This window comes from Gossypium hirsutum, chromosome A10 (assembly GCF_007990345.1).
Source record: "Gossypium hirsutum isolate 1008001.06 chromosome A10, Gossypium_hirsutum_v2.1, whole genome shotgun sequence".
Lineage (NCBI taxonomy): Eukaryota > Viridiplantae > Streptophyta > Magnoliopsida > Malvales > Malvaceae > Gossypium > Gossypium hirsutum.
Window position 1 is genome coordinate 103,438,622 of NC_053433.1, and position 72,089 is coordinate 103,510,710.

Here is a 72,089-nt window from a genome sequence, read left to right on the forward strand (position 1 = left end):
TTGTGATAGTTTAATAATCTGCACTATTTTGTGGTTTAACCACATATCTGTTTTGGTAGCTTGGCTGCAATTATAGTGGATCGATCACACATATTTGTTTTGGTAGCTTAGTTGCAATATAATGGCTTGACCACATATTTCTTATCTGGCAATTTAATTGCAACTCTGGTGGAAATGTTCACAATTATCTGTTGGTGTACTTTTGGATGGATGAGTTATGGGAAACTCTTTTTGGTGTGTAGAGAATTTAGGTAGGAAGTTTTTGAAAAATCAACATTATGTTTTTCGAAAATACTGCATTGTCATAACCATTCATGAACAATTTTTCCATTTGAATTTGATGAACTTTTTTGCAATGTTTGGATATGTTTATTATCTTATTTGTGATTCTATTTGAGTTTAATTACACACTGAGCTTTATAGCTTACCCCTTTTCATTTCACCATATTAGATAATCGACAAAATTAAGGTTGGACAACATCTAGGAACTCGGATTGATTTTCTCGAATAAACTAGTTTGTTTTGTTACTAAATGAATTTTCTGGACTTTTGGTTTTTGGTCTAATTTCTTGAATTTAATTTTGGCATTGGGTTTTTGTTACTTAGTTAAAGTTTTTTTTGCATGATTTTTGTTAATTAATAATGAATGTTGGGCTTTCAAAATCAAACAAACTAAGATTTTTCCGATGCAAAAATTTAAATTGTTCTTTATAAAAGTTAATAACGTAAGTTCTAGAATATGCACAATTGTAGAATTATACGTTTTCACTTGTTGAAATTACAGTTTACAAATATTAACTTTGAAATTTCAGTTGCAAAGTTTTATTCAGAATTACAAGTTTTACGAAACAAGTGACATAAGTGTTATGATTTCATAAAGTTTAGTTTTTAAGGTTAATAATTAATAAATTCACATAAACGTTTTAAGAATTACAAATTTTTCCTATCAAGAAATTGTGACGAGTTTTTATAAATTTTGATTTTAATTTTCATAATGAGACCCATTCTGGAAGGTAAAATTTCAACATATTGATGTAACCTTCCAGATTTGGCCATAACGTCTAGGTCAGATTCGGGGTGTTACAATAATTTATTTGACAAACCACATGATATACACTAAATTTTAACAATGATTAAATGTCATACCCCAAAACTGGTTGATTGAAACTTAAGGCTCATCGATGCAAAGTTGTTTGTTTTGGCGCATTCTGGTAGTTAGCTCACCAAATTGTAAGTTAGCTCACCATGATTTAGTCCTTGATTTGTTCTTCAATAGAAGAAAGAATTCAATAAAAGAAACGTAAGTATTGGGTAGGTTACTGCCAAAGTTATTGTACGCCTAGTTTGCTCAAGCACTATGAAGAGCAGGTTTTGGTAACTAGATCTAGTTATAAACCAACTAAAATGACTTGTTAAATAACATATGGACAAGACTCTTATTTATGTTTCTTCAGGATTCTGTGGGCCATTACGAAAGGCACATTCTAAAATTTCCTGACACTTGAAAATTTCCACTAAACATAAGTGGATTATATATATGTGTGAGGAGGTTCGTGAGAAGAGTTTCTTCTTCCTTCAAGATGATTCTTTAATTAATTTTTTTCTTAAATATTAAATGTTAATTGTTGGTTCCCATTCTTATGTAAACTAGAAGCTAAGGATTCTTCGAATAAACAGAGGGTGTTACATCTCCTGGTAAGTTTGGTAACTCTGAATGTTAAGAGTAAATATGCTATGAAGTATATAGACTGTAAGTTACGAATAAGAAGCCTTGCATGAGGATTATTTGTATATGAATGATAACAATTTGACTATAAATGGATTTTAATGGTGAATTCATGTTCTTTAAGAAATTATTGCTATTGGTTCAAATTACATGATAGAGTCTGGAACTGGTAGCTGTAGTAGGTAAGTCTCAGGTGAGTCTCAGGAGAGTCCTTAATATCGACTATTGGAAAATATGGACATCACATATATAATAAGGATAATTACATGTTATTATTTACTATCATGATAGGTTAGCCCAAATTAAAAGTGATCTAATTTGGTTAGAATTTTATTGGGCTTTAATTATTAAATAAAGTATGGGTCAAATATGTGTAGATACTCTAGTAATTAAATCAAATTCTAATTAATGATGGGCTAATTAGAATTTGATTAGAACTAATATGTCAATGTTATAAATATTTGGGTTATGGTCCCCAAATTATACACAAGATATCTTTTCTAATATCCCATCATTAGGAAATAGAGCAAATATTTTTTAAATTTCTTGTATGCTGATTTGGAAGATCAAAACCCCAAGAACCAAAAAATTTCAAGGAATCCATGGATTCAGGTACGTTTCTGCATATAGTTCTGTTATTTATTTATTCTTGATAATTTGACGTGATAGATCCTGGTTTACAGTTCTAATTTTATATTAGATATTATTTAAAATTCTAACAAGTGGTATCAGAGCTTTGTCATGTTGAATTATTGAGAATGAATTGATTCTTTATTAATTTTGGATTGATTAGTTTTTCTTTTTTAATTTTATGGATTTGATATTGTAATTATATATTATGTTGAATCTTTGAGATTCTTGATAAATTTTTAGATTTTGATTCTTTAAATAAAGTTTTAAGGTTTTATAAATATAATCTAGTTTAATATTTGCATATGCTATTCGAAAGATGAAGGTTTATTTATTTATTTATAATCAATTGATAAAAATTGATTTGTGAGATTTCTTTCTCTTTTTTTCACACAAATATTTTATAAATTTTGGTTAAAGTCATTATTAAATTAAAATTAAATACTTACAACTTTTTTACAATTGAAGAATTCCAATTGGGTTGTATAATTGGTTTTGAAAGTTAATTCACTTGATAATCGAATAAATGAATGTTGGTAAGATATATATATATTTGACACTATTTGTTTTAAATTTTCTGTTTGTAGTTAAATATATATAGAATGATCATCCTTTGACTTTATTTATGATGAATTATATTCACCATTGAATTCAATTCATATATACGAATGATTACTTTTGGTTTCTTTTATAATTATTTTATGTAAGTTTTAGTCTTTATAGAATCTGACTAAAATTAAAATATTTGGGATTATTTTTTTAAATATGGTGGCTATGAATTTTCATAGGTAGTTGCGCATATAAGGACTTTTATATAATTTGAGTTTCTTCTTATATTTTATGGTTATGGATTTTTTTAAGTATTTGTGCGTATAAAAAAGTTTTATGATAATGTCTTTAGTCACGAATATAAATTTGAATTTACATGAAATATGTAAGGCAAGCTAGTATTATTTTTATATTTGCGTGTGCATATATATTATATGCATATCAATGGTTTTGAGGATTAATGCATGATTATAGTTTGTGTGAACAGGTGTTTATAACCATTATTCAATAAGATATCTATTATAGTTTAATTGGTGAAATTAAGTTTTGATGGAGATCATTGAAGTTGAATTTTTTTTTTGTTATGGTTATATATTCAATTTTACGGGTGCTTTGGTGCAAATTCATGTCAACTATATATATAAATAATTTGGTTTTAAGTTTGGTTCTATAATCTTAGGTTTTGGCATCTTATAGTTCTAAATATTAGGTTAAATTATGATGATATGGTTTATTGTATGAATTATGGGATATACCAACTATTATGATTTTGTTTTTTGAGATTTATTAGCTTGAAAATATTTTTCAACTGTTTAATCATAAATACAACTTTGGATTTACATGGTAAATTCAGGGTAAGTTTTTCTATTTGATTATGAAGACATGTATATGCGTGAATTGCTTTGATGTTTTTATCCATGCCAAAATTATGAATACATGCACTTGTTAATTATTTGGCTTTGAATCACTACATTATTTTTGTTTGGTTTTGATATATATGGTTTTGGAACAAAAAAGAAATAGTCAAAAAAATTAAGGTTTTCAGTTTTTTATTGCATTATTAAGACAACCTTATTTTGGGTTATTTCAGAGTCTATAAAGCAATAAAAAAAATAGTTTTGACATTTGACTATAGGGAAAATTTAAATTTGAATATTGGTATGTTTATATATATATTAAAATAATTTAATTGAAGCAAAAAGTTACCAAAGTGATTTTTTTTGTATAAATTATTTTGTTTTAAAATATAAAATTTTGTGTGCATGTAACTTAAGTTATGTTGATATTGATCGACCCAAATGAAGGTTAATAATATTACATGTGCAACTATGGTGATAAACATGTGACGATTATTCGGTTTTACATGTGTGTAATAAATTGACCCAAAAGAAGATTAATGGTTCGACATGTTCTTATTGTCAATGTTTGATTATTACTCCAATATATCACTTACAAGTTAATATTTTATCCAAAGATAAAATATTAATAGAGTGTCTGATATCTTGAGATGAGGTTTACCTTTATTCAAATTATTTTGGTTTAAATTTGAAGTCTTATGTAAGGTTATTTATGGTTTATTCAACTATTATTATATTTGCCAACATCATTGTATGTTTTTTTGGGATAAATATATATACATATATAAACTATTATCTTTTAATTTGATATAAAGATGAAATTAAAAGAGATATTTTGAAACAAATAAATTCAGATTTTGGCTTTTAATTAAGGATGTCTAATATTTTAAATAAATTAGTTGAAATAAAATGTCGCTAAAGTGACCTCTTTTGTGTAGATTAGTTTATTTGAAATATTAAGATGATTATATGTTTTCGTGATTCATGCGTTTATTAATTGGCCCAAAGGTAAGTTAATATTTGGCAGAATTTCAACGACATCTGTGGTGATAAATGTGTGACAATTATAAGGTATTTTATGTGAGCAATAAGTTAGTCCAAAGATTAATTAATTGTTTGACATAATTTATTGTCAATGTTTGATTGCTACAATAAGAGTACCGCTTACTGTTAATATTACTTTCCAAAGACTTGATATTAATGTTGTGTTTGGTATCTTGAAATGGGATTAGCCATTATCCTGAATTTATTATTTACTTATGAATATTGATGTGAGCTTATTTTTAGTTATTTTTGGTTCTATATTCAGCTAATTCATATTCTACTGCCACAATATCTGCTAATATAAATTCTATACCCATGCTTAATGGGACTAATTTCAATGAATGGAAAAAACACTTATTTATAGTGGTTGGCTGTATGAACATAGACCTTGCACTAAGGGAAGAACTACTCACACCTCTCACTGCAGGAAGCACCCCCTATGTTAAAAGGGGTTTTGAGAGGTGGGATCGTTCAAATTGCAAGAGTTTAATGATCATGAAGCACAATATTTCAGAAGCCTTTAGGGGCATAGAATCTGAAAAGATTACTCAGGCCAAGGTTTCCTTGACAAAATTAAGAAACGTTTTGCTAAAAACAATAAGGTTGAAATGACATCACTTCTGACTTCTTTGATATCAATAAATTTAAGGGTTAAGGATATTCTGAGCGATCTAAGGGCTATGAGTTTTATGATCCCACAATTAGGAATATTTTTGAGACGAGAATTGAAACATTCTTTTAGGATGTTGAGTTGGGAGGGAGAAATAAGGTTAGAGACATTACTTTTAAGGAGGAATTAAATTCTAACTCAGTTCCTACTATCACTTTTGATGATGTGTTTAGGTTCTCATACCTATCATTGATTAAGAAGTGAATCTAGAACCTCAATAAGACAATGTTAAACAACTCCCTATTCAAGATGAGGTAATTGTTCTAGAAGAACAAACTCAACAACCTCAAGAATGAATGTCATTAAAAAGGTCCACTAGAGAAAGGTTTATAATGGCTTTAGTGGAATATTTTGACCTTAAGCTACATCAGATGAATATTAAGTTAATGGTTTCTCAATGGTAACATTGATCATACATTTATATGGTGCAATTAGAAAACTTTGTGTCTGATGATACAAAAGTAATGATTTGCAAATTAAAGAACTTCATCTATAGGCTTAAGTAGACTTCTCATCAATAATATTACAAAATTTACCAAATGATTATCTCATTCGGTTTAGAGATGAATTTTGTTGATAATCGTTTATACCATAAGTTTAGTGGGAGTAAGGTTCTATATTTGGTTTTATATGTTAAGGTTCTATATTTGGTTTTATAGGTTAATGACATACTGCTTGTCAATAACAAGTATAGCCTTAACCAATGCCCTAAGAATGATTTTGAGATTACAAAAATACATTAGATTTTTTACATTTTAGCAGTGGATAGTCTAATGTATGTTCAGGTTTGTATATGTTGGAATATTGTGTACACTATTGGGATGTTAGGTAGATATTTTAAACAACCCTGGTTTGGACCATTGGATAGCATCCAAGAGGATTATAAGGTATTTTTTGAGAACAAAAGATTATATGCTCACATATCGGAGGTCTAATTAGTTAGAGATCATCAGGTATATAGACTCCGATTTTGATGGAATGTGGATACAAGATTTTGTCACTAAGGTGCAAATTGTGAAAACAAATTGCAATATTTTATTCCAATAGCAAAAAGAGCACATCAAAGTTAAAACACATAGACTTTAAGTTCCTGGTTGTTAAATTAAAAGTGCAGAGTTGTTAGGTGTCTATAAAGCATATTAGGAAAAACTCCATGATTGCGGATCCACTTACCAAGGGACTACACCCAAGGTTTTTCATGAGCACATTGCTCATATGTGTGTAACATCATTTAAAGGATATTTAGTTTTAGTGGGAGTTTGTATTATTAAATGCTTTTATATTATAGATACATTTTCAGTTATTTCAGTTTAAAGATATTAAGTTTATTTTCTGCAGAAATAAAGTTTATTTGGTTTATTCACACTTTGGTTTTGGTAAAGTTAGATCTCACTAGGGAGGACCAACTGAAAATAGACATGTTTCATAGTGCATGTAATTTCCATGCTATACATCCATACTTGATGTATGTCATTTGGTTGTGTTAATATACGTAATCATGGATGGATTTAGTTACGATATATGTAACGAAAGTCGCCTTGGTTCTATGTTAACATAATTAGTGGACGAAATTGTTTGGAATACCTTTTGGATATGATAGTAAAATTTTGAGCTCATAAGGTTATATAATGACATGTAATTATAGAGTAATTAGTATATATATATGTGGTCCAAGCGGGAGATTGTTGGAAAATATGGACATCACATATATAATAAGGATAATTACATGTTATTATTTACTATCATGATAGGTTAGCCCAAATTAAAAGTGATCTAATTTGGTTAGAATTTTATTGGGCTTTAATTATTAAATAAAGTATGGGTCAAATATGTGTAGATACTCTAGTAATTGAATCAAATTCTAATTAATGATGGACTAATTAGAATTTGATTAGAACTAATATGTCAAGGTTATAAATATTAGGGTTATGGTCCCCAAATTATACACAAGATATCTTTTCTAATATCCCATCATTAGGAAAGAGAGAGCAAATATTCTTTGAATTTATTGTGTGCTAATTTGGAAGATCAAAATCCCAAGATCCAAAATTTTCAAGGAATCCATGGATTTAGGTACACTTCCGCATATAGTTCTGTTATTTATTTATTCTTGATAATTTGACATGATAGATCCTAGTTTACAGTTCTAATTTTATATTAGATATTGTTTAAAATTCTAACATCGACTCCTACAAGTCTTTCTATATGAACCTTTTGTGATCAATGTTCCAGTGTCAATGAATGAGTATTTGAATGACTATTGAAAATATGTGTGAGATTTTGATATAGTGTCCTTGTGAGTCCGGTATGTAATGGACTGTATGTATGGATGCATATGATTCTGTGAAGCAACTATGTATGTGTGTCTGTGATGTATAATGTGATACGTGATTGCGTGATTGCGTGATACGTGATCGTGTGATGTGTGTGAAACATGTACTGAGCATGATTTGGTTAAGAAAATGAGTATAGCCTATGTGTACCTATGTTAGACATATGAGGCGTGATTGATAAAGTTGGGGAAATAAGGTGTAACTGAGTGTTGAGAGGTTTTGAGATGTGAGTTTTGACATCGCGGTGGTTTTCAATGAGGTCTTTTGGGCCAGTAAAACCCAATTACGTTGTGATAAATCTGAAGAAAAACCATCGCCATGACACATTCTGGAAAGTGCAGATGAGTCGCATTTATCAACTAGGGTTTCTACGTGTCCTAGGGCGACCATGGGTAAACCTCATGCGATTGTGAGTTTAGGCTTGTGTGACATTCTATTTGGCCTTTGTAGCGTATTTTGTTTATTGCCTTTGTGAATGTAACCATTTTGAGATTGAGTAAGACCCAAAACATAAAGTTTTCAAAACATCTCAAGTAAATGTGCAACTTCCTTGAAAATATTTGTCAAGAAATCAAACAATCTTCTTCACGAGTTTTTTTTCTTACTTCAGATTATTGTAATAAAAAAATCCCATTACATAAGTATGCAAGGGACTTACACTTTCATGATTCGGTATCTAGAATAGGGAAAATGTGAAATGAAGATCATCATGTTGCCTACTTTATTTTATTTCTAATAGAATCATGTTGACTTTTCAGAATTTGTAAGTGGCGGCACCTTATTTTAAATCTTCTTTTTCAAAAAAAAATCATGTTGGTTCTTAAAAAATTAAATACTCGGATGGCGACCAAAGTAATGAGGCTACTTGTTCATCAATACTAAAGCTCAATCTTGTTTAAGTTATTAGCTACAGGATAAACGACAGTATGGTTTGAACGTGAGACATGTTAACATAAAAAATAAAGAAATTAAAGTGTTGGGGCACAACCAAGAGCAGAATAAAGGGGTAGAACGTTTTTGTTCTATGTGATTAGCTAGAGAAGAATAAGGGAGAGCATATATATGGCAAGATCAAGTCCTCCAAATGTTTTCGAAGCTGATGCCAAGTGCCAACCAATTTCAAATGGCAACTAAGGAGGGTATACCATGAATGATGGTTCAAATGGCAATGAATAAAGAAAGGCTTCTTAATTAGAACTTTCTTAAAATTTTATGTTTCAACGTTCAAGTTGGTTGTTATATTCTCTAGTTATAAAAAAAAATGCCATCATTTCATTGTATATGTATATTAAAATTATTTAATAATTTTGTATAAACTCGGTGATTGATCTTATTAAAAATATTAAATTAATTTTGAATTTTTATATATATTTTATAAAAATGACAATAGAATGATATGAGTTGGTTTTCGAATGGTTAAATGTTAATTAGATTATGTAAATGGTATTGAATTGTTGATTCCATATGAATGGAATTGAATTGAATTACATGTTAAATGTTGAATTGTTATATGACTCAGTTATATGATGAACTCATCATGTTGTGATTTGCTATGTTGGGCAAACTTTGACAAGTTAATCAATTTGATATGTATAATTGGAAATCAAGGTAAGTTTATCGTTTTAATACTTATGAACTAACTAAGTATTTGAAACACTTTCCTAGTTGTTTTTCCTTTTTTTCTTGTAGATTGTCAGTTTGTGGAACATATCGATTGGATCGCCTTGAAACTCATACTATCCTAAAATCAACTCGTTAGACTTTTTATCATTTTAAAGTCTGGTTATGTGGCATATACATAGGTATTAATATATATGTTTACTTGAGATGATAATTTTGATTTGAACCTTAGATAATGCTTGATTTTGGGATTGCTAATGGTTGTATATAAGTGGATATGTTTTAGTAATGTGTTATGTCAAACATAAGGTATGTTAATGTGAAATGGCATGGTAAAATGATGAGTTTGGATGGTTTGAATTGGTTAAATAGGATGTTTTGGTATGCTTTTGGATTGGTTTTATGCAGGCATAAGTGTATTTAAGCGCCAATTAGGAAAATGGATTAGTTGGAATGAAGTACCAAAATGTGAGTTTTTGACTTTTTTTGCTTAGAGGTATATACCTTAGAAAGGGGTACCAGTAGATTAGTGATTTTTTTAAACATTGAACCTAAAAATGGTATCGATACAAGAGGTGTTCATAAGTCGGTTAAAACAAATTAATTGACTAAACAGAGCTAATTCGGTTAATTGATCGATGGTAAAATTTAGTTCGGTCAGAGGTCGGTTAATGATTTTTTTAGAATTTCGGTTATCAGTTAATTCGGTTTGAAATCGAATAATTAACCGAATTGACCAATTAACCAAAATAAATAATATATATTATATATAATTGTTAATTTTTGTTTGGTGGTTAACTTTCAAGATTTATGTAATGTTTCTAATGTCTTATTTGTGGTTTCCACCTCTATTTAAGGTTTTTTGAACTACTAAAAAAAATGAAAATGAACATTAGCAATGTATTTATTATATGTTTAATACTTATTTTAATCAAAAGACAGAAAATATAAAAATTTCAGTTAATTTAGTTAATCGACCAAATTAACAGAAATAATTCAAAACGGTTAATATATTTGAAAAAAAAATTGATTCGATTAACGGTTAACGATTTTTACATTTTGGGTAATTCGGTTAATGATAATTCGGTTTGGGAACCGATTGTTTGAACACCCCTAATCGATAAGAGATATGGTATCAATACCTTGACAAAGGTATCAATACTTTATGTCTGGTATCAATACATCCATTTTTAATTCAATTTTTGTAAACATCGAAGCTTAAAATGATATTGATACCTTGGCAGGGGTACTGATACCTAATCTAAAATTTTAGAAACATTGCAATTTGGTCCTATTTCATGTTCAAAATAGCATTTGTGCTTTCATAAGCTTAATTAAAGCTTAGATTTAATTTTATATCATAATGTGAATGTGTTTATGACATGATGAAATGTTTGAATGATTTGTTTACGGTGTGTTTAGTAGTAGTTTCTTCAACAATGGATGTGGCATCTAGTAGCTCGGACTCGGTGATCGGGTCGGGCGAGGGGTGTTACATTTAGTGTTATCAGAGTTACAGTTTAGTTGATTCTAGGATAGAACGTAACGTGAATTGAGTCTAAAAATACATGTCACAATAACCTGTGATAGTCTGATACATTCTAATCCAATTTGACTATGTTTTTCATATAGTTGTACAATGTCAACGAAATCAAATCGTTTCACGCCAGACGAGGTTGATAGTAATATTCCAACTTTTGACCAGTGAACAAATCATAATGTTCCTGCTCCACAAGTGCCTAGAAGCGAGGCGAGAGTTGCCTTCTTCCAAATGGCGAACCACTGGTTTACAAAGTTCATGGGAGCTAACCCTTCACCTTAACAACCTCATGTACAACCTCCAGCCTCAATTGTACCTCCAACAGCACCATCTTGTCCTCCAAACCCTAATATGATGATTGTTTATCGACCTCCAATTAACAAATTACAAAAATGTGGGGTTGAAGAGTTTCGAGGTAAAAAGGAAGAAGATCCAGCCAGAGCTAATACTGGTTGGCGAGTACTCAACTGGTTCTTGTTGAAATGGTATGCTCACCTAAAAATAGTCTGAAATGTGTTTTACTACTATTGAAAGAAACGTATCAGTGGTGGACAACTTTGACATCAGTTGGTCCTAAAGATAGAGTGAATTGAGACTTCTTCCAATATGAATTCAGGAAGAAATATATCATCTGACTGTATTTGGAAAAGAAAAAGAAAGAATTTTTAGAATTGAAACAAGGGAATATGAATGTGGCAGAGTACGAATGAGAGTTTATCCATCTTAGTAAGTATGTCGAAGAGATAGTGTTGATAGAATCTGAGATGCATACCAATTTTGATGGGGATTAAATGATGACATATGGATGTTAACATAAAAAATAAAGAAATAAATGTGTTAGGGCACAACAAAGAGTAGAAGGTTTTTGTTCCATGTGATTAGCTAAAGTAGAATAAGGGGGAACATATATATGGCAAGTTCAAGTCCTCCAACTGTTTCGAAGCTCATGCCAAGTGCCAACCAATTTCAAAAAGGCTTCACAATTTTCTAAGCATGTGTTCCAAGGCTGAATGGTGCTAACCTTTATGGCTAGGAAGAACCAAAATCCCTTCAACGAAGCTTATGGTTGGGAATGATGTTTCAAAGTCAATAGTTTATAAGTTAAGTAGAGATACAAATACTTTGAGAGTTGGTTTAGAGCCTATTTTCCATAGTTATTTTAGAGATGCTATAATTAACGAGTTATTCAAAAGGTTTGTAACACATGTAGCGTATACTCCATATAACTCATACATCAGATGGTTAATGTTGTACTTTTATTGACATGCAAAAATTAGTATAATAAGGGAATTAAGGAGGGTAGACCATTGAATGATGGTTCAAATTGTAATGAATAAAGAAAGGCTTCTTAATAAAAACTTTTTCAAAATTTTATACTTGAACATGCAAGTTGGCTGTTAAATTCTCCAGTTATAAAAAAAATGTCATTGTTTCGTTGTATATATATTAAAATTATTTAATAATTTTGTATAAACTTTATGATTGATCTTACAAATAAGATTAAATTATTTTTGAATTTTTTTATATTTTTTATAAAAATGACAATGGAATGATTCTTGGAATAAACAGAGGGTGTTCCATTTCCTGGTAAGTTTGGTAACTCTGCATGTTAAGAGTAAAGATGATGTAAAGTATATAGACTGTAAGTTATTAATAAGAAACCCTACATGGGGATTATTTTTAGATAAAATGATAACAATCTAACTGTAAATGGATTTTAATGGTGAATTCATGTTATTTAAATATTGTTGCTGCTGGCTCGAACTAGATGTTTGAGTCCGGAGCTGGTACCTGCAATAGGTGAGTCTCAGGTGAGTCCTCAATATTGACTCTTACAAGTCATTGTAGATAAATATTTGGTAATCAATGTTCCAGTATCAGTGAATAAGTATTTGAATGACTGTTGAAAATATGTGTGAGATCTTGATATAGTCTCCTCGTGAGTTCAGTATGTAATGGATTGTATGTATGGATGCATATGATTCTGTGAAGCAACTGTGTATGTGTTCCTGCGATGTATAATGTGATACATGATTGTGTGATACATGATCATGTGATGTGTGTGAAACATGTATTGAGCATGATTTGATTAAGAAAATGAGTATACCTTATGTGTACTTATGTTAGACATATGAGGCGTGATTGATAAAGTTGGGGAAATAGGGTGTAACTGAGTGTTGAAAGGTTTTGATATGTGAGTTTTGACACCGTAGTGGTTTTCAATGAGGTTCGTCATGCTAGTAAAAATGAGTTACTTTGTGATAAATTTGAAGAAAGTCCATGGCCATGGCACATGCTAGAAAGAAGGGATGAGTCGCATTTATCAACTAGGGTTTCTGCGTGTCCCGGGGCGATGGTGGGCAAACCTCATGCTATTGTGAGTTTAGGCAAATCCATGTCGCAAACACATCAGTTCACTTAGAACGCCTAGGTGGCATTTTATATGGCCTTTGTGGTGTATCCTGTATGTTGCATTTGTGGCGTACTCTGATATCCTTTGTGGTGTATTTTGCATGTTGCCTTTGTGGCGTACTCTGATAACATTTGTGGCGTATTCTATATGTTATCTTTGTGGTGTACTCTGGTAGGCTTTGTGACTTATTCTGTCTGGCCCTTATTGTAATAGGCCGTTTTTAGTCAAATCAGAACAGTGATTTTAGGACCACAAATCTGAGGTTGAAAAATTTATTTTATTATTATTTTGAGGTCTACAGCATGATAGTATGATTGTATGAAAATTTCATTAAGAAATTTTATCGTTTGAATGCTTAATTTAATAAAAAGGACTAAATCGCGAAAAGTGTAAAAGTTGAGTTCTAATAGCTAGGGAATTTTAAAATAGAGGTTCTTAAATCGTAATTAGCCCATTAATAAGTTACTGGATGATAATGGCTTGGTATTAGTGAAACAATTAATGTTTATAAAGGTTAATTTTGTAATTTGGTAAATAATGATAATTAAAATAAGTAAAACAAAGTTGTCATCTTTCTATTCTTTCTTCAACTGAATTTTCAAGCAAAAAGGAAACCATGGAAGCTTGCTAGGTTCAGCCTGGGTGTTTTGTGTGCATGATCAAGAAAAGCGAAGTTCGGAATTAGATTGAGGGAAAAATAAAATAGTGGATTGATAGCTCGATTCTCTCCGTATAAATTCGACGTAAGTTTGTATGTTAATAAGCATTAATGTAATTATGTTTTAAATGCTTCATAATTGTATTATTAATGAATGTGACCTTATGGACTGGTTCAACGAAGATTCGAAAATGTTTAAATCCCGGTTGAACCTTAGGAATAGATAGGATAAAAATGACATATCATTAGGGGTTATTTTGTTTTGGGTGCTAGTCTGTACGTTCTATTGGTGGTTGAGGTTTCTAGCATTTGTTGCGGATTCTCGTCAGCTTGTGTGAGTAGTACCATGTAGCTACATCTTGACCGTCAACTTGTATGAGCAGACCTGGTGATAGCTCGAGATGAGCATTTACATACGAAATATGAGATTGAGATGATTTCGACCATGTAGTAGCACTTAGGGTGTGAAATTCCCGAGTATCTGATATTATTCCAAATGGTTGAATGGGTATATCAATGAATTGGAAGAGTATGAAATTTATACGAATTAGTACAGGTATGTACATATACTATACAACCATTGAATTGAAGAAATTTATGAAATTCATGTCTAACTTTTGGATTGAATATGTGTTAGGTTTTTGGATTTAAATTGAGTTGCATTATGTGATGTTTAAATACTTAAATTGTAGTTGAATGGTAAGTTTTACTTATTAAGCATACGAGCTTACTAAGCTTTATAGCTTACTTTGTTTACTCTTCCGGGTTTTATAGTGATTTCAAAGCTTGCTCGGATTGGGAGTTGTCTGAGATCTCATCACACTATCCAGCTATCATTTTGGTACTTTTGAACTTGTGTACTTAGTTATACGGCATGTATAGGTGTTGTGGATAATATGATTTATATGTTTGAAATGTGTATAGCCAATTGAATTGGCTTGTAAATGATATATGTAAAGGTTATGTGTTTAGCCATGTGATTTGGCTTATTTTGGTATACTTGGTGATGTATATACGTGTAAATGGCCTTTTGTTATGTGGCTTATAATTGCTATGTGAATGCTTGTTGTGAATTGGTATTTTGTGTACCAAATGGTTGAATTTTGAGATATGGTATGTATGTGGTTTTAGGAAAAAATAATGCATAGTTGAAAGTGCCATTTAGTTGATTTTTATATGTGAAATTGGTAGGAAAGTGAATGGTTAATTGTGATACTTATGATCCTTGTAGTTGTTGGTATTGATATTGCATGAATTGGACTTGGTTTTGGATGTTTTGAATGCCTATTGAAGATAGGGTTATATGCCATTTGATGTGTTTAGGTTGTTGTATATTTGGGTGAAAAATGTGGCTTAAAACATAGCCTATTTTTGTCCATACAGGCAAAAACACGGGTGTGTGTCTCAGCCGTGTGTGACACATGGTTGGGTGACACGGCCATGTGTCCCTTGGTACTTAATTTGAAAACAAGTCAGTATCTCCACATTGGCCAGCACACGGGCATGTGACTTGGCCGTGTGGCATAAGTCAGTATATCCTACAGTTTTAGCACCGCCTAGCATACGGGCGTGTGAGGCCATTTTAAAGGGTACAAGGCTAGTCGCATGGGTGTGTGGCTGGCCCTGTGACCCAAGTTAGGGACTTACACGGGGTAGGACACGAGCTGGGACACCACCATGTGATTCCATTTTGAATGTCCACAGAGCTTAGGACACGAGCGTGTCTTTGGCCGTGTGAGACACATGGCCAGGCCACACGGGCGTGTGTCCTTTATATTTTGAAAATTTTCTATGTTTTTCCAAAATTTTCCTTAGTTCTCGGTTTAGTCCCGAATCATTTCTAATGCTTATTTTTAGCCTCGAAGGCTCGTATTAGGGACAATATGATTGATTTTGAATGACTTTTATTTGAATATGAAAAATGTATGAGAAATGTATGTTTGTTTAAGTAATAAGTCCGGTAATGCTCCGTAACCCTATTTCGACGATGGATATGGGTTAGAGGTGTTACATTTATTGGTATTAGAGTTACATTTTAGTCGATTCTCGAAGTAACATAGCGTATGTGAGTCTAGTTATACATGCCATATATAACCTGTGACAGTGTGAAATCTCATAACAATTTTAAATCATGTTTTCACGTAGTAATGGATCCCAATCGAGTAGTTGTTGATGACGTAGAAAGTAATACGCCAGCCTCCATTCACAGAGAAGCACCATTTGAACCGAGACCTGTGTTTGAGAGTTAGGGAGGAGAGGCCAAGGAAGTCTTCTTCCAAATGATAAACAATGGTTCACTGAATTTGTTCGAATAAATCCGGCTGCTCAGCAACCTCCACCCCCACCTATTCCCCAATCGGTTCCCATAGCTCCTCCTCAAGGTTTGGAACCTTTACGTTTGAGTAAGCCGTCTGTGTATAAAATTCAAAAGTACGGGGCTGAAGATTTTAGAGCTACAGTTGATGATGATCCTGAGAGAGCTAAGTTTTGGCTTGAGAATACGACCCGGGTATTTGATGAATTCTCTTGTAAGCCAGCAAAATATGTTAAATGTGTTGTATCACTTCTGAGAGATACTACTTATCAGTGGTGGAACACTTTGATATCTGTGGTGTCGAGAGAATGAGTCATGTGGGAATTATTTCAGACTGAGTTTAGAAAAAAATATATAAGTCAGCGGTTTATTGATCAAAAGCGCAAAGAGTTTCTGGATTTGAAACAAAATTGTATGACTGTGACTGAGTAGGAAAGAGAATTCATAAGACTAAGTAAATACGCTCGAGAATGTGCCTCCACTAAGGAAACTATGTGTAAGTGATTCGAAGACGGGTTGAATGAAGACATTAAACTTCTAGTTGGAATTTTGGAATTGAAAGAATTTGTTGTTTTGGTCGACAGAGCTTGCAAAGATGAGGAACTTAACAAAGAAAAGAGAAAAATCAATTTTGAAGCTAGAGATTCGAGAAAGAGAATGATGAGTAAACCTTATTGTAACACCCCTAACTCGTATCCGTCGCTAGAAACAGGGTTACGGAGCATTACCTGTGATTACAAAACATTTTTAGTTAATTTGGGTAAATTACTACTCATTTTCGGAGAACACTCATATCATCCCTTGACTGGGCCCTCGAGGCCCAAAACGAACATTAGAAACGAGTTGAGACTAAATCGAAACCTCTGAGAATTTTTCGTAGAATTTTAAATTTTTTTCTTATATTTACCAAATTACAAGGTTCACATTTGTACATTTTGTGTCAAATATGCTAATTTAATTTATTCATCCTTATGTCATTGTGAATTCTATAAATGAATCATTTTCAATCATTGATAAGTCGTAATTTATATATATTTTTATCCCATGCTTAGCATATTTTTGGATGAATTATCATCAGATTTGTGGAATTCGATGCTCTTAATCCTTTAATTACATGTTTATACGTAGGTGAGCATAGGAGAGTAAAAAGAGCGAGAAACGGGCCAAAAATGGAGAAAATGGGTCAACGTGGGAAATCAACACGGCCTGGACTTCCTCGCACGGGTAGTTCACATGCCCGTGTCTATTTAACAGATTGCAACATGGCCTAAGCCACACCACACAGCTGTGTCTATTTAGCAGACTCTAAACACGACCTAAGCCACCTCACATGGGTGTGTCACACGAGCGTGTCCCTGTCGAGCCCAAGTCTAGTTCTATTGGGAAAAGGCCACTCTTGAGGGTTTGGAAGAATTCTAAAGCCTATATAAACACCCGAGGAGGTAGATAGAAAGGACACACGGAGTAGGAGGCAAGGAATTACTCAAAGAAGCCGATTGATCCATCTCAGAAGTCGAATTCTCCTTCAAGACTGAAGATCTCCTTCAATTTCCTTCAAGGGTTTTTGGGTTTTCTTTATGTATTGTTATCATTATTCTTCTGAAATGTTTTCTTTTACACATATGAACTAAATCCCCTAAATACCTAAGGGGGATGAAACCTAAGACAGATCTTGTTATTATTTTCTGAATTATATGATAAATACTTGATTTGTTCTTAATTATGTGTTCTTAATTCTTGCTTTAATATTTCAGGATATTGATTCAAGTATTGATGTGCTTATTCAGAGGAGCAAAAGTCCCTGTCTAAGAGTAGATCTAGCATAATTAAGCGGAGTTGATTGCACCCCTAGACATAGGGAGACATAAATCTGCCGGATTAGGGTTAAACCTAATAAGGGAATCCATAGATCGAGTTAATGCGACACTAGGGGTTTTAATTAGAAAGAGATTTCAATTAATCAACCTATGGTTGGACATTGTTATTCTCGAGAGAGATAATATATAAATTAGGGATTTCTATGGATCAAGTCAAGTGAATAAATCGTCTAGTTCAGAGTCAAATAACAAGTGAAGTCTAGGTGGATTCTTCCTTGGGTATTGTCTAAATCAATCAGTTTTCTAAAAATTATTTCCCCAATTTACGTCTTGTGCATTCTTAGTTTAGTTAATTAGTTTAGATAAAACAAATCCTCTTATTTTTAGGCTAGATAATAAAAAAAGGTTAATACTAGTACTTTTAGTTCCTGTGGGTTCGACATTTTGGTCTTGCTATAAACTATACTACTGTTCGATAGGTGCACTTGCCTCTATCGCGATAATAGTTAGTTTTGAAGTACGATCAATCATAAATATAAAACTTATCACGAGACATCACATCAAGTTTTTAGCGCCGTTTTCGGGGAACTAAAATATTAGGAACACTTAATTTTTATTACTTTAGCCATTTATTTTATTGCAATTTAAATTTTATTTTAGCTTTGTTAATTTTACTAAATTTTCTTTTGTTTTCTTCTGATAGGTTTTTATAGTTTATGACTAGAAGAAACCCGTCAGGACCATTGCTCTTTGACAGTGAGATCGAAAGCACAGCTCGCAGAAACCTAAGAGTAATAAGGCGAAGCCTACAATACATAGAGGAAGGGCAAGAGGACAATAGTCAAACTACAACCGAGGGGATGGCTGAAAATCAGATTAATCAGCTACCTCCTGTGGTTGCTGCAGATCCAATAAATAAGAATCCTGCTCCTCATACTATGTATGATTATGCTAAACCTAATTTGACAGGAACTGAATCGAGTATAGTTAGACCTGCTGTTGCTGCAAATAATTTTAAACTGAAACCTTACACGATTCAAATGATACAACAGTTTGTTCAGTTTGATGATTTGCAGGACGAGGATCCAAACGTTCATTTGGTGAATTTTCTAGAGTTTTGTGAAACTTTTAAGATCAAAGACGTTTCTGATGATGCCATTCGCCTTCGATTGTTTCCCTTTTTGTTGAGGAATAAGGCTAAACAGTGGTTAAACTTGTTACCATGAGGGTCAATCACCACTTGGGAACAAATGACCGAAAATTTTTTACTTAAATACTTTCCGCCGGCTAAAACGGCTAAATTAAGGAATGATATTTCTTCTTTTGTGCAGATGGATTTAGAAACACTCTATGATGCATGGGAGAGATACAAGGATCTATTGAGAAGGTGCCCTCACCATGGGTTACCACTTTGGCTATAGGTTCAAACTTTTCACAACGGCCTGAATCCTTCGACTAGACAGATGATTGACACAGCTGCTGGTGGAACTATCAATAATAAGACACCTGAAGAGGCTTATGAATTTATAGAAGAGATGTCACTAAAATAATTATCAGTGGAAAGTCATGAGGATAAAACCAACGAAAGCAGCTGGCATCTTTAACGTCGATTCAGTCACTATGCTCTCTATTCAGGTAGAACTTTTGAATAGAAAAATTGATGGTTTACTTGGCTTTTCACAGGTCCACCCAGTAATGCAATGCGATGCAAGTGAAGGTGGAACGAGCAATTCAGGATACCCACCCTATGGCCACAACATGGAAAACGAGCAATTAAATTATATGGGTAATAATCCTCGACCTCAAAATAACCCATACAGTAACACTTATAATGCAGGTTGGAGGAACCATCCCAACTTCTCATGGGGTGGCCAGGGAAATCAAAGGCCACAACATTCCGCAGGTTTTCAACAACCACCTTACCAGCAGGAAAAGAAGCCGAACCTTGAAGAGATGCTAAAGAAATTTATCTCGGTGTCAGAAACTCATTTTTAGAATACCAAAACAGCACTTAAGAATCAACAAGCGTTGATCCAAGGGCTCAAAACTCAGATAGGCTAACTTGCCAAATTGATTTCTGAACGACTACAAGGTAGCTTGCCAAGTTGAATCTAACCCAAGGGAACAACTCAATGCGATTACCATTTGAGAAAAAGAAGGGTTAGTTGAACCTGAACCAAAATCGAGGCAAGGAATTGTGGTAAGTAAAGGTAAGGATGAGGTGGACCACAGTGAGTGGAAACCGGTAAGTAAAGAGTACAAAGCTCGTGTGCCATACCCCAATGCGACAAGGAAAGACCACACGGACGAACAATTTGGTAAATTCCTTAAACTATTAAAGAAATTATATATTAACTTACAGTTTATTGAAGCTCTTTCCCAGATGCTGAACGCAGTTAAATTCTTAAAAGAGCTTTTAGCAAACAAGCGGATGTTGGATGAGGCGTCACATGTGGAGTTGAGCGCAGTTTGCTCATCCGTTCTACAGAATAAGCTACCTAACAAGTTGAAAGATCCAGGGAGTTTTACGATTCCTTGTTTACTTGGTAGTTTAAATGTTAAAAATGCTTTGGCTGATTTAGGGGCTAGTATTAATGTCATGCCCCATAAAATGGTTAAACAACCAGGTCTTGGGAAACCCAAACAAATTAGGATGAGCATTCAATTGGCAGATAAAACAATTAGATTTCCTAGGGGTATTATTGAATATGTACTTGTTAAAATTGACAAATTTATATTCCCAATTGATTTTGTTGTTCTAGACATAGAAGAGGATAGTGACGTGCCTTTGATTTTAGGATGACCCTTTTTAGCAACTACTAGAACCATTATTGATGTTGGTACAGGTGAACTCACACTTCGTGTAGGGGATGAAACAATCACTCTTCAAGCTCGTAATTCGAGTAACACATTGACTATTGAAGGTGCTATAAATCATGCTACTAATACTGATCATGTGGTGCAACCTTCTTTGCAGGAAACACGTTTGAAGAGCATACATGAGCCATGTGCAAGTAACAACAAATGACCCATCTATGAAGAACGTAGGCTACAGATCTAGGAACTAGATGAATGGCGAACACAGAAATCGAGAACATGCGATAAACTGAAACCACGCCATGACGGACTCAATGTGTTACCAAATCAACTTAAGGTTGGAGACAAGGCACTATTAGCTGAAGCAGACCCTCAAGCTGAAGCATACAAGTCTAATGCGAATGAAGTCACACCCTTTACGGTAATGAATATTTTCCCGTATGGTACAGTCGAGGTAGCACATCCCAAAGTCGGCACTTTCAAGGTAAACAGTACTAGACTTAAACCTTATTTTGATATAATTGATAGCAGGAAAGAGGAGTTTCAACTCCTTGAACCACCATGACTATGTGAAATCGAGGTAAGTTGAGCTTAGACTATAAATAAGCGCTTCTTGGGAGGCAACCCGAGCACTAACAGTGTTGATTCTTTTAAATTTTAGTTTCTAACATCTAAATCATTAACTGAGTCCTTGAACATAGGTTTTTCTAATCCACACGGCCAGGCACACGGGCGTGCCTTAGGCCGTGCGCATACCATGGGAGGCGACACGGCGGTGTGAAAATAGAACAAAAATTTTCCCCAACACGGGATTCGATACTTTGCCACGGCCGTGCGACATGGCCCTAGCTAATTCTACCAAAACAACACGGGCGTGCAACACGCTCGTGTCTTTAAGCTGGGGTTAGAAACTGAGAAATTAACACGGGAGGCCGACACGCTCGTGCCCACCACCCGTGGTCGAGCCTGTTAAAATAACACGGGCGTGGGAGAAGCGAATGAAGCAGAACACGACCATACGACACGGCCGTGTGCACCAATACACCCAAAGAACACGAGCGTGGGCCGAATTTCAGACGCGCCCAAATTTGAAAATCACGAAACACACGAGCTGAAATAAGGGCACACGGGCGTGCCCCACAGCCGTGTGCCCTAATATCTATATAAGTATTCACTATTCATCACCCCTTCCCCAATACCCTAACCCTAACCGCCGCAATCTTCTTCCCCCATCGACTGGCCACCCCCTAACTTTCCTTTCTTCTTCCCTTTTCTTCCTCCCCATACCCCATACCCCCTTTCCCCTTTCTTTTCTATTTTCTCCCCTCTTCTCACCCTTGCGTACCCTCATTGCAAACCACACGGCCTCACTGCCCACGTCCGTGGCTGACCCACATCCCCACCATTACACCGTCGCTCCTCCGGCCACCAATTCTCCACTAACGGTTTCCTCTTCTTTTTCACTTCCTTTTGATACTTACTATCATGATTTTATTACTTACATTTTGCTGCTAATTACTTATCATAACATTCTCATTCTTAGGATCTATTTCATCCATTTCGTGTTTAAATTTAGTCATATTATTACTATGTCATTTGCCATAAAATTCCTGTCATCAAGTTAGATTGCTTTTGGTTGAGTCTTGTTAGTTTCACTAGTTTGGTTAGATTTGTTAGTTTAACTATATTCATGGTTAATTCTTGAATTTGTTAGAATACGTTATCTTCTTTTTTCTTCTTGCAGATACACCATGTCAAACCCACGAGGGAAAATGACTGCTGTCCCCGCCTCGAAGAAGCGAAAAGGACCAGCATCCTCATCGGGTCCTACTAACGAGGTGCGCCACCCTTTCCTACAGTTTCCCTTGGGACCCCAAGAGGAACTTTTTCAGATACTCCGGGCCCGACCCCTAGGTATGGTCCGTTACATTGACTGGACCGCCTTAAAGCAGATTCAACTCGTCGATACGGTCTGAGCTCTCCTAATTACTAGCCCATGGGGGCTTTTCTTCGAGATCGTCGAGCCGGCATATCTCGAGCTCACACTAGAACTCTACTCGACTTTCCACCTCCAAGCTATTATGAGAGAGTTTGATGATCCCAAAACGGTCCAGTTCCATCTCGGTGGTTTAGCTCACCACTTGAGTGTGCCTAAGTTCGGAGTCGCATTAGGACTATACACAGAGGAGTTCATGGACGACGACGACTTTGACACCCTCTATCGCCACATCCACTACTCTCCTTGTAACACCCCAAACCCAGCCCAGACGTTATGGCCGAATCTGACATGCCACATTGAAGTTAAAAATCCATGTTCCATTTTAGTGTTTTATAAACCGACTTTTGTTGAGTTAACCAAGTGAATGGAAGCTGGGCACCAGGTAGGAATCCGTAACAGAGGAGGTGAGCCATGAAGGCTGCTTAAGTACCAAGCTCTTCGATTGGATCCAATCCTAGACATGCCCACAACCATTGCCACACTTGGTTACAACGAGTTGAAATTTCTTTGATAAATCGATTAGCCGTGACGTCGTGTTATTTTGAAAACAAGTATCGTTTTAAAAACGCGTCCTAAGTCTAGCCCATTTGAATTATCATCAACCAGTTTAAAGTTATAAAAAGAAAAATAAATAAAATAAACCCAGAAAAAATAAAGTTAAAATGGCCTTATTACAATCCAAAAATAAATAATAAATAAAGTAACCTAAAGAAACCAGTCATTTATTTTAAAAGCCCAAAAGCGATCATCGTGGCCACTCTGAATCCCCTCTGGCTCCAAGTCCCCATATCAAGGCCCACCTGCAAGGTTAAGGAAAGGGGTGAGTTTGGGAACTCAGTGTGCAACAAGCCCCTTTCAAAGCCCAAATCAATATCTGCCTGCTGGGCCTAAGCCCAAATTCCATCTCAGCATATACTGGGCCGTAGCCTTTTCATATTTCATATTTCATAACACTGGGCCGAAGCCTTTTCATATTTCATATTACCGGGCTGAAGCCTTTACTGTAAACGGTATGGCCCATAGACCCATTTCAATATCACATGTAATGTCAATGAAAGAATGCAAGCCCATTTGGGGAGACTACTCGACCCACCATCTGCTACTCTCCAGCCGTACCAACCAAGCTCTCCATGTGGGGAATAACTCAACCCACCCAGGCAAAACTCTCCACTGGTAGCATAGCTGCTTTATCATATAACTGGAGGCCTAGCCTCTTTTAATAACTGGGGCAAAAGCCCTTTTCGGTAAATTAGGGCATAAGCCCTTTCGGTAAACTGGGGCATAAGCCCTTTTGTACTTCCTCCATCCATATAAAAACCCAACCCAATGCATTTATGAATACATCATGTGCATATCATACATATCATGTGCATGTCGTACATATCATGTGCATATCATGCATATCATGTGCATATCATATCAATCATGTATATCAAAATCCCATGTATCAAATTTATAATTAAACCCTGAGGGTATAATGGTCATTTTTACCTAGGGGCAAAACAGTCATTTTCATATTATAAAGGTAATTTCATAATTTTACCAAATATTAGGGTTTTCCATGTTCATTAACAGTTACTAACAATTCATGTGTTTAAACAGCAATTCTGGCCCATTTTTAACGAAACCGAGTTATTGGGCCCAAAACCTCTAATAGGCCCTACATAGCTGATTTAGTCATCTAGACCCATTTAGCCTATATTCCATAATGGTATTACCAGTCTTAATGCACAATTTAACAGGGTTCCATTTCCTACCAAATTTACCCAAATAGGCCCGTAAGCCCATTGGGCCCGATTTTAGCCCCTCGAGGCCCAACTTACCGTGATGCCAAAAATCGTTCTCTTACCTTTTCCAACGTTCCTGATCATCAACTTAGAGAATCTAACTAACCAATGAGCTTTTGCTTGCTCACAAGTCCTCGAAATGCTAGAATTTTGGCATTTCGGCTTTTCGGCATTTATCAATTTAAGCTACGAAAGAAGGTTCGTTACACACCTGATTTGCGATATTCCTCGATGAGATATCCTACACGATTTGTCCTATAATCAACCGCTTATAGATAAACTCATAATAATTAAACCAAATCGAGAACCATCCATTATCCACACTTACACATTCGGCCACCATTCATAATGGCCTTAGAATCCATACCTTTGCCGAAATTGATGACTAGATCTAGTCACTCCGATGATCCAGGCTAATCCAAGTCGACATTATGCCTTGCATCTCCTCCACTATACAAACCATAAAAATATTAAAAGAAGAACCCAATCAGGCCTATACCCACATTCGGCCACCTCCCTAAACTATAGGGGTTTCGACTTTTGCCAACAGTTACTATAGGAATCACTTAGAGTTTAGGCACTTACCACAGTCTCTCTTTTTGAATCCGTTTATGCCTAGAAGATAAGGGAATTGACCACCAAAAAGTGAAAAGAAAAAAAAAGAGGGTTGCTGGTCAACAAAGAGTTGGCACCACCTAGCTCCACAGGTTTCGGGTTTTGCGGTTTTTTTTGGCAAAAGTAGAAGTAAGGGAAAGAAACAATAAATGATTAGAGGGAAGTAGTAGCTGGTTTGGAAGAAGGAAAAGGAAGAAAAGATGAAAAGGAAGGGTGGTAGATTCGGCTAGGGAAGAAGAAAGAAGAAAAAGAAGACTAATCCTATGGTTTCAAAGAATAAAACGGCACAACAAGTACCCAAGTGCCGAAAATCCCTAACTAAAACCCCTCTGCCGAAATCCCCTCAAATCGGCTAACTCTATCCCCCTCTCAAATCCCTAAAATCTTTTTCCTTATCCCTCCTTAATCCATGCATTTGACTGTTTCAAACTCTCTCCAACAGAGTTTCATTCAACTACAACTTCTGCATGCTCAAAGCATAAAAATTAGCATCACATTTGCCATCACAGGGAATTGAACCCAGGTCTTCTCCCAACCACTTACACGCCATTTTTTAGCTCCCTAGTGATGTCACTTAGCCACTTTACTAGAGGCTCTTTTGTGATACATTTTACCCACAAATTTTAATAAGACCACCTATCCAAGGCCCCTAACTTCTTAAGTCCAAAATTCAAAAATTCTACCGGGTTTTGGCCAACACATGGGCCTTCCATAAGCCCATTTACATACTCAAATTATGAATTTCACAACCAAATACCAAAATTTAAAAACTTTACCAAAATATCGAGAATCGCGAAAAACCCAAAAATCAGGATGTTACACTCCTTCAAATTGCTGGAAGGCCCTCGTTCCTGCTTCGGCCACTTATGATCCTAGCTGCTCCAAGGCATCAGCTCTCGCACCATTCGTGAGATACTTACATGCCATCCTAGCCCATATCCTGACAGGACAGCGAGAGAGCACCGACATTGTCAACACTAACGACGCCTATTTTTTATGGAGCATGACTCATGGACACGTATTCAATCTTACTTATTTCATCGCCCTCGCCATTCGCCATCAGATAGAGCAGCATAAGAAGGGAGTCATTTCCATTGGCCTTTATGTGAGTTGCCTGGTGCGGTACTTCGATCTCCTCAACACGGTGGCGCAAGCATCCTCCCTCACCCTCATCAGTCAGATATCCCCACAAGGCATCTCGACTATGCTCCATATGAGGATGATCGAGCGACGACGTGGATTTGATCCTCCCCAGTACTACCTAGTCCAGTCAGCCGAGTAGGAGGACCCATAGGACATTACTGATGATGTCTCTCCACCTCACGAGGATCCACCCTCTCAGCCACCACCTATTCATCGTCCAGTTCATGCGGCGGCTTCACTCTCTGACATCTCTGAGCGCCTCACTCGATTCGAGCAGCAATGTTTTCAACGATTTGATCACATTGATACAACCTTACATCAGATTTGTTAGCACCTTCACATCTCATCGCCACCCCCACCTCGCAAACCATCTGGCGATGAAGATTTTTGAAGATTTTTATTTTCTATCTTTATGTTTTTACTTTTATCTTTTAAAACTACTTTTTATTCTATTTATCTTTAATTTTATTTTTACTTCATCTCTAGGTTTTATAGTTTATATTGACCAATTTATATTTTCGGCCATTTCTTTACGAGTAATCATGCTACTTTATATTTCCTAAAGAGTTAATGATTCTATCGCAGTTATAAAGAGCTCCAAAGCTCACTATTACTTAGGAATTTGTAGCTCCACTGGAAAAGGTCCTCCACGACTGCCATGCCCTGCTCGACCACGACCATAGCTACCACTATTTATAATATTCTTTTGGCGCAGCAATTTTGGAACCCAACCTCTACCACCACCGGAGTATCCTCCTTCAATCTCATCCTTGCCTTGGCCGATTACTTTCCCTAACTCTAATTCAAGGATTCCATTTAACATTCAGGAAGTCTCACTTCTCTCCCTATCTTATGATCTTATATATATATTTTTCAGTAAATCTATCTTTTTACATTAAGGACAATGTACATCTTAAGTGTGGCGGGGGGTTATTTATATCATTATCAGAAAAATCCCTGAATTTTGTCTTATTCTTACGTAACTCACTCATATCACTATTAGAATGAATTTTGATTAATTTATGATTTTTATTGATATGTCTTGAATTAAAACATAGGCATTTATGCATTGATTGTTTAAACTTAAAGGAATTAAAGAATCAAGCATGATAAGTTGATCTTTTGAGAATTAAAAATTTTTAGGTTGTTTCCCCAAATTTAGGTATTATCTTGAGTTGAAATTCACAGGTTTAACATCAAAAAGCCATAATTTTTGTGAGATATTCAGCCTTTAGAGCATATATTATTTCTTTCATGCTCACTTTTATTGTTGCTATGAGTGCGTCAATATTGATTTTTTATTCTAGAACATGCTTCAATTATGCATGTCAATACCATACCATTTGATTTAATATGTCGAGATGATAAAGGCACTTAGGTTTAACCCACTTACTCCATAAAAGTCTACCCTCATAATTAACCCTTAGTGAACCCCCTTGAGCCTAACAAGCCATTCATGGATTTACCCTCAATATTAACCCTAACCCATTATTGTTGAAATCCCCTCATTTGATCCCTATTTTTGTCAAGATTTGATTTGAATAAATTGCTTAGCTATGTTTTATTTTTGATAGTTAGCAAAGTTCTATGTTATTTGATTTGTTCTTAAAAGAAAATTAAAAAAAATTTACATGCATACATGTTAGTAGTAATTTTTTGTTTTTGAGCTTAAGTATTTAATTCCAAATCCTATGAAGAAAAGCTCAATTCTAAGATCTTCTAATTAGGAACGTAATTTGTCAGTTTTAGTATTTTTTTCTAGTTAGGTAATTTTTCAATTCACTCTCGATTCTAACCTTTTCTTTCAGCTTGTGACCATACCCCCTAACCAAAGCCACGTTTCAACCCTCTAAAGACCTTTTGATTGATGTATCATCTCAATATATAGTGGTGGAGATTTGATTTTCACGCAAGCCTATGGTAATAACTTTTCATATTGACTGTTGAGTGCTAAATTTCTTGTCCTTAAACACCTCGAGTGATTTGAGTGAATCTTTAGTGAGGAAGTGAAACTCTATGATATTTTAAATCAAAGGTGATTACTTAGATGAGGGGAGACACCTATGTTTTCGTCATAAAATGCTCAACTTGGAATGTTTGAAACTTTGATGTTCTTCAAGTTGAATTTTCAATGTATGATTACTTATGGATTATTTTGAGATACTATTGATGAGAATTATAAGTTGAGAAGAATTTATTTTGATTGTGAGTTGAGGATTTTGCTTGAGAACAAGCAAACACTTCAGTGTGGGGTATTTGATAAGTCGTAATTTATATATATTTTTATCCCATGCTTAGCATATTTTTGGATGAATTATCATCAGATTTGTAGAATTTGATGCTCCTAATCCTTTAATTTCATGTTTTATATGTAGGTGAGCATAGGAGAGTAAAAAGAGTGAGAAAAGGGCCAAAAATGGAGAAAATGGATCAACGTAGGAAATCAACACGGCCTGGACTTCCTCACACGGGTAGTTCACATGCCCATGTCTATTTAACAGATTGCAACACGGCCTAAGCCACACCACAAGGCCGTGTCCATTTAGCAGACTCTAAACACGGCCTAAGCCACCTCACACGAGCGTGTCACACGGGCGTGTCCCTGTCGAGCCCAAGTCTAGTTCTATTCAGAAAAGGCCACTCTTGAGGGTTTGGAAGAATTCTAAAACCTATATAAACACTCGAGGAGGCAAATAGAAAGGACACACGGAGTAGGAGGCAAGGAATTACTCAAAGAAAGTCGATTGATCCATCTCAGAAGTCGGATTCTCCTTCAAGACTGAAGATCTCCCTTCAATTTCCTTCAAGGATTTTTGGGTTTTCTTTATGTTTTGTTATCATTATTCTTCTGAGATATTTTCTTTTACACATATGAACTAAATCCCCTAAATACCTAAGGGGGATGAAACCTAAGATGGATCTTGTTATTATTTTCTGAATTATGTGATAAATACTTGATTTGTTCTTAATTATATGTTCTTAATTCTTGCTTTAATATTCCAAGATATTGATTCAAGTGTTGATGTGCTTATGCAGAGCAGCAAAAGTCCCTGTCTAAGAGTAGATATAGCATAATTAAGCGTAGTTGATTGCACCCCTAGACATAGGGTGACATAAATCTGCTGGATTAGGGTCAAACCTAATAAGGGAATCCATAGATCAAGTTAATATGACACTAGGGGTTTTAATTAGAAAGAGATTTCAATTAATCAACCTAGGGTTAGACGTTGTTAGTCTTAGAGAGATAATAATATAAATTAGGGATTTCTACGGATCAAGTAAAGTGAATAAATCGTCTAGTTCAGAGTCAAATAACAAGTGAAGTCTAGGTGGATTCTTCATTGGGTATTGTCTAAATCAATCAGTTTTCCCAAAAGCATTTCCGCAATTTACGTCTTGTGCATTCTTAGTTTAGTTAATTAGTTTAGATAAAACAAATCATCTTATTTTTAGGCTAGATAATAAAAAGAAGGTTAATACTAGTACTTCTAGTTCCTGTGGGCTCGACATTCCGGTCTTCCTATAAACTATACTACTGTTCAATAGGTGCACTTTTCTTTATCTTGATAATAGTTAGTTTTCAAGTACAATCAATCATAAACATAAAACTTATCACGAGACATCACATCAATCATATACTATGACATAGTCTTTTTATACATAACACCCAAGCATGTTCATAACTATCCATTCTAATAGTTAGCAATTTCAAATATTTACATGCCATTGTTATCCAATTTAACCTATACATGCCATTATAACCGTAATTATTATACCTTTTTCACTGAAATGAACTGTTGGATAGTGTGAGTGATCTCCGCCAAGCTTCCAATCCAATGAGCATTCCGATTTACTATAAGACAGGGAAAAATAAAATGGAGTAAGCATATAATGCCTAGTAAGTCCGTATAACTTAGTAATAAACTTACCACCCATTCATCATCAAAATAAATACATAGGGTATAATAAAACCATTTAATCTCACAAGCCGTATCACACATTTTCATCACCCTTGTTAGTCTCATGTTTCATATTGATAAACCATAATATATACATATTTTTACCCTATGCTTGGCATATTTTTGGATGATTTATCATAAGGTTTAGTGGATTTGATACTCCTAATCCTTTAATTTCATGTTTTATATGCAGATGAGCATAGAAAAGCGAAAAGTGCAAGAAAAAGGCCGAAAACGGACAAAATAGGTTTATTTCAGTGTTGCACATGGCCCAGACACTTCCACACAGGTAATCCACACGCCCGTGTGAGACACACGGGCAGACCACACACCCGTGCATCATGGCTGTGTCACCTTAAAACCATATCAGAATTGCACACGGCCTGAGCACCATCACACGGGCGTAACACGCGACCGAGTCCCTGTCGAAACCTATTTTAATTCTATTCGGAAAAGACTAATTTTGGGCATTCCAAATTCTATTTAAACACACTAAGAGAGAATTTAAAAGAGATAGAGAGCAGAAGGCAGGAAATACTCGAAGACAGCCATTGGAATCAGCTCGGAAGCAGGAATTACTTCAAGACTGAATATCTCCATTCAATTTCTACCGAAGTTTTTGGGTTTTATATGTTTTTTTATTTTCCCAATTTTGAGATGTTTTTCCCTATCGTTATGAACTAAACTTCCTAAATACCTAAGGGAGATGAAACCTAAGATAGATCTTATTATTATTTGAATTATATGATAAATACTTGTCTTATTCTTAATTATGAGTTTTAATCCTTGCTTTAATATTCCAGGGTATTAATTTAGATTTTGACGTGCTTATTCAGTGGAGCAAAAGTCCCTATTTAAGAGTAAATCTTCCATAATTAAGCGGATTTGCATGCAATCTTAGAGATAGGACGACATAAATCTACCGGATTAGAGTCAAATCTAATAAGGGAATCCATAGATCGAGTTAATGCGACAATAGTGGTTTTAATTAGAAAGAGATTTCAATTAATCAACCTAGAGTCAGTTGTTTTTAGTCTCAAGAGAGATATTAACATAAGCTAGGGATTTCTACGGATTAAGTCAAAGGAATAAATCGTCTAATTCAAAAGTGACAAGTGAAGTCTAGGTGGATTCTTCCTTGGGTATTGTCTTCTCCATCGGTTTTCCAAAAAGTATTTTCCAACTTTAATCGCTGTCGTGTTCTTAGTTAATTAGATAGTTAATCTTAATTTAAAAACATCCTTTTAATTCTTAGGCTAGATAATAAAAAGATAGTAATTACTAGTACTTTTAGTCCTTGTGGATACGATATTTCCGATCTCAGCATAACTATACTACTATTCGATAGGTGCACTAGCCTTAGTCGAATTTTCAATTAGTTTAGCGACCATCAAGTTTTTGGTGCCGTTGCCGGGGACTAAGATATTAGGAGCGCTTGAATTTCATTACTTTAGCCATTTTTTATTTTTATTAAAATTTATTTTTTTTATTTTATTACTATTTTTTCTTTAATTTTCTTCTAGCAGGTTTTTATAGTTTATGACTAGAAGAGACCCATCAGGACCTCTACTGACAGCGAAATTGAAAGCACAGCTCGTAGAAATCGTAGAGAGATAAGGCAAAGTCTACAGTATATAGAGGAAGAGCACAAGGACGACACCAATAATACTGAGGAGATGGCTGAAAATTGAAATAATCTGCTGCCTCCTGTGGTTGCCGCAAATCCAATAAATCAGAATCCCACTCCTCATACTATGTATGATTATGCTAAACCTACTTTAACAGGAACTGAATCAAGTATAGTTAGACCTGCTGTTGCTGCAAATAATTTTGAATTGAAACCTAACACAATACAAATGATACAACAGTTTGTTCAGTTTGATGGTTTTGCAGGCGATGATCTAAATACTTATTTAAAGAATTTTCTGGAATTTTGAGACACCTTTAAGATCAATGGCATTTCTGACGATGCCATTCGTTTTCGGTTATTTCCCTTTTCATTATGAAATAAGGCTAAACAGTGGTTGAACTGATTACCACAAGGGTTAATCACTACTTGGGAACAAATGACCAAAAATTTTGCTTAAATATTTTTCACCGGCTAAAATGGAAAAGTTGAGGAATGATGTCTCTTTTTTTGTGCAGATGGATTTAAAAACACTTTATGATGCATGGGAGAGATACAAGGATTTATTGAGAAGGTGCCCTCACCATGGGTTACCTCTTTGGCTACAGGTGCTGGTGGAACTATCAATAATAAGACACCTGAAGAAGCTTATGAGTTCATAGAAGAGATGTCACTGAACAATTATCAATGGCAAGTCATGAGGACAAAGCCGACAAAAGCAGCCGGCGTTTTTGACGTCGACTCGGTTACTATGCTTTCAAATCAGGTAGAACTTTAAATAGAAAGATAAAATTGTATTTGGTTCTACGAAGGTACATCCAATAATGCAGTGCGATGCAAGTGGAGGTGGAACGAGCAATTCAGAATACCCACCCTACGGTCCCAACATGGAGAACAAGCAAATAAATTATATGGGTAATACTCTTAGACCTCAAAATAATCCTTACAGGAACACATACAATGCAGGTTGGAAGAACCACCCAAATTTCTCATGGGGAGGCCAAGGGAATCAGAAACCACCACCCCTTCCAGGCTTCCAACAACAACTTTACCACCAAGAGAAAAAGCTGAACCTTGAAGAGATGATGATAAAGTTTATTTCAATGGCAGAAACCCATTTTTAAAACACTGAAACTGCATTTAAAAATCAAAAAGCATCAATTAAAGGGCTTGAGAATCAAATAGGATAGCTGGCTAAGATGATTTTAGAAAGACCACGAGGGAGTTTGCCTAGCAACACCAAACGCAATCCAAAAGAGCGCGTGAAAGCAGTTACCCTAAGGAGTGGGAAAGTGTTAGCTAGATCTGAAAAGAAGCTGCCATAAGAAGCTGATAAGAAAGAAGATGAGGAGGTAAAACCTTAAATAAGTGAAAAACTGGTGTTAAGGGAATATAAACCACCAATCCCGTATCCAGCAAAGTTGTAGAAAGACAGCATGGATGCCTAATTCGGTAAATTTCTTGAACTTTTTAAATAGTTGCATATTAACTTACCTTTTGTTGAAGCTATCTCGCAGATGCCTACATATGCAAAATTTTTTAAGGAGCTTCTTACAAATAAAAGGAAGTTTGAAGAGTTTTCTACAGTAGAACTCAACGAGGAGTGCTCGGTCATACTTCAAAATAAACTGCCAACCAAACTGAAAGATCTAGGAAGTTTTACTATTCCCTGGTTAATTGGTAGTTTAAATGTTGAGAAGGCACTAGCTGATTTAGGCGCTAGCATTAATTTGAGGCCTTACAAAATGTTCAAGCAACTTGGCCTTGGGGAACCAAAACCTACTAGGATGAGTATTCAACTAGTTGATAGATCTGTTAAATATCCTAGGGTAATTATAAAAGATGTACTCGTAAAAGTAGATAAATTCATATTCCCTGTTGATTTTGTTGTGCTTGACATGGATGAGGATGTTGAGGTGCCTTTAATTTTAGGTTGCCCATTTTTAACCACTGCTAGGGCTGTTATTGATGTGGGTGATGGTAAACTTATGCTTAGGGTGGTGATGAAGAGATTATTTTTAAAATTTATGATGCCATGAGATTTTCTAGAGAACAATATGACTTTTTCTATTTTATTGATTCTAATGATCATGTTATTCAAGATTCTTTACAGGAAATAGTTCATAAGGACACGTTGGAACTGTGTCTTGCCCAAGGAGAGGAGGTAAATGACGATGATTTTGTGTTAGGTAAGACAAAAGCTGAATTAAATTCTAATGAGTCTTCACTGAGACAGAAGAATTATGAGGGTATTGAGGTAAACAATGAATAAAATTAAAACCCACTGTTAAAGAACTTCCTAAATTGGAATTGAAGCAACTACCAAATCACATAGAATATGCGTTCCTTGGAAATAATTCCACATCACCAGTGATTATTACTTCAGATTTACAGCCAACCGAAAAAGATGAGTTACTTCAAGTATTGAAAGAGCATAAAAAGGCTATAGCTTGGAAGATTTCTGACATAAGAGGGATCAATCCTTCTTTTTGCACACATAAAATTTTAATGGAAGATGAATATAAACCTTGTGTGCAAGCTAAAAGACGACTGAATCCTAACATGAAAGAAGTCGTAAAAGCTGAGGTAATTAAACTCCTAGATGCTGGAATTATTTATCCTATTTCTGACAGTCCTTGGGTGAGTCCTGCGCAGGTTGTTCCTAAGAAAGAAGGTATGACTGTTGTGGCTAATGAGAAGAATGAATTGATCCCAACACAAACAGTCACGGGATGGAGAGTTTGCATTGACTATAGGAAATTGAACGATGCCACAAGAAAATATCACTTTCATTTACCATTCGTTGATCAGATGTTGGAAAGATTATCTGGGCATATGTATTATTGCTTCCTAGATGGACTCTCTGGTTACTTCCAAATCCCAATAGCTCCTGAGGACCAAGAGAAAAAAACATTTACATGTCTATACGGTTCATTTGCTTATCGATTAATGCCTTTTGGATTATGTAATGCCCCTGCTACTTTTCAGTTATACATGTTGGTCATTTTTTATGAACTCGTAGAAGACATTATGGAGGTATTTATAGATGACTTCTCGGTATTCGGTAACTCTTTCCATCTTTGCCTTAAAATTTTAAAATGAGTTCTAATGAGATAGATGAAACGAACCTTGTACTGAATTGGGAAAAATGTCACTTCATGGTCCACGAAGGGATTGTGTTAGGCCACAAAATTTCTGGCAAGGGAATTGAGGTTGACAAAGCGAAAGTCAAAACTATTGAGAAATTACCTCCCCCTAGTTCAGTTAAGGCTATTCAAAGCTTTTTAGGTCATGCTAGATTTTATAGAAGATTTATTAAAGATTTTTCTAAAATAGCTAAGCCTTTAACAAATTTATTAGAAAAAGATGTGCCTTTTAACTTCAATCAAGAATGTCTAGAAGCGTTTAATACTCTTAAGGATAAATTAATTGCTGCTTCAATTGTAGTTTCACCTGATTGGAATTTACCCTTTGAACTAATGTGTGATGCGAGTGATTTTGTAGTAGGTGCGGTTCTTGGACAGCGAAGAGACAAGCATTTTCAACCAATCTATTATGCTAGCAAGACATTGACAGCTGCACAAGAAAACTATAGGATGATTGAGAAAAAATTATTGGCTGTGGTTTTTGCATTTGATAAATTTAGACTATATTTAATACTATCTAAAGTTTTCGTATACAGTAACCATTCAGCTCTTCGATATCTCCTTTCTAAATCAGATGTAAAACCTCGACTAATAAGATGGATAATATTGTTGCAGGAATTCGATTTAGAAATTCAAGATAAGAAGGGGGTAGAAAATCTTGCAGCAAATCATCTATCTAGATCAGAAAACTCATATCTTAAGGAGTTTGATGAACATAAGATAAATGACTCGTTCCCTGAAGAACAACTCTTTGCTATATCTGACTCTGAGGAACCTTGGTTTGCAGACATTGCAAATTATTTAGCTGCTAACGTTACACCAAAAGGGCTAACACATCAGCAAAAGAAACAATTCTTTACTGATGTGAAAAACTATTTCTGGAAAGATCCTTTTCTTTTCCGTATATGTGCAGATCAAGTCATTAAAAGATTCGTTACAAAGTCAGAAGCAATTAAAATCTTGGAACATTGCCACTCAGGGTCGACTGGAGGACATTACAATGGGACTAGGACTGCACATAAAATGCTCAAATCAAGTTTTTATTGGCCCACACTATTCAAAGACACCAATAGGTATGTTACTTGTTGTGATAAATGCCAAGAAACAGGTAATATCTCTAAACATGATGAAATGCCTCAAACGTAGACACTTTCATGTGAAATATTTGATATATGGGGTATTGATTTTATGGGTCCGTTCCCTTGCTCATTTGGGAATAAATACATCTTAGTAGCCGTTGATTACATGTCCAAATGGTGGAAGCCCAAGCTTTACCTACTAATGATGCTAGAGTGGAGGTGAAGTTCCTTAAGAAACTTTTCTCTCGGTTTGGAACACCTAGAGAAATTATCAGTGATAGGGGTACTCATTTTTGTAATGCTCAATTTGATAAAACCCTAAGAAATATGGAATTTACCAAAGAATAGCTACCTCTTACCATCCCCAAACTAGTGGACAAGTCAAAGTCGCAAACCGAGAGCTTAAACGTATCCTAGAAAATACTGTAGAGTCAAATAGGAAGGATTGGGCAATGAAAGTAGATGATGCTTTATGGGCCTATAGAACTGCTTTTAAGACCCCAATAGGAACATCTCCTTAAAAACTTGTTTATGAGAAAAGTTTTCATTTACCATTTGAGCTAGAACATAAAGCATTTTGGGCTATAAAATTCCTAAACTTTGATCCCCAACTTGCAGGTGAGAAGAGACTGATGCAGCTGAATGAGTTAGATGAATGCCGAGCTAATGCATATGAGAACTCACGATTATACAAGGAAGCAATGAAGTGCTGCCATGATGCTCGTTTAAAGTAACACAAGCAATTTGAAACCGGAGAGCTTGTCCTACTATACAACTCAAGGCTCAAATTGTTCCCTGGGAAGCTTAAATCACGATGGTCAGGTCCTTTCGTAGTCCAAATCGTTTTTCCATACTACATAGTAGAGGTAAGCCATCCAACCCAAGGCACTTTCAAGGTAAATGAACATCATCTTAAACTTTATAACAGTGAGGATTTTAAAGATAATTGAGAGGAGCTACGGCTCCGCGAATCTGCCTAAATATGCCTACAAGGTACAGTCGAGCTTAGACTTTAAATAAGCGCTCCTCGAAAGGCAACCCGAGCACTAACCCCACTAAACAACTTTATTTTTCTTTCATTTTTCATAATTTAACTATAGGTATTTTTGGCACACACGGCCTGACACACGAGCGTGTCCATGGATGTGTTAAAATAGGACATGTATTTTCTCAAGTCAGAGTACCACACGGGCTGCAATAACTAGCTATAGCCATGCGGAGCACAAGGCTGAGAGACTTGGGCATGTCTCAGACAGCGGTGAAACTACACTGAAATTTCCTTATAATCGACATAGACACGGAATGTGTTAAATCACCACGGCTGTGCAATGCGGCCGTGTAACCCACACGATCATTAAACATGTGTGTGCCTGAGGCCGTGTGAAAACCTGAACACATACTAAAATTTTCAACAAGTTAGAATAGAACACGGACAGATCCCACGGCTGTGCCTAAAAGCCATGGGCAATCCTAACTAAATAACATGGGCGTGTTGGAACTCACACGGACGTGGGAGAAGTGAACCAACCAGCACACGGGCATGTGTGCCACATGGCTCGGGCACACGGGCGTGTCCACAGGACGTGGGCGGCACTAACTTAAATAATTAGACCACAAGCACAAATTAAGACACGGGCGTGTTGGAATTCACACGGGTGTGGGAGAAGTGAACGAGTGAGCACACAATCGTGCGATGAGGCCATGTATACCACACGGCCTAGGTACACAGGTGTGCCTAAAAATCCGTGTTTGATACTGACTCAAATTTCAGGAAAAACATGACCTAAGAGTCAGACACATGGCCGTTTGGCCCAAAATGGGGCTTGCACGATTGTAGCCCCCTTTTAATTGAAACCCTAAGCCTAAAATTTCCTCCATCCCTATTTATGGCTTCCTTTGGTTCACCGTTTAAAGCCAGTGAGGTGCAGTTGGACTACCAACCTCACTGGGAAGCTGTTTGGTTGAGTGTTTCAGTGCAACCAAAATCAATTCTCACCACACTGTCATCCCAAAAATCAACTGGAGCTTTCAGTAGCAGTAAGCTCACTGGTTGAACTTCCATTTATTATTTTACCATTTTATCCTTAAAGTTTCTTTATCAATCTGTTTTTTTTTCAGATTTGGCAGCCAAATTCTGCTGATAACGGGGAAAGAAATACCTCTGCTGCAAGCTGTGTCAACTCCTCTTCAATCGAAGACTAATAAGCCTGTGATTGTAAGTGTTAAGCTCAAATTTATCCCTTTGGAGTCTTCTTGATGCTTTCTGTGTGCCATTTCTTTTCATTTCTGGGTGTATTTGTGCATTTTTCTCTCCCACGCCCTGTCACTATCCCCAAACCTCCCTTGTCTCCCAATCTGCATTCCCCTCTATGGCTTCTGCCTTTAATAAAAATCCCTCATTTTTTCCATTCTTAAGACAGACTTCATTCATTGACCCAACTTTATCATCATTCTTTGACCATGGCATCGGTTAGTTCTTGTTTTCTTTTCCTTTCTTTTTTTAATTGATTTCTCCATTTGCAATATGATTTTTGTTCATAGTTCTTGTTATGTATTTCTAAAAAACAATGTTGGAAGTGTATCTACCTTTGGTTTATTTTGACTTTGTGGATTGTTGCATTCAATAAGCCGTTTTTACTGAAACACGGTCCTAGGAACTTGAATCTCTTTATACGTAACTTAACTGATGATAAATCTGATCTTTTTAAACATTGGTTTCATATGACAAAGAGTATTGCTCTGTAATATGATTGGTTTGTCTTGCACTTTTGTCATTCTATTTTCTGGATTTTATGATTCAGTTTATGTTCCTTTGTTCACCTCTTGCAAATTCCAGTACTCAAAAGATGGAAATGTCACTGCATTGATATGGGGAGCATCACCACAATCACGATCTGATCGGCAGAAGGACCAAGTTGAGACAAATCCTGAACAGTTGGCAGCTGCATCAGGTCAAGCTGATATATCTTTAAAACTTTGTGCATTTTTTCTTTGTTGTTAATGAATTGACATTTGATTTTGTGTTCATTACAGTATAAAAGAAAATTAGTTCTCTGGTCACTAGTGTTGGCCTTCCCAGTGATTCCTAGTGATGATTTAAATCTTAAATCATTTATAAAAGAAAATTAGTTCTCTGGTCACTAGTGTTGGCCTTTCCAGTGATTCCTAGTGATGATTTAAATCTTGTAAATCATGCTAAGTGTCTAGAAGAGACTAGATTTTTGTGTTCGTTAGCAATTGCCTTATTATCTAAAGCTTTAGTTTTTATAAATGTGCTTGCACTGTGTTTAATTTGAAATGATAATTTTTTCTGCTTAGCTGCTTTCACCAAAAGCCATTTTTAGAGCTAACTTGAATTTGTTAATTTCTGCAACTTACACCAAATGTCATCAGCATAAAAACATTGAGCTAGTATAACTTTTACTAGAAATATCTTTCGTGTGTTCTGATTTAGTGACATGTTCAAGATTCTTAGCTTTGTTGTCAAATTAACTTCAAGATACAGAATGACTGCATCGAGGCAGAATAACACGAGTTATTGGGTGGTACCATTCACATCCCCATATTACTGTTATTCCTTCTCATGTTGATAAGTTTTGAACATTAGTTTTGTTTTTGCATTAACTTTCTCACTGAGGTGGCCAATGTTATTTTCGCAATTACTATGCTCTTGTTCCAGGTACTTCTAGCATTTTATTAACCTTCAACTTTCGAATAGGAGGTGTTTTTTCACCCATATAGGTAAAATGGGGTTTAAGAACTCCACAAACAGTTCATATGCCTGTCAAGTGTTCATTTAGCTATAAATAAGTCAACATTGAAGGATTGAGTCAGCATATATAGTTTGTTAGACATATCACATTCAGCATGCAGATAAACCCTCTTGTGAAATTTTGAACTCTTTTACTAAGTATTGCTGCCATTTATTCTTTGTTTTTTCTGCTTTAATTATCATAAAGTTTGTGAGGCTTAGACCATTTTCTCCTATTGAATCCCTATTCTTCACTAAATCAAGTTTGGTGTCTAGTGCATGACTCTTTTGTCCTTTTGGAGTTGTATTCTCAATTGAGTTTTGGTTTTACCTGTTGAATTTAAGGTTGATTTAGATTTGTTTTCTATACTAGGTTAGATAAGTCAAAGTAAATAGGAGGGGTTTGAAAGAAGGACGTGATTACAAAATTCGTCAACTACTTCTGTAAACTCACAAATTCTTCTTGTATAAGACCATAGAAATTATATTTAGTGGGGACACTCCTGACATGCAGGAACAAATAGATTATGTTCGTTTCTAACCATTATCAGATAATTTAGAGGTGTCAAGGACATAGAGATCTGCTGCATTAGTTGTGGAAATTAGAGGCATTGCTAAGATAAAAATTGTTTGTGCTGATTGACGTACAGTGTTAGAAAAAGTTACTAAGCAGAGCCTGTATAAGATCAGTGTGCTTGCTATTAGCATTCAGTAGGAATAGGAACAGTTGCATTTCAAAGATTAGTGGAAGTACAAGTCCATCAATTATATCTTATGAAATGTTCAGATTCTTTTTATTATATCGTTTGTTAGATGCAACTGTTGTTCTTATTTAACTCTTTCTCTCTTTAAAGGCTCAACATAAGAAAGTTGGTGAGAAATCTCTTCTTTCAATTTCTTCATTAGTGCAGGTAAGAAATTTACTTCCACAACTCTATGATTCTGATTCCAATTGTATCATTAGTTTTTGTATCACTAATTTCACTATTGATTCTCAGTAATATTAATAATCGTGATGGTTTTATGTTGTATCTCATTAAGCTTCTGATAAAGAAGGAAACTACTCCAAGCTTGAGTTAAATATGTGTTGCAACAAGTGATTAGAACTTGTAGGCTACGCTGAAGACCAACGATTGGGTTTATTAGTGGTTTAATGTTAAACTTTTAGGTTTCTTCTGATGAAATGGGATCACTTTGTATTGAGTGTTAAATTGTGTGACTGATTAAGAAACTGACTTAACCATACATGCTTTCTGGTAATACCAACATGGTTATTCATTGTGATCCTAGTTGATGTTTTATAGATATTTTGGGTAAAAAATGTAGGGAAGTTAGAAGAATTCCAGTTGCCATGCTGAAAGTAGAGATGCAGCAAGTTGGTGAAATGCTTTTAATTTCACATAGATTTGGCTTCTTTATACGTTTTCTTGATCTTTTGCAGTAAATTTTGTGGGACACAGCACTATGCAGTGTTCAACTTTGATGAGACTAATGTTAGATGAGCCATTAATTTTGTTTTATCTTTCCATAGTAAAGTTATGTTCCTAGCCTTCTTTTATTTTTGAGTGGCTGTATTTTTTATGCTTCACTTGTGCGTCTACTGGTGTGTGTGTCTGTGTTGTAGCTGAACCATAAAAAAGTTGTTTCTTTAATTTTCTTAATAGTTTATATAATTTGAACTCTATTCATATTATGGGTTTTCTGGCAAAATACTTCCAATTATGCATCCTTTTGGTTGACAAAAATGTGTTTGGGTTGCATTCTATAAACTAAATATCTGTACTACTATTATCGTAGTATATCTCCACTGAGATTATTATTGAGCATGCTAGGTTGTTTGCATTCCTATTGTTTTCATACCTTTAGGTATATCACTACCTTGTAGGTATATCATTAATATCATGCTCGGAATAATTCAACGGCACTTAGCCTGCTAGATTTAACCTGAATTCATTTCAACGGCAACTAGCCTGCTAGGCTCTTAGCCTGAATATCACACATATTAATTTCATTAACTTTATAGCATTGACTAATATCCAATTTCATAATGCATTCGGTCATTACATGATACAATATATTTAAGTTACCATTCACTTATATTAATTCATAGCACATTCAGCTATCACACTTAGCCATTACTAGATTCATACTCATATCATTTACCCTTGCTTCTCCGAAATACAATTGTCATTTATCATTCTCTATAAACTCTTAACATATAATTCATTGCCATCCACAATTCAATTAAACATGTTAGCCTTTTCGGTTCATAACGTAAATAAATTTAAATATGATTGGTAATCTTAATGCTTGATTTACTTTTCTGTTGTAGGTACATCATTTTGAGCTGCCCTGAGCTTCCTCTTACTTTTGCTTATCCCACTCCTGAGTTTCCAACTCCAAATTTTGAGTATCATACTGCCTTCGACGGTGTTGTGTTTGGAACTGTAAGTAATTGATCACCTACATGGCATTGATATAATTCTTAGCTACTCTATTATTGCCAGAATTATTGTAAGAATGCATCTTTGGTGAATTACTGCCTCTAAAGTTAATTAGTAATAATGAATGCATACAGTTGAAGACCATAGGCATGAAAAAACATGAATAACAAGATGTATGCTAACTTTTGGATAACAGGAACACTATTTATAGTTGGAGGTATGGCTAGTTCTTTGCTCTATTGAGTGAAAGTTTCCTGTCGGTAATATGGCTTTTGTACTTTCTTCTTATTTTATTTTCATATCTACATGACATATGACACATGAATTGTATCTCATTTTGGAAGATTCTTTATGCTTACACTTGTTTGATAGAGTTATATGTATCTGCACAAGTTATTTGTTATTTAATGCCCTGTTTTATTTACTGATTTATGCTGTCCAAAGTAGGACATATTGATTTCATTTTTGTTGCCTAGTGCCCTATTTATTACTGATTTATGCTTACATACTGATTTATGCTTACACTTGTGTTATTTAATACCCTATTGATTTCAAAATAATAATAATAGATGGTAAAGACAAGAAAATTTGTGGAGGGAGATAGTACCTTAGCAACAAAAGCTGTTTGGGATGACGAGCTGACATTAATATTTTGTGAACTTTGCATGAATGAAGTCAATGCTGGTAATAGACCGACAACTCATCTAAACTCAAAAGGATGGGAAAATGTTATTGCTCTTTTTCAAGCAAAAACACAAAAAAATTATGGAAAACCTCAATTGAAAAATAAATGGGATACATTAAAAAAGGAATGGAGGTTATGGAGGGAGTTGCTTAAGGACTCTACAGGTATTGGATGGTGTCCATCTAAAAGGACGGTCGATGCTACCGAAGAATGGTGGGTTGAAAAAATACAGGTTAGTGTTAACATTGTCATTATTTTAATGCATAAAGTTTATTGAAATTAATCATTTACAAATATAGAAATCTGAGTATAACGTTTAACATTTAACATTTTATGTAGGAAAATCCTGATTTTAAATGATTTAAGAAGAAAGGAATTGAACCACGATTGAATGATTTAATGTGGCAAATGTTTGGTGGCATTGTAGCCACTGGAGAGAATGCATGGGCACCTTCGTCTGGTGTTCTTCCAAGTGGGGTTCCTATGGGAGATGATACACCTAATGAGGGATTTGGTGATTCAGATGAAAATAGCAATGAGAATGAAGATATCCCTCCTAATGAGGTACCATCAAACCCTTCTCATGAAACTCCTAATCCAAGAAAGGAAACACTTGGGGTTGTACACGGTAAAGGAAAAAAATCAAGTTCAAGTAGAAAATCATCAAGAAATTCATTAGGTACTCATATTGAGAAATTGTGTGAGAGTATGGCTAGTCCAAGGAAGTCAGTGAATGAAATTATTTTTCCTCACTCTGACTATTCTATTTCAAATGCAATGGATGCTTTGCGTGATTTGGAAGATGAAATTCCAAAAAAAGATGAACTGTACTATTTTGCCATCAAAATGTTCCAAATACCGGTGAAACGAGAAGTGTTTTTGAACTTAGATCCAGATGTTAGAGTTTGGTGGCTTCGACGTGAGTATGCTGAACAAAATCCGATTGCATCATTTTCATCCTTGGTAGCAACATCCTCATTCCCCTTCCAACCATACCATCCACAACCTCCACCATAAGCTCCTTAGAATTATTATTGTAATATAACTATGCTAGTTTTTTATATGTAAAACTAATGTATGATCTACTTTTTCATTTGCAAAACTAATGTATGATCTACTTTTTATATGTGAACCTAATGTATTATCTACTTTATTATATGCAAAACTAATGTATGATCTACTTTTTTAAACGTAAACCTAATGTATCATATTTTTTATAATATCCCAAATTAGGGCCTAATCGGAATAGTGGTTTCGTGACCACAAATCCGAGATAGAAATAATTATTTTATAATTATTTTCAGGTTTATGATATGAATGCATGACTGTGTGAGAATTTCGTGAAGAAATTCTATACGTAAAGTGCTTAATTTGAAATTAGGGACTAAATGGAATAAGTTGCAAAACTTGCATTCTAGAAGTTTTTAGTATGAAATTGATTTGGAATATTAATTACGAGGCTTTAAATAGCAAATTTACCAATTTCTAAAATTTTGGACAAAAATGGGCTTGTACATGAAAGATTATAAAGAAAGGCATTAAGGGCATTTTTGTCAAATGGTCAATATAGCCATTAAAAAAGGAAAATAACACAAAAAAATTTGCTCATCTTCTCCATAGAAGCTGCTGAAATTCTCCTAACACCATAGCTAGGGTTTTCAACATTTCAAGTCTTGATTGTAAGTGATTTCCATGCCCATTTTTAATATTCTTTTCGATTTTAAAATCTAGAAAGCATGTTCTATCATTTTTTAGTAATATTTTGAGCTAGAATTCATGTATGAAAAATTACCCATGTGTGACGTAATTTTATTTTGATGAATAATGAAGGAATATGATGTGTTAGTGTGTGTTTAACAACTTGTACCGACTGATTTTATGTGAAAACTCCTAAAAAGGGGACTTAATTGTAAAAAGGGTAAAATCGAAGGTAATAATATGATTTTAATGTAGAATATGGGCTGTTATGGATACTAGGAAAATTCAGCTATGTCTATATGTCATGTATGTTTAATGTACTACCTAGTCCTTGAAAATTCATAAAAAAGGTGAACTTTGTAATAAAATAGAATCTTGCAGCAGTAATGACGTGAGTTTGAAAAATCACTAAAAATAATAGAGACAGGATTAGGTGACGAATAAATTATAAAATTGAAGCTTGATAAGTCTATTTTCACATGGAAGAAACGAAATAAGAAAATGAGAGGTATTTTATAAGATATTTAAGTTTTTACGAAATAGGGCCAGAGCGATTTCTGGATCCCCTGTTCTGATGTTGAAAATTCATTAAAAATTGTACCAAAATAATTAAGAGGCATACTTTATATGTGCAGATTTCTTATTCAGTCTACTTTTAATTGAAACAAACGGCATAGTCATTTGAATTTTTTACAGAGAGAAAAATGATTCTTAGTGAACAGGGGTCATAGCTGTCGAGTCTTGAATCAGGGGAAATTTTAACTAATAAACTGTACTAATTGCCCAAACCAAAAATTCTATAAAAAATTAGTAAATAGATATATGAGTCTAGTTTCTAGGAAAATTTATGGATCTTAATTTCGAGTTTTGTAACTCAATATATGATTTTTTTAGTGACCGTGACGCAGATGAACAACTTAATATAAATGTTGAAGTCAATGGTTTAAAATTGTCCGAATGATAAAATTAGGTTTATTAACACCTCAAGCTCGACTCCGGCGACGGTCTCGGCCGTGGGGGTGTTACATTTTTTATGTCTGGTATTTTTAGCTATGATTTTATTCAATTTTTATGTTGTATAGAATGTCACAAGTTATTAATTTATTTTTATTTGATTACTTTTTCAGGTTATGGATGAATTTAACAAAATGTATAATAGTTTTTATATGAATTATGATACCCCTGAATTAAGTGAAGAAGCTAAACGAAGAATAGCCACAATTGTTACACAAGTTCAGCACAACAATTATCATGAAGAGGAAGAACAAGTGTTAAGCAGTGTATTGCTACACCATGAAACTTATTTCACTAAGCAACCGTGTATGGATTCAAATTATACAGGTCAAATGTGGGTAGACGAAGTATTAAATGGGCATGATGATCGTTGCATGAATAGTTTTAGGATGCCAAAAAATATACTTCACATGTTGTTGCATGATTTGCAAACAAATTATGGCTTAAAGCATGGGAAGGTATCTGCGATGGAGAAGTTAGCATTATCATTGTATATTCTTGGAAATAGAGAATCAAATTCAAAATGCAGCAGAGCGATTTCAATGATTTGGGGAAACCGTTAGTCGAATTTTTACTGATATGTTACATATATTTGCTTGAATGGGAATAGGCACGATTAAACCCATTGAAGGTCAATTCGAGGAAGTACCGAACCATATTCGACATGATACAAGATATTGGCCTCACTTTAAGGTAAAATTTACACAATCTTTATATTTTTAAAATATAAATTATTTCTAACTTTTATCTCATTACTTGTATTTATTTTAAAGGATTGTATTGGGGCCATAGATGGAACACACATAAAAGCATGCATTTCACCTTCTTGTCAAATACCTTATATCGGACGGAAAGGTGAACCAACTCAAAATATTATGGCAGTTTGTGACTTCAACATGTGCTTTATTTTTGCATTTCCTGGTTGGGAAGGAACAACACATGATAGTAGAATTTTGTTGCAAGCACTTAGAAAACAACAGTTAAAGTTTCCACACCCTCCACTAGGTTGAACTTTATTTTTTAATTAATCTTTACATAAAAAACAATATTAAAATTTTTAATTTATTTTTAAACTGATATTATGTTTTACTTTTTTGTAGGAAAATATTATCTTGTGGATTCAGGATATCCACAAATGGCAGGTTTTCTAGGTCCATATAGGGGGGAACGATATCATTTACATGACTTCCATCGAGGTAATCATTGAGCAACTGGAAAAAAAGAAATTTTTAATCATGCCCATTCTTCGTTACGCTCTGTGATTGAACGCACATTTGGAGTTTGGAAAAAAATAGCCAATATTAAGAGATATTCCAAACTATTCATTCGACAAGCAAGTTTTAATAGTTATTGCAACAATGGTTTTGCATAATTACATTCGAAGACATGCTTGGTCAAATGATGAGGATTTTCGACAATTTGAGAATATACCAGACATGCTAATCTCTTCAGGCCATTTTGATAGAGGTGAATCGAGTTCTTCTAACAGTGAAAGTGACCTTGAAATTGCAATGTTAGGGGAAACCATTGCAAATAGTTTAATGAATCAATATTTGTAAAAACAAATTTGTATCAAAATCTAATTTCTAGTAATAATGAAACTTGTTATGTCTTATGTTAATATATATATTTTTTATTGAAAATCATTTGTTTAGATAATTCAAAATTTGATCCAAGTATAATGTTACTATTTGCGAAAATAGTAACATATCATTGTTATAAAAGAATATTTAACTATAAAAAATTAAAAATTATTATCATTTTATCTAATAAATAATTTAAATTGATTATATAATTCATTAAAATATTTATAATAAAATATTAAAAGATACATTTTAATATTTTATTAAATAAATTTATAAATTCACATATTTTAATAATTTTATATAAGTAAAATAATTTAAAAACTTCTATTATATATCAATTCTAATATGATGTCCTTAATAGTCATTTTTCATTTTCATCTCACCGCTACAGCTGCGTTTGAATCCAAACACACACTCCACCGCTGTTTCTAATCTCACCGCTACAGTATCCAATCTCACCGCTACAGTAACTAATCTCACCGCCACCGCTGTTTTTAACCTCACCGGAGGTAAACACACCGCCCATCCAAACTAAGCCTAAATCTACTATTCAAACCCCCTTCTTCACTATTCACCTCCTTGCCGCCGCCAGCCTTACCCTCTACTCTAGCCACCACTCCCCGACGAGCCACTAGTGACTGAACCCTCCACTCACCATCTTCCCATTTACCATTCTTTTTTCCCCCTTTCTCCTTTCACTTTCCTTTTCTCCCCTCTTCTTCCCATTTTCTCCTTTCGCTCTGACCACCAACCACCGCCACACGCCTCCGTACCCTACTACCGTTTGCATCTCTAGTCACTTCTTTCGGTTCCCCCTTTTACCCCTAACAATTACTATTTTAGATTATATTAGCAAGTATTTTATGTTAGTTATTTCTTATGCTTATTGCCTATTCCATTTCTTCATTATTTTCTTTTTTTTTCATTATTCATTATCATTCGTATGCTTACCCACTGTTTGATGTCTATCTGGTATGACTTCTTCACATATAATTTGTTCATTCTATTATTCTTACATTTTACTATTCTTGTCTAATATGATTGTGTTCTGCCAATTCTTAGTTACTATTGTTAATATATATTTTTGGTATAGGTTACTTTGTCTTTGAGTTCTAATTCCTATTTACTTTGGATCTTACTTATTTAGTTATTTAATTATCTACTTTTTATTTAGAATCACTTTATAAAGTTGCATATTTAGATTCTGAATATTATGTTTTAGGAGTAATTTGTTAATTAGGATTATTTGCTCTTATTTGATAATAGATTCTTTATTGATACACTCTTTTATTATTTCAGGAACATTATGACCAATACTCGTGGTAAAAAGTCTGCAGTCCCAATTTCTAAAAAGCGGAAGGGTCTAGGAGTGACATCCTCAAGTGCGACCACTGAGATACGCCATCTCTTTCTCCAATTCCCACTAGGAGCTCAGGAGGAGTTGTTTCAGATTCTACGTGCCCAACCCCTTGGCGTGGGTTGGTGCATCGGCTGGGCTGCATTGGAACAAATCCACCTTGCTGACTCGGTTCGGGCCCTCCTCCTACTGCTCCTTGGGACCGTTTCTTCGACATTATTGAGTCGACATACCTAGAGTTCACTTTGGAACTTTATTTGACATTTCCGTTACAAACGGTTATGTCAGAGTTCGACGACCCAGGCACAGTCCAATTCCATCTTGGTGGTCTAGTGCATAAATTGAGTGTCCCAGAATTCGGAGTTGCCTTAGGACTTTATGCAGAAAACTTTATGGAGGCTGAAAATTTTCCCCATCTCCACTGTCACATCCATTACACACCTTTCTCATGTTAGGCAACCCTCATTCCTGCTACGGGCATCTATGACCCCAGTTGCTCCAAGGCATCGACTATATCTCCAGCATTACGATATCTCCATGCCCGTTTAGCTCATACCTTAACAGGGCGACGAGAGAGCACCGGCGTCATTAACACTCATGACGCATACTTCTTGTAAAGCATGAAGCGAGGGCATGTTTTCAATCTCACATACTTCATCACCCTCGCCTTTCGTCATCAGACCGAACGACACCAAAAGGGAGTCATCAGCATCAGCCCTTACATGACTTGTCTAGCTCGATACTTTGGGCTCCTAAACACATTAGCGCAATCTTCATCACTCATACTCATCGGTCAGATGTCCCCACAGGGCATCTCAAGTATGCTCCACATGAGGATGATAGAGCGTCGTCGTGGGTTTGATCTTCCTCAATACCGATTAGCATGAGCCACCGATCAAGATAACCCTGAGGATATTACTCACGATAACCCTTCCTTCCATGAGAACCCACATTCTCCGCCACCACCGAGTCCCAAACCAATTCATGCGGCTACTTCATTAACAGAAATTTCTAACCACCTGAATCGAATTGAGCAATATTGCACTCAGCGATTCGACAGCATAGAGGCCACTCTGTAGCAGATTTGCCAGCATTTCCACATTTCGCCTCCAGCACCACCACTTCACGATCCAGCTACTGATGAGGGCTTTTGAGTCCATTTATTTTCACTTTCTTTTGCTTTTCCTTTTGTTTTTATCTTTATTTTTATTTTTATTTTTACTTTCATTTTTCATAATTTAAAACACTTTTATTTCTATGTTTTTAAACCCCTTAATTTTATGCCTGTACCTTTATGAGTAACCATAACAACCCTATCAATACAACTCCCTAAAACATTACTGGTGATATCGCAGTTTCAAAAGGTTCAGTTGATTGGTGCTACTCAGGAATATACAAACAATCCTATGGGGAAAGATAATCCACGACTGCCATGTCCTGCTTGACCACGACCATAGTCACCACGACACCGACCACCACGAATTATATCTTAAGTGTCTTTGAATATTGAGGACAGTGAACATCTTAAGTGTGGGGATGTTATGATATTATGATTATAAGAAAATCCTAAATTATATCTTATCCTCAAATAATTTTCTCATATTACTATTAGAATGAATTTTGATTGATTTATGATTTTTATTGATATGTTTTGGATTAAAACATATGTAATTATGCATTGATTATTTAAACTTGAGGACAATAGAGAATTTTGAGAATTAAAATTGCTAGGTTGTTTCCCTGAATTAAGGTAATATCTTAAAGTTTTGAATTTACAGGATTGACATAAAAAACCCATAAATTTTGTGAGATTTTGAGCTGTTTAGAGCATATATCTTTCTTGCTCATTTTTATTGATGGTTATGAGTGAGTCAATGCTGATTTGTTATTCTAGAACTTGCATCGATTATACATGTCAAGACCACACCTTTGATTTGATATACTAAGATGATGAAGGCACTTAAGTTTTAGCCCACTTACTCCATAAAAAGCCTACTGACATAATTAACTTTTAGTGAATCCCTTTGAGCCTTAAACATCATTTCTTGATTTCCCTTTAATGATAACCCACAACTTAACCATATTTTATTCGTTAAGAATTTCTCCCTTTTTATTGACTCCCTTTTTATTGAGATTTGATTTGATTAATTACCTAACTATGTTCGTTCATTTCAGTTGCTGAATTATTCCTTATTATGTACTTTCCACTTGTCTTATTCTTAAAAAAATCGTATATTTATATTCATATAATTACATTTTGTGATAAAGAGCTTGGGTAAGTTAAAGTTATTATACGGAGAAAAAAAAGCTCACTTCATTAGTTTTGGATATAATTTTGGCACTTGTTTATAATTCGGTAATTAGCTTTATTTTTCTAAGTTTGATAATTGTTTAAATTAATCTCGATTCTAACCCTCTTTTTCAGCCTTTATCCACACCTTTAACCCAAGCCCCATTACAACCCTGTTAAAGACCTTTTGATTTGTGTATCATCTCATTTATAGTGATGGAGATTTGATTTTAATGCAAGCCTATGGTAATAACTTTTCATGTTTCACTATTGAGTGCTTAATTATTGAACCTTAAACACTTTGAGTGATTTGAGTGAATCTTTAGTGAGGATGTCAACCCTTGTCGGTTTGGAATTAAAGGTATTTACTTAGATAAAAGGGGATGGATACCTATGATTTTATGATTAAAATCCTCAACTTGGATTGTTTGAAACTTTAATACTCCTTTAGTTGAATTCTCAATGTATGATTATCTGTAGATGATTCCGAAACATTTTTTTATAAGAATTATAAGTTGAGAAGAATGAATTTTAGTTGTGAGTGAGGATTTTACTTGAGGACAAGCAAATGCTTAAGTGTGCGGATATTTGATAAACCATAATATATACATATTTTTACCCCATTCTTGGCATATTTTTGGATGATTTTTCATAAGATTTAGTGGATTTGATACTCCTAATCCTTTAATTTCATGTTTTATATGCAGATGAGCATAGGAAATCGAAAAGTGCAAGAAAAAGGCCAAAAACGGACAAAATAGGTTTATTTTAGTGCTGCACACAACCTAGACACTTCCACACGAGTAATCCATAAGCTCGTGTGAGACACATGGGCAGACCACACACCCGTGCGTCATGGCCGTGTCAACTTAAAACCATATCAGAATTGCACACGGCCTGAGCACCATCACACGGACGTGCCACACTGCCGTGTCCTTCTCGAGACCTATTTTAATTCTACTCGAAAAAGGCTAATTTTGGGCTATTTTGGGCATTCCAAAGTCTATTTAAACACACTAGGAGAGGATCAAAAAGAGATAGAGAGTAGAAGGCAGAAAATACTCGAAGACAGCCATTGGAATAAGCTTGGAAGCAGGAATTACTTCAAGACTGAAGATCTCCATTCAATTTCTACCGAAGTTTTTGGGTTTTATATGTTTTGTTATTTTCCTAATTTTGAGATGTTTTCCCCTATCGTTATGAGCTAAACTCCCTAAATACCTAAGGGAGATGAAACCTAAGATAGATCTTATTATTATTTGAATTATATGATAAATACTTGTCTTATTCTTAATTATGAGTTTTAATCCTTGCTTTAATATTCTCGGGTATTAATTCAGGTTTTGATGTGCTTATTCAGTAGAGCAAAAGTCCCTGTTTAAGAGTACATCTTCCATAATTAAGCGAATTTGCATGAATCTTAGAGATAGGACAACATAAATATGCCGGATTAGAGTCAAATCTAGTAAGGGAATCCATAGCTCGAGTTAATGCGACAATAGGGGTTTTAATTAGAAAGAGATTCCAATTAATCAACCTAAAGTTAGTTGTTTTAGTCTCGAGAGAGATATTAACATAAGCTAGGGATTTCTACGGATTAAGTCAAAGGAATAAATCGTCTAATTTAGAAGTGACAAGTGAAGTTTGGGTGGATTCTTCCTTGGGTATTGTCTTCTCCATCGATTTTCCAAAAAATATTTTCCAACTTTAATCGCTGTCGTGTTTGTAATAGCCCAAATTTGCCGGCCCATAAATAAATAAATAAATAAATAAATAAATAAATAAAACAAAAAAACTTATTAAATAATAAAGTCCATTTACAGTCTATTAACAAAATCCAAAACCCTTAGCCCAAATACCTAAAACCCAACAACCCAACTGGTGACCCAAAACCCAATCAGCCTACACTACCCAGTACCCGGTTACACCCAAGCCCAAGTGCCCAAGTGCTACCCAAAATACACAGGGCCCAAGTGGCCCAATTCGTTAACAGGAGACAGAAAGGTCTAGGGTGTTAGAAACCCTAGGCGCCGCAAGCACCCCAACAGACACGTCCGTTCGTCTCGTAGTGACCCATCATCAGTGCCGTGATTCCAGGCTCCGTATCACGCCATGATTGACGCCTGAATCAACGCCGATGTGCCGTCTTCAGTGCCCGTTTATTACTAGCCTCCTCGTTGGTACCTACAAAAGGAGAAGAAACCACAGCAACCAAAGAAAGAAACAGGGAAAGAAATCAAAGGATTCTTTCCAAAAATGTAATAGAGGGTTATAAAAACCCCTTTTATTGATCTTTTGTAGGACTACGATTTTTTGATACATACAGATTGAATGAAAAGAACTAGGTTTTTATAGGCATATAAACAATAAAAATCAAGAAACAGAGGTGATTCGCTTTACCTTTTTTTTCTCTTTTCTTTTTTTTTGTCATGAAATCGACAGAATACATATAAATATTACTAAAAGATAAAAAAGGAAAGGCTTACCGTCAGATTCGCGCTGAAAATTAAAACTTTTCAGCTTCCGGCCACCATATCTGGCGGGGCCAATGACGACGCATGAGCCCGATGACCAGGGCTTCGCCGAACGGAGGCTGGAGCTCGGAGGGCCCTTCTCTTTCCCTCTTTCAGAGGATTTTTAAGTTTTTTTTAAAGAAACTAGTTGCAAAATGATTTTAGGGTCAAAATCTGACCTATATAGTATTATAAAAACGGCGTCATTTTACCTAGTTTAATAAGTATTAAAACGGCACCGTTCAAATAGAAGATCCGTGCGTTGACCCATGACCCGGGGAGGATCCGCGTGTTTTTGGGAAATGGGCAAATTGCCCAATTGGTCCTCCCTCATTTTTATTATTTACAATTCTATTTTTATCTTATTTTAATTTAGCCCTAACCTTCTATTCTTATTTCAATTCAGTCCTATTTCCTATTTTAAAGCTTATTTCGGGACGGCGTCGTTTTGGGGATTAGGGCAAATTGCCCAGTGAGTCCCTTGTAGTTTTGAGTGCGTTCCAATTAAGCCTAATTTTTTTTGTTATTTTAAAATTAGCCCTGGAACTTTAGTTTTATTTAATTTTAATCCTTTTAAATATTTTTGCATAATTTATTTATTAAATACCTTATATATTATTTATTTTTATAAATACTAGTTATATAAAATAGTATTTATTATTTTTATTCATATATTATCCATTATAATATTATTATACATTTTATTTATAAATTTTATTATATATTATATATTATATATTTTACTATATATATTATTCTTTGCATTTTATTTAAATTATGTATTATTTTTATTATTCATTAATTATGTAAGATTTTAAATTTTTTAAATTATTATTAAATAATAGTATATATATATTATCCTTATTTATATGATATTTATCCTATTATTTATATTTCATTATATTTTGTTTATATATTTTGTTACATATTATATTATTATATATTATTCCCTATATTATCTTCCTTTTATTATATATATTATTTCATTATTTATTATTTATTAGTATATAAAATTAAATTTGTAAATTATTATAAACTAATACATATATTGTTATCATACATATTTAATGTCTATATTTAAAATTTACTACAAAATCTTGTTCCAATTTAACATATTTTTTTATAAATATATCAAGCTACTATATTATATAATATTTTTTTAAAAAAATTCTTTTATTACTTATATATTGTTTAATATTTTTTTTATTTTTTCATTGTTTTTATTTTGATTTTTTTATTAGGTATTGTTTTAACACGCTAATTTCATCTCATAAATTATTTGTTATTTTTTTCATGTTATTTATTTATTGTTATGTATTCGCGTGCAAATTGATCATTTTATGTTATTATTTTAAGAATATATTCGCATGAAATATTATTATATATGTTTAATATTCATTATTCTTGCTGCTTTGTACTTTTGTATAAAATGATAATGTGTATATTCATGTTATTTGTGTTTACGTATGTATGGAATGTTAAAGCATATTGTGTAATTTATGCCATATTTACCATTTTCAACATTATATTTGCATGAAATGTTAAAATACGTAGTTTAATTAATCCAATATTGATCTTTTGTAATAGGTTAAATGCATCATCGGTTTTTAATTTTTATATTTCATTTAATCTAAAGGAATCTTCAAAAACAAGGCAATGTCTTTTGTATTTAAGAATTCGAGAAATAGTGCCCTAACATGCTGGGTTGCGATTTCCCGTTTGTCTGAATATCTAAAGTATCCTTTTAATAGATTTTACAAATTACGAGATGATTTTTTTTAGTTACGAAAGTTTATGAATATCGTGTCCAATCACGCTGGATGTGATGTTCACATTCTTTTGGGGACGAAAGAATTTTGATTTTCAACTCAAATTATTATGGTTTTAAAAGAGATCTTATTGCTAAATTCTTTCAAGCTTTTGAGATTAAGACAAGATTATTCAATTTGGTACCAATTTTGGGCGTTACGAGGGTGCTAATCCTTCCTCGTGCGTAACCGACTTCCGAACCTATTTTCTCGCAATTTCGTAGACCAAAATGTTTTATAAAGTGATCCAATCACACTTTAAAAGGTTGGTGGCGACTCCCATTTTCAAAATACCCTTCGCCTTTTAGAAAGAGGTTTCGACAGCTTGGGGACTCCGCTGGGGACTAATAAGAGAGTCAAGCCAATAAATTGATTTTTCGTGTCTTAATGTCAAAAGTTTGGAAAATTTTAAAATATTGATCATTTTACATGTGTTTGCTGCATATGTTTGTTACTTTGATTTCGCACATTGCATTTGCATGACCGCTGTGGTCGTACCTTTAAGTGGGAGTGAGAAGCTACGCTTTCGTGAGGTTTTCACCTCTGTATGAGCTAGTGGATTGCTTCCGGGATACTGTACCTATGTCTTCGTGAGATTTTCATCTCCGCATGGCCATAGGGAAATGTGTCCCCCTGAACTGAACTTGGTCTATATGAGCCTATAATGGGTGAGGACCGAGGAATCTGCTGGTTTAGGTACCCTCGCTTTAGAACTGAAACCCGTATAGTGAACTTTAAGCACTTACCCTAGGGAGTATAGTGACAGCTTTTAGTAAGCTACCCTTATAATTGTTTGCTTGTTATACTTTTATATGATACTAATTTATTTTGTTTTGCTATCATTTCATGTCATTCAACATTCAAAGGTATCGATTCACGGTTCGATTTCTAGGTTAGAAAGTTTTGTAATGGGGAACGAATATCTTGATAAAGTGGAGGACAATGCCTCTGTCTGTACCTAGTCAGAGAAAACCCAGTTAGAGAAAGGAGATAGTATTACCGAGGGGTATATATCAGAGTTATGGGACTTCACTCGTATTAATTCGACGCAAAATGAGTTTCAGGAGTTGAAAGACATTTGGGCCCAATGGGATGACGAGGCTAAGCAGCTTTTCTATTAGAATTATGGAGATCTTCCCTATTTGCTATACATCAAGGTGGATAAGCATCTGTTCCAAGCTATGATACAGTTTTGGAACCCTGCCTATAGTTGTTTCACATTTGGAGAGGTAGACTTAGTCCCTACTTTGGAAGAGTATACGACCTTGCTTCGCTGCCCAAAAATTCAAGGTAACAAAGCTTATGTTAGGGCTGCTAATCCCCCAACTTTTGTGAAGAAATTAATGATGATTACAGGGGTGAGTGAACAATGGGCCGCAGCTCGAATCCAACAAAAGGGTGATAGCAAATGCATTTCGTGGGCAAGTTTGAGGGATTTGATATTGGCACACCCAGATGTGAAGAAAAAGGTTGATGTCTTGGCTTTAAGTTTGTATGGATTGATGATTTTCCCAAAGGCTATGGGGCACATAGATGAGGCAGTTGCAGATTTATTCGATCGAATTAGTAAATAGAACACGCATGTGCCTGCAATCCTGGCCGAGACCTTTAGATCCTTGAGTGCATGTCGGAGAGCTGGTGAAGGTAGATTCATTGGATGTGCACAATTGTTGTTAGTTTGGTTCCACAGTCACTTTTGGAAGGTTGATAAGGTTCCTTGCTGGGTGTTCTTTAAAGACTATTCTCCACTAAAGGAAGCAGTAGCTATACCGAGGAGGGATGACATTCAGAAGAAAGGTAGATAGAAATACTTCAGAGCCTACGAGAAGAATATGTTATGTGAAAAGCCCCTTGGATGACCCCTAGCGAAATTCTTTATCAGTGCGGAAGCTTCGATTGGGTACCTCTTCCTGGAATTTGGGAGTTGTTGGTTATACACCATTACTTTTCCTAAGGCAATACAATGCGGAGCAGTTTATACCGGCAACACAAGGGCTAGCTCAGAGTGACTTCTCATCTAAGGGGGATCACTATAAGAAGAAGATGCGAGAAATTTTCGAGGCTTGGAAGAAGGTTTGCTGCATGAAGATTCTGACTAAAGGTCCGACATCAACTCTTGAATACAAAGGGTGGTTTGGTAAGAGGGTCAATGATAACATCCTTAGAGCGAGTTTGGAGGCTGCTCGATCAATGGAGGAGAATTTACGAGTGATTCCATCAGAGTTAGAGGTCATAAAGCAAGAGTTCGAAAGGAAGAGTTTGGAGCTTGGAAGAAAGATAGAGAGGCTCGAGGAGAAAAAGATGTACCTAAGCTTAGACGTTGACGTTCAAAAAACCGAGGTCGAAAAAGTAAGGAAAGAAAAGAGAAAGATTGAGGAAGACCGAGATGATTTGAAGACACAGTATAAGAAGACATAACTATCATTGAAAAGAACTTGATTGGGGAAGTGTTCAGAGCAGTGGCAACAAGAGGTTCAAGAAGAAAGAGCCAAAGCCGAGTATTGGGAGAAAAAGTTCCAAGAAATGCAGTCGCGTAAGCAGGCACTAGAGAAGGAGAATCAAGGATTAAAAACTAAGGTAACTGAGCTGGGACGATCCCTTCATCATCACCGAAGTCGTAACTCTACGGTCGAGTTAAAGGCAAGCCTGGATAGGATCGAGGAAATGAAGCACAATATTGGAGGGTTGGAAGTAGCACTACAGGACTGTGAGCTACGGATTGAGCAGCTCGAGGCAAGAGAAGAACATTGGAAGGGAGAGCTTCACCATTTTTAGGATCAAGTCAGAGATAGAAACTACCTCATGAGAGAAGCTATAGTCTAGATTCTAGAGGTTGCTGATCATATACAAGACCTAGCAGCACAAGCTAATGTATTGAGTACAAAATATGAGTTAGTGTCAGATAGAGGTCTAGAGTTAGCTTTGTTGTTGGATAGGGTTAAAACCTTGGGCCTGAGGGCAAAGGCGTATTTGTAATCCGTTTTGTGTAAAGATGTTTGTTTCTTAAATAACGTTTTCTAAAAAGAAATTGAATCAGAATCGATATCTTTTAGCATTCATGCATTTGCATCTGATCACATCATATGCATTCAAGTTTATAGAAAGATCCTAATTAGTTAAAATTATTAGGGAGAAAGAGAGAGTAAGAGAAAGAAAATCTAGAAGCAACACATCCTTACGGTACACGCGCTAAGTCAAAGAATATGGATCAAAGACTTGAGCAGATTCAGAAAGAAATGCAAGACCAGTTATAGGAGCGATTGGAAAAAATCCAATAAGAGATGAAGGATCAAATGTTGGAGGCTCAAAGGAATATGATGACCGAGATGGCTCAGCTGTTGAGGGGAACAACAGATAAAAGAAAAGCCCCTATGACTACCACTGAAGAGGATAACGAGGGTCATCCTCCTAGTTTCACTCTACCTCACATACGACCTAACCTGAGGCATATCCCCTAGGGCCGTCAGTCACAATAAGGCCTCAACAGGGTCAAGTCGATGCTGGAATACCCATGACCTTTCAAAATGGTTCAGGATTCAATCCTAGAGACAATCCTGCCAATCCGGTTATCCACGATCTAGATGTAGCTGAGAGGGAAGAAATGAGACTCGAATCATCAAGGCAATTAGAGGAATGTTGCAGATGGTTAGAGGAGAAATTTAGGGCACTAGAAAACGCTGATAATCATCAGGAAATGGATGCTAAGGACTTGAGTTTAGTCCCAGATTTGGTGCTTCCCTATAAGTTCAAAATGCTGAAATTTGATAAGTACAATGGGACTACTTGCCCGGAAGCCCATATTACCATGTTCTGCAGACGGATGACTGGTTATGTAAACAATGATCAATTATTGATCCATTGTTTTCAAGATAGTTTGGTTGGGGCAGCGGCTAGGTGGTATAATCAACTAAGTTGCGCAAGGATTGATTCTTGGAGAGACTCAGCGCCAGCTTTTATGCAGCAATATAATCATGTGACTGACATGATTCCTGATAGAATTACCTTGCAAAACATGGAAAAGAAGCCTAATGAAAGTTTTAGGCAATATGCCCAGAGGTGGAGAGAGGTTGCCATGCAAGTTCAACCACCGCTCTTGAAGAAAGAGACTACTATGCTATTCATCAACACTTTAAAGGCCCCATTCATTACCCACATGATTGGAAGTACCACCAAGAGTTTTTGCCGATATAGTTATGGAGGGAGAAATGATTGAGAATGCCATAATAGGTGGCAAGATAGAGGGGGAAGCTACTAAAAGATCGGCTTCAAGAAGGAAGGATAATGAGGTGAATAATACAAGTAGCTATAATTCAAAAGCGGTTATGGTTAGTCAGCCCAGAGTAACTACGGTTGGGCAACAAGATTCTCAAAAGTAGGGATCTGGTTCAAGACAGAATTCTAAAAAGGTTTCATTTATGCCTATTTGAGTAACGTATCGGGAGCTTTATCAAAGTTTATTCAATGCGCATGCAATAGCCCCTTTTCATTTGAAACCGTTACAACCCCCATATCCCAAGTGGTATGATGCAAACGCTAAATGTGAGTACCATGCGGGGATATCAGGGCATTCAATTGAAAATTGAACTGGTTTTAAGAAGGCATTGGAAAGACTAATCAAGATGGGGATCGTAAAATTTGACGACACCCCTAGTACAGAGAACCCGTTGCCAAATCATGGTGATCAAGGGGTAAATGCAGTTGGGGATACGGCTATGAGAAGGATTAAAGAGGGCGTGTCCGTGGTGAGAACGCCAATGAAAATGATTTGGGAAGAAATGGTGAAAAGAGAGATGATAATCTCTAAAGAGAGGAATAAAGGAGAAAAGGACTACTGTGAGTTCCATGCTGAAAAAGGGGCACGAGATTCAGGAATGCGATGAGTTTAAGGCCTTGGTACAAAGCCTTATGGACAATAAAGAGCTAGAATTTTATGAAGCTGGCTCAAATGAGGGACATATATGCACATTAGAAGGTGCACCGAAGAATGAAAATTGGCCGAGGATTATTATTTCTTTACCAGGAAGTAACGAAGTTGAAACACCAACGGTACCGAAAGTCATCATTCATAAACCTGTTTCCTTTCCTTATAAGGATAACAAGAGGGTACCCTGGAATTATAACTGCCATGTGTCAATGCCGGAGAAGAAGGATATAGCTAGTGCTTCTAACGAAGCTCAAGATGAGGGTTCTTACATACATAGTGGGAAGCTCTACGATGCAGAAGGCTTCAAAGTTGAGCCTGCAAAAGCAAAAGCTTTAGACAAAGGAAAAGGGACTGAGACATTGGTTAATGAGCCAGTGAAGGAAGAAGAATCCAGAGAATTTTTAAAATTCTTAAAACACAGTGAGTACAGCGTGGTTGAACAATTGCGCAAACAACCAGCTCGTATATCAGTGTTGGCTTTGCTTTTAAGCTCAAAGGCACATCGGGAAACATTAATAAAGGTGCTCAATGAGACTTATGTTACTAATGATATATCCGTCAACAAGTTGGATCGATTGGTTAGTGACATAAGTGCTGACAATTTCATCTATTTTAAAGATGATGAAATCCCACCTAGTGGCATGGGATCAGCTAAAGCTTTACACATCACCACTCGTTGTAAGGGGTATACACTGCCAAGTGTGCTTATTGATAATGAATCAGCTTTAAATGCCTTGCCATGATCGACATTGAACAGTTTGCCCATAGATAGTTCTCACATGAAAACATGCCATAATGTAGTGAGAGCATTTGATGGCACGGAAAGGAAGGTCATGGGAAGAATCGACATTCCTTTGATGATTGGGCCAAATACTTATGAGGTGGAATTTTTAGTGATGGACATCAAGCCCTCTTACAATTGCCTATTAGGGAGACCTTGGATACACTCGGCAGGAGCGGTGCCCTTATCTCTGCACCAAAAATTGAAATTAGTAGCTGATAGACGGTTGGTCACTATAAATGCGGAGGAGGACATTATAGCGACAGTTACCGGTAGTGCACCCTATGTAGAAGCAAATGAGGAGGCAATTGAATGCTCTTTTCGTTCATTAGAATTCGTCAATGCAACATTCATTTCAGAGGGGAATGAAGTGCCGGTGCCTAAGATATCCAGAACCACAAGAATGGGTCTGCAGATGACAGTGGGGAAGGGAGCCTTACCAGGAAAAGGATTGGAAAGATATCTTTAAGGAAGGATGCAAATTACAGAGTTAAAGGAGAAGAGAGATCGTTTTGGTTTGGGATACAGGCTAGATCAAAAGCAAATGAAGAGGGAAATAGAGAAGCGTCGAGAGAGGAGAAGGGCACGTTTAGATGGAAGAGAGGTAGAGTGGGAACTGATGATATTCCCCCATATAACTCAAACCTTTATATCAGTAGGGATGATTCACCCTGAGAGAGGATTGCTCGAAAAAGGAAGTTATCACATCAATGCTGTGTATGATGAAGAGTCTGAACAAGGAAACCTTAAGGGAACCGAGAAGCTCTTTAAACAATTGGGTTGCAGAAGAACTTCCTGTAGTTTTTAAAGATTCTTCAGAGTAATTTTCAGAACACTCTTATTACACTAAAGTTTAGGAGTAGTAAGATTTCATTTGTAAAATAGGCTCATGTTCGGATATTTACATTTCAATAAAACGCAACTTTTGTTATCGATTCAAGTGAATATTCTTTCATACCGTTCAATATTCTTTTGACATTTAAATTCTTTCAATTTTTTTTTCCATTTCATTCATAACATATAAATAAATTCATTCATTTTTTGTACATTCTTTCGTACCCCGCAGGCCCCTAAATATCAATGACATGAGCACTGATACTACGAATCCTAGATTCTCTTTTGAGCAAGACATGTGTTTAGAAGAACTTCAGGATTTTGAAGATGACAGGGATTGTGATATGTCTCCAGATCTATTGAGAATGGTGAAACAAGAGGAGAAACAAATCCTACTCCGTGAAAAAGATGCAATAGAGAATGTAGCCTTGGAGGAAGGGAAGGAGGTGAAAATTGGCACACATATTGCTAAGGAAACAAGACAAGACCTTGTTGAGCTACTACGGGAATTCAAAGATATCTTTGCATGGTCATATAAGGATATGCCGGGTTTGAATACTAATACTGTGGTACATCATCTCCCCATAAGACAAGATTACGAGCCAGTCCAACAAAAATTGCGAAGGATGAGGCCTGATATTCTGCTGAAAATAAAAGATGAAGTCAAAAAGCAGTTTGATGCTAGATTCCTACAAGAGGTTAAGTATTCAGAATGGGTGGCCAACATTATGCCTGTCCCTAAGAAGGATGAGAAGGTACGAATGTGTGTTGATTACAGAGATCTGAACAAAGCTAGCCCAAAGGACAGCTTTCCTTTACGTACATCGACACTTTGGTGGACAATACAGCAGGATATTCGTTGATCTCCTTTATGGATCGCTTCTCAGGGTACAATCAGATAAAGATGCATCCTGAAGACATGGATAAAACCACCTTTATAACATTGTAGGGCACCTTTTGTTACAAGGTAATGCCCTTCGGGTTAAAGAATGCAGGGGCAACATACCAAAGGGCTATGGTGACCTTATTTCATGATATGATGCACAATGAGATTGAGGTGTATGTTGATGACATGATTGCTAAATCTCGAACAGAGACGGAGCATGTTGAAGTCTTGAGGAAGTTGTTCCTGAGATTAAGGAAACTTCAGTTGAAGCTTAATCCGACAAAGTGCATCTTCGGAGCTAGTTCAGGGAAGTTATTAGGCTTTGTGGTCAGCGAAAAGGGAATAGAAGTTGACTCAGACAAAGTTAAAGCTATACGAGAATTGCCTCCACCATGTACTCAGAAGGAAGTTCGGGGTTTTCTTAGAAGATTGAATTATATTGCTCGGTTTATTTTGCAATTAACCGAGAAATGTGATCCTATATTTTGCCTCCTTAGAAAACACAATCAAGGTACTTGGGATGAGGAATGCCAGAATGCTTTTGATAAGGTTAAGCAATACTTATTATGCTCCAGTGTTATCACCACCTAGTCCAGATAGACCATTAATTCTGTACCTATTAGTGTTTAGTAATTCTATGGGATGTGTGCTTGGCCAGCATGACGAGTCGGGAAGAAAAGAGAAGGCGATATACTACCTCAGCAAGAAATTCACAGAGTGTGAGATGAGATATTCGCTAATTGAGAAATTGTGTTGTGCTTTAATCTGGAAGACTTGAAGGTTGAGGCAATATATGTTATATCATACGACTTGGCTAATCTCAAAACTTGATCCATTAAAATACATGATGGAGTCAACAGCACTAAATGGAAGAATGGCAAGGTGGCAAATATTGCTTTCAGAATTTGACATAGTCTATGTGAGTCAAAAAGCTATAAAAGGAAGCACGATAGCAGAATTTCTGGCTAGCAGGGCCCTAGAAGATTATGAGCCATTAAGCTTTGATTTCCCTACCGAGGAGTTGATGTATGTGGCAGTCATTGAGGAATATCCTTGGAAGCTGAATTTTGACGGCGCATCTAACGCAGTAGGAAATGGAATTGGGGCAGTCTTGGTATCCCCAAATGGTGATCATTATCCATTTACATGTAAATTGGATTTTGGCTGTAGAACAACATGGCCAAATATGAAGCATGCATTATGGGGATTCGAGCAGCCAAAGAGCGAAAAATCAGAACCTTGGAAGTATATGGAGACTCTGTATTGGTAATATACCAGCTTAGGGGTGAATAAGAGACAAGGGACCCTAAATTGATTAATTATTGAAAGGTAGTCTTGGAGTTACTTGAGGAGTTTGATAAAATCACCTTCAATTATCTTCCACGGGACGAAAATCAGATGGCGGATGCTTTGGCAACATTGGCTTCCATGATTAAAGAAAATAAACAAGAGGATGTGAGACCAATTCAGATGAGCATTTCTGAGGTTCCGGCTCATTACTGTAGCATTGAAGAAGAGGAAAAGGATGACCATCCTTGGTATCAAGATATACTACAGTATGTGAGAAATCGTGAATATCCTGAATAGGCAATTGAGAATGACAAAAGAACTTTGAGAAGGTTAGCTTGTGAATATGTACTAGATGGGGATATCCTTTATAAAAGAAGGAAAGATCAGGTACTTTTGAGATGCGTTGACACTATAGAAGCTAAACAAATCCTGGAAGAAGTACATGAAGGAGTTTATGGTACACATGCTAATGGCTTTACGATGGCAAGACAAATCATGAGGTTTGGATACTATTGGTCTACTATGGAAGGATATTGTATCAGTTATGCCAAGAAATGTCATAAATGCCAGATATATGGAAACAAGATCCATGTACCACCTTCACCCTTACATGTTATGACTTCTCCATGGCCCTTTTCCATGTGGGGCATGATGTCATTGGGCCAATATCGCCAAAAACTTCGAATGGGCATCGTTTCATTTTTGTGGTCATTGACTACTTCACGAAATGGGTAGAGGCAGCTTTTTATGCTAGTGTCACCAAGTCAGCAGTAGGGCAATTCTTGGAAAAGGAGATCATTTATCGGTATGGAATGCCTGAGAGGATCATATCAGACAATGCATTGAACTTGAACAACAGCACGATTGCGGAAGTCTGTAGCCAATTCAAGATTAAACATCATAATTCATCCCCATATCGCCCAAAGATGAATGGGGCAGTGGAAGCTGCTAACAAAAACATCAAGAAGATAGTGGGGAAAATGACTGAAACCTACAGAGATTGGCATGAGAAATTACCGTTTGCACTCTTGGCCTATCGAACGTCCGTCAGAACCTCTACTGGGGCAACTCCTTTCTCGTTGGCTTATGGGATGGAGGCAGTGTTACCTATTGAAGTGGAAATAACTTTTCTTTGAATTCTGTCAGAGATAAAATTGGATGAAGCAGAATGGATTCAATCGCGGTATGACCAATTGAACTTGATTGAAGAAAAGAGGCTAAGGGCTATTCGTCATGGTTAGATGTATCAGAAGCGAATGATGTGAGCTTATGACAAGAAAGTTCGTCCAAGAGAATTTCACAAAGGGGACCTGGTGCTGAAGAAGATCCTTCCCATACAGAAAGACTTTAGAGGAAAATGGATGCTGAGAATTGGGAAGGGCCGTATGTTGTAAAGAAGGCTTTCTCTAGAGGTGCTCTGATTTTAACAGAAATGGATGGGAAAAGTTTACCCAATCCAGTGAATTCAAACTCAGTCAAGAAGTACTTTGTCTAAAGAGAAGGGAAAACAAAGTGAAAACCCACAAAGGGCGCTTTGAGATTTCTAAAAAAAATGGAGAGGCCAGGGTGAAAACCCGCAAAGGGCGCCTTGAGACCAAAGGGGTTTTGAGTTGTAAACCCAAAAGGGCTGCTAAAATATTAGAGAAACGTGCAGTGACTTTGTTGTACCGAATTTGACAAGAAATGGAGTGTGTTACATACCGGGGCGTCAACAAAGTACTTTGGATCTTCTAAACACATGTTAAACTTAAAATAGTATTTATGGAATTTGTGTACAGAAGCTCAAGCTATGATATGTTGGACATCGAATTTTTGTTCTGATTACTATCTTTAGATTCTTTTTCTTCTCAAAGATATGTTTTCAGATTAATTTCTTGTTGTACTCTGATGATTTATCTAACTATTCTCAAGATTAAATCATTTGTCTTCCATTACTCATAAAGAGTGTTGTATTGAAATAACAATTAACGAACTAAATATTTTTACAAATAAAGTTTTGCATATTACTCTGGAAATGTCTAGAGAATACAAGAAACTAAAATAGAACAATTGTTTAAAGAATTCCCATGAGTAAATGTCGGAGGTACTCGAGGAGATTTCTTTTTTAGTCCAAAGGATGATTGGACAATTCAAACGACTCAATTGTGGGAGAGGATCGCCTTTAGCGGATTGTAACGTTTAAAGAATGGTATAATAGGACCAATTTGATTTAAAACGCATGAGCGGAGTATGATTGATACTTGGAGTAAAATAAAAGTGAAACTTTGATGGATGAAAGAGTAAAGACGTCCGAAATACGAATCATTTTCATAACATTTTGCATAATTAGGAGCATTTGATTCATTTCGAGCATGGCATCTTAATCATCAAGCATGAGTACATATGCATTCTACAGGTTATGTCCTTTACGGAACAATGTAGATCACCGATAGCTGATTTGGAGTCTCTGTATTGTTAGAGAGCAAATCGAAGATAGCGGATTTGGCGTCTCTGTATTGACAGAGAGTAAATCGAAGATGACAGATTTGGCGTCTTTATATTGTCAGAGAGTAGATCGAAGATAACAGATTTGGCATCTCTGTGTTGACAGAGAGCAGATCAAAGATAGCAGATTTGGCGTCTCTGTATTGACGGAGAGCAGATCGAAGATAGCAGATTTGGCGTCTCTGTACTGACAAAGAGTAGATCGAAGATAGCAGATTTGGCGTCTCTGTATTGACGGAGAGCAGATCGAAGATAATAGATTTTGTGTCTTTGTATTGACGGAGAGCAGATCAAAGATAGCAGATTTGGCGTCTCTGTATTGACAGAGAGCAGATCGAAGATAGCAGATTTGGCGTCTCTGTATTGACAGAGAGCAGATCGAAGATAGCAGATTTGGTGTCTTAGTATTGACAAAGAGCAGATTGAAAATAACAGATTTTACGTCTCTGTGATAGATGGGGAGCAGATCGAAGATAGCAGATCTGATATTTGTATGTTTACGTCAAAGAAGATTGAAGATGATAGATTTGGCCTCTCTGTATTAAGTAAGGAGTAGATCAAAGATTTCAGCATGGCGTTCCTGAGTTTGCAGGGAGCAAGTTGAAGATAGCAGATTTAACATTCCTAAGCTACAGTGAAGCAGTTGGAAGTCATCAGAATACCTTTGAGAAGATAAGGATCAAAATTTCGAGACTTGGCTAGGCCAAGCAAATTTGGTCCTTTTACAATCTTTGCTCTATTCCTGTTACACAGTAATAAGCAAAGAGGGGTAGTTGTAATAGCCCAAATTTGCCGGCCCATAAATAAATAAATAAATAAGTAAAAAAAACAAAACAAAAAAACTTATTAAATAATAAAGTCCATTTACAGTCCATTAACAAAATCCAAAACCCTTAGCCCAAATACCTAAAACCCAACAGCCCAACTGGTGACCCAAAACCCAATCAGCCTACACTACCCAGTACCCGGTTACACCCAAGCCCAAGTGCCCAAGTGCTACCCAAAATACAGAGGGCCCAAGTGGCCCATTTTGTTAACAGGAGATAGAAAGGCCTAGGGTTTCAAAAACCCTAGGCGCCACAAGCACCCCAACAGACGCATCCGTTCGTCTCGCAGTGGCCCATCATCAGTGCTGTGATCCCAGGCTCCGTATCACGCAATGATCGACGCCTGAATCAATGCCGGTGTGCCGTTATCAGTGCCCGTTTATTACTAGCCTCCTCGCTGGTACCTACAAAAGGAGAAGAAACCACAGCAACCAAAGAAACAAACAGGGAAAGAAATCAAAGGATTCTTTCCTAAAATGTAACAGAGGGTTATAAAAACCCCTTTTATTGATCTTTTGTAGGACTACGATTTTTTGATACATACAGATTGAATAAAAAGAACCAGGTTTTTACAGGCATATATACAATAAAAATCAAGAAACAGAGGTGATTCCCTTTACCTTTTTTTTCTCTTTTCTTTTTTTTTTGTCATGAAATCGACAGAATACATATAAATATTTCTAAAAGATAAAAAATGGAGAGGCTTAGCGTCGGATTCGAGCTGAAAATTAAAACTTTTTAGCTTCCAGCCACCATATCTAGCCGGGCCAACGACGACGCGTGAGCGCGTGAGCCCGGTGAGCAGGGCTTGGCCGAATGGAGGCCGGAGCTCGGAGGGCCCTTTTCTTTCCCTTTTTCAGAGGATTTTTAAGTTTTTTTTTAAGAAACTAGTTGCAAAATGATTTTAGGGTCAAAATCTGACCTATATAGTATTATAAAAATGGCGTCATTTTACCTAGTTTAATAAGTATTAAAACGGTACCGTTCAAATAGAAGATTCGCGGGTTGACCCATGACCCGGGGAGGATCCGAGTGTTTTTGGGAAATGGGCAAATTGCCCAATTGGTCCTCCCTCATTTTTATTATTTACAATTCCATTTTTATCTTATTTTAATTTAGCCCTAACCTTCTATTCTTATTTCAATTCAGTCCTATTTCCTATTTTAAAGCTTATTTCGGGACTGCGTCATTTTGGGGATTAGGGCAAATTGCCCAGTGAGTCCCTTGTAGTTTTGAGTACGTTCCAATTAAGCCTAAATTTTTTTTGTTATTTTAAAATTAGCCCTAGAACTTTAGTTTTATTTAATTTTAATCCTTTTAAATATTTTTGCATAATTTATTTATTAAATACCTTATATATTATTTATTTTTATAAATACTAGTTATATAAAATAGTATATATTATTTTTATTCATATATTATCCATTATAATATTATTATACATTTTATTTATAAATTTTATTATATATTATATATTATATATTTTACTATATATATTATTCTTTGCATTTTATTATAAATTATGTATTATTTTTATTTTTCATTAATTATGTAAGATTTTAAATTTTTTTTAAATTATTATTAAATAATAGTATATATAGTATCCTTATTTATATTATATTTATCGTATTATTTATATTTCATTATATTTTATTTATATATTTTGTTACATATTATATTATTATATATTATTCCTTATATTATCTTCCTTATATTATATATATTATTTCATTATTTATTGTTTATTAGTATATAAAATTAAATTTGTAAATTATTAAAAACTAATAAATATATTGTTATCATACATATGTAATGTCTATATTTAAAATTTACTACAAAATCTTGTTCCAATTTAACATATTTTTTTATAAATATATCAAGCTACTATATTATATAATATTTTTTAAAAAAATTTCTTTTATTACTTATATATTGTTTAATATTTTTTTATTTTTTTCATTGTTTTTATTTTGATTTTTTATTAGGTATTGTTTTAACACGCTAATTTCATCTCATAAATTATTTGTTATTTTTTTCATGTTATTTATTTATTGTTATGTATTCACGTGCAAATTGATCATTTTATGTTATTATTTTAAGAATATATTCGCATGAAATATTATTATATATGTTTAATATTCATTATTCTTGCTGCTTTGTACTTTTGTATAAAATGATAATGTGTATATTCATGTTATTTGTGATTATGTATGTATGGAATGTTAAAGCATATTGTGTAATTTATGTCATATTTACCATTTTCAACATTATATTTGCATGAAATGTTAAAATACGTAGTTTAATTAATCCAATATTGATCTTTTGTAATAGGTTAAATGCATCATCGTTTTTTAAATTTTATATTTCATTTAATCTAAATGAATCTTAAAAAACAAGGCAATGTCTTTTGTATTTAGGAATTCGAGAAATAGTGCCCTAACATGCTGGGTTGCGATTTCTCGTTTATCTGAATATCTAAACTATCCTTTTAATAGATTTTACAAATTACGAGATGATTTTTTTAGTTACGAAAGTTTATGAATATCGTGTCCAATCACGCTGCATGTGATGTTCGCATTCTTTTGGGGACGAAAGGATTTTGATTTTCAATTCAAATTATTACGGTTTTAAAAGAGATCTTATTGCTAAATTCTTTCAAGCTTTTGACATTAAGACAAGATTATTCAATTTGGTACCAATTTTGGGCATTACGAGGGTGCTAATCCTTCCTCGTGCGTAACCAACTCCCGAACCTGTTTTCTCGTAATTTCGTAGACCAAAATGTTTTATAAATTGATCCAATCACACTTTAAAAGGTTGGTGGCGACTCCCGTTTTCAAAATACCCTTCGCATTTAAAAAGAGGTTTCGACAGTGTTCTTAGTTAATTAGATAGTTAATCTTAGTTTAAAAACATCCCTTTAATTCTTAGGCTAGATAATAAAAAGATAGTACTTACTAGGACTTTTAGTCCTTGTGGATACGATATTTTCGGTCTTACCATAACTATACTACTGTTCGATAGGTGCGCTTGCCTTAGTCAAATTTTCAGTTAGTTTAGTGACCATCACATATAAACTTCAAGAAACACATATATGAACTCATCCATATTTGGATTCTCATGCACATATATTTTTCCACATCATGTGTTCATATACCATGTATGTAAATTTTCTTCATGTATTTCAGATATACTTTATATTAATTCATCTCAAGTTCCAGTATATTTTGTAACACCCCAAAATCAACCTAGACGTTATATTCGGATCCGACGTGTCACATTGAAGTTTTTGAGAAAATCCAAACCTCTTTCAACATCCCTCTTAGTGATTTAAAAGATAGTCTTTGCTAAGTTAATAAAGTGAATGGAAGCTGTGCACCAGATAGGTATCCGAAACAGAGGAGGTGAGCCATGAAGGCTACATAAGTACCAAGCTCTTGATTGGATCCAATCCTAGACATGCCCACAACCATTGCTACACTTTGGTGCGAGGTTAGGTTTTGGGAAAATAAAAATCGCGTTGGAATTTATTTAAGTAGATATTTTGAGAACCGATTAATTGTATCGTTGCGTTATTTGAAAACAAGTATCATTTTGAAAACGCGCCCTAAGTCTAACCCATTTTGGATTATTATCAGTAAATATAGAGTATAAAATAAAATAATCCCAGAAAAATAATAAAAATGGCCTTATTACAACCCAAAACCAATTAATAGTAATAACTGAAATAAAATTTTAAAAAAAACCGGTTACTTATTGCAAAGTTCGAAAGCGATCACCACGGCCACTCTGAATCCCCCTTCGGCTCCAAGTCAGCACATCAAGGCTCACCTGCAAGGTTAAGGAAAGGGGTGAGTTTGGAAACTCAGTGCGCAACAAGTCCCTTTCAGAGCCCAAATTAATATCAGTATACTAGGCCTAAGCCCTAATTCAGTCTTGACATATACTGGGTCGAAGCCTTTCATTTAACGGTTACTGGGTCGAAGCCTTTTCATAAATCATAACACTGGATCGAAGCCTTTACTGTAAACAGTATGGCCCATAAGCCCATTTCAATATCACATGAAATACCAATGAATATATGCAAGCCCATTTGGGGAGACTACTCAACCCACCATCCGCTACTCTCCACCCGTACCAACCAAGCTCTCCATGTGGGGAATAACTCAACCCACCCAACCAAACTCTCCACTGGCAGCATAGCTGGTTTATCATATAACTGGAGGCCTAGCCTCTTTTAATAACTGGGGCAAAGCCCTTTTCGCACTTCCTCCATTTATATAAAACCCAACCCACAGATAAAATGAGTATATTATAGCATATCATGTGCATCTCATAACATATCATGTGCATACCATGCCATATCATGTATAACAATATCTCATGCATCATATTCATAATTTAACCCTAGGGGTAAAATAGTCATTTTTCATATTATAAGGGTAATTTCGTAATTTTACCAAATGTCATGAGATTTCCATGTTCATTAACAAATATTAATATTTTCGAGTGTTTAAACAATGGTCTTTAACCCACTTTATCAAATTCGGGCTTTTGGGCCCAAAACCCCTAAT

The 72,089-nt window shown here is 35.2% G+C and overlaps 1 protein-coding gene, 1 long non-coding RNA gene and 2 other non-coding genes across 6 annotated transcripts; 2 read left to right on the forward strand and 2 right to left on the reverse strand.

Moving 5' to 3' along the window:
• Positions 1–19,469: 19,469 nt before the first annotated feature.
• On the reverse strand, positions 19,470–19,576 carry LOC121208797 (small nucleolar RNA R71). The gene has a single exon (XR_005903921.1). It is a non-coding gene; the product is annotated as a small nucleolar RNA R71 (small nucleolar RNA).
• Positions 19,577–32,603: 13,027 nt separating this feature from the next.
• On the reverse strand, positions 32,604–32,710 carry LOC121208871 (small nucleolar RNA R71). The gene has a single exon (XR_005903995.1). It is a non-coding gene; the product is annotated as a small nucleolar RNA R71 (small nucleolar RNA).
• Positions 32,711–38,390: 5,680 nt separating this feature from the next.
• Positions 38,391–44,349, forward strand: LOC107896422 (uncharacterized). 3 transcript variants are annotated; one of them, XR_005902637.1, is made up of 6 exons: positions 38,391–38,558; positions 39,180–39,294; positions 40,949–41,005; positions 42,427–42,541; positions 43,108–43,455; positions 43,563–44,349. It is a non-coding gene; the product is annotated as an uncharacterized lncRNA (long non-coding RNA). The 3 variants fall into 3 exon arrangements; XR_005902636.1 differs by having other exon boundaries at positions 38,422–38,558; positions 43,214–43,455; XR_005902638.1 differs by lacking the exon at positions 38,391–38,558 and adding an exon at positions 38,565–38,812.
• A 19,412-nt stretch (positions 44,350–63,761) lies between these two features.
• Positions 63,762–64,501, forward strand: LOC121208065 (uncharacterized). The gene is made up of 3 exons (XM_041078579.1): positions 63,762–64,001; positions 64,085–64,180; positions 64,313–64,501. Exons 1-3 carry the CDS (start codon positions 63,762–63,764, stop codon positions 64,499–64,501), a joined length of 525 nt encoding a protein of 174 aa, XP_040934513.1.
• Positions 64,502–72,089: the final 7,588 nt, after the last annotated feature.

Bases quoted from the DNA above. Each gene is read 5' to 3' on its own strand.
- LOC121208065 (XM_041078579.1), top strand. From the start codon at position 63,762: ATGGAGTCAACAGCACTAAATGGAAGAATGGCAAGGTGGCAAATATTG. The intron at 64,002-64,084 runs GTAGGAAATGGA...TTTTGGCTGTAG, and splicing joins TTGACGGCGCATCTAACGCA to AACAACATGGCCAAATATGA. The intron at 64,181-64,312 runs GTAATATACCAG...GACGAAAATCAG, and splicing joins TATATGGAGACTCTGTATTG to ATGGCGGATGCTTTGGCAAC.